This window comes from Equus caballus, chromosome 2 (genome assembly GCF_041296265.1).
Source record: "Equus caballus isolate H_3958 breed thoroughbred chromosome 2, TB-T2T, whole genome shotgun sequence".
Classification (NCBI taxonomy): domain Eukaryota; kingdom Metazoa; phylum Chordata; class Mammalia; order Perissodactyla; family Equidae; genus Equus; species Equus caballus.
In genome coordinates this window covers 105,514,978-105,587,066 of record NC_091685.1, presented here as the reverse complement: position 1 = coordinate 105,587,066, position 72,089 = coordinate 105,514,978, and the positions used below count along the sequence as shown (strand labels likewise).

Sequence of the window (72,089 nt, the reverse complement as noted above, 5' to 3'; positions counted from 1 at the left end):
GTAGAGAAGTGTGCAGCTCCATGAAAAGTGATAACAAAAATAATAGGGCAGTCCTGGTTGGGAGGAAGCATTTTCTTTTTCAGGAATCAATAGGAAAAGAGAGTGATCCTATTTTTCACCGGAGGCAAATCGCCATTACCAAAGAGAAGAGTGCTCATCTCGTAGGGGCAGCAGTGACACATACTTCCATCAGGCACTATTCAAGGTTGGGAGCAATACCCGATACTGGGGAGAGGCTAATTAAATTAAAGCTGTGGGAGAGTGACAAGATGACCGACTGCAATCTGAGTGCTCCAAAGCCTTTCCCTTTCCCTTCCGTTTCAGCCTTGCTCAGTCTCTTCTCTTTAGCATCTCACTCGCATGCTTAATATCTGGTGTGCGATACCTGGTTCCTTTTGGCCTTCTTGTTTAAGCTGCAATGTGAATATTTGGCTTGTTCTATGACTGATGAGCGCAGCAGGAAAGATATGTAATCGCTTTGACTATGCAGCGGTAAATGTATACTCCCTTTGGAAACTCAGCTTGCTTCATTTAGACCCAAACATGCTAGGCAGATGCAGATTATCAATTCACAGCATATGAAACAAGTGAATATCTATCTCTTTTATGTTCTGTTTTTAATGTAATAGCAAACTAACATCTGTTGTTCTGAGCATCACAAATCTGTTCTTTTCAATGTAAAGGTTTGCTGAGCATTGATATTTTACTAAGAATAGGATGCGTGTGGCAATTAGACTACACCACATTTTTTTGTCAATTCCAATGTTCTTTGGAAAGGTCATTGTGTGTGTGACCTACTGAGCTGTATTGCTATGATAGATATAGTTACAAAGTAAAACCATTTAACTGATAATGTTCCGGGGAATAGGTAAAGGAATAGAGATAAGAACAAAGGTGACTGGTTTTTAAGAGATAATCCTGTATTGTCAATAACATCTCATACATGCTTCGAGTCTGGTCTTTACTGAGCACTTTTTTTCCAGATAAGAAATGCTACTCAAAACTCTGAATGAATGGCTGCTGTGGTAATGTTTGTTGTATCTGCGAGTCTTTTCTAGCTATCAAGATAGACCCGTGAATGAAAGTAATAGCATTAGAGTCTTTCTCTGAACCACAGAATCATAAGGTTGCAAGGTTTCTAAGTGCAGTAAAGAAATATTAGAATAGATATAACAGGAGAACTCATGAGTTTAAAAAATTTTCACTTTAACATCACTAGTTTTATTTTTAAGGGGAAGTTAGCTCATTTGTTTAGACAGTGATGTAAATAAGTCTACATAACGTACTCCTGTTAATTTATTTTTCTGATGGAAAATTGTTGGTTGCAGTGCGTGCCTTCATGTTTTGCTGGCATTAACATTGCTGGCTGCAAAAAGGACACAGTGAAGTTTTGTGACTTAGGGACACATAGCATCACATTGAGAAAAGCCAACTCATCATGCATCTTCTGCATCATCCATATGTTATCTTAGAAAAATCAAAATGCTAGAGAAAAACCAAACACATTTGAATACAGAATAAGACAATAATAATAATTCTGTTATTCTTGGTTCCAATATTTCATCTCAACTGACAACTCTCAATTTGAAGTCCATTTAAGACAGAATATAATTTTTAAAGGCACAATAAATGATCTATTTTTCATTTGTAAGAAAAAAAGAACTATTACTCAATGGGAATTTTAAAAAATAGAATCTCTCATTAGTAATAACACCTGAGCTGTGGCTTTGGGCATTATGTCCTGCTGTCAGTCCATTTTCAACCCTACAATTCAATAGCTTTTTTGCTAAAAATTCTCTTCTATCTAACAGCTTGTGTGTAGAGTACAATGTGTGTACATACTCATATACTCAGGAGAATTGTCAATCATGAACTTTATAAAGAATTTGGAGAGTTAACCTAAACAAGAATATGTTGGAATTTTCATTCTTTGATTTAATCAATAAAAATGAAGCACCTATTATGCCACAGTGTAAAATAATAGTAATAAAAAAAGTCAAGAATTTGGCACTGTATTTCTGAGGTTTCCAAAGCTGTCAAGCATTCCTGTTGAGAATGATTGAATCTATCAAGATATAAAAAGCAGCTGGGGACATCTGAAGTGGCGATTTATATTTTGTGCAACCCTAGCCAGAGATGTGAGCAGCAGCATGAAATGGTAAAAAGATGCTTAAATCAAGCCAGGATGCTCAAAAAGCTATCAAAAAGACACCTTTGTACAAAATGGGTATTTTAATACAATTAAAGATACGGCTGTTCGGATGAGATATTGACAATTTCAGTTAATGCTTATTTAAAAAACTAGAAATAACATTCAATATTTAGATTACCTTTATTTACATTAATTTTGAAATATGTAATTAGTGGATATTACATTGATTTATGTTTTAAAGATGACTCAGTGGAAAATAGAAAATGTAGCATTGCATAAATTAATGTTTATTCAATTGACAAGCGCTCGATTTGGGCAGAAGAGCATCTTCATCGGGGGTAAATGACTCTTGGTGGGGAGGGAAGGAGGAAGGAGCAAGGGAATCTTTGATTTTAAAAATATTTTACCTACAGATTATGGTAGAACTTAGTGCCCATTGTGGTAATTCATTTTGAAGAATACATCAAGGTTCTTGGAAGCTATCTCTGTGCATTCTCTTAAAAATACAAAACCAAATTTAGCAAAATGCTGGAAAGAATGCTTTCCATTAGGGTACCCAAACTCTATTTGCTCAGTATTTAAGTGTTTGATGTATGGAGATTCCAAGTTGCTGTCTGGAACTTATATGCTCATGTAACAAGTATTCCTATACTTTGAAATGTTGTGTAGTTCTTTTTTTTTCAATGTGAGCTAAATATTTTGTATAAATAATTATATCAGCTCTAACTCTGCTTTTATAAATGATACACTGAAAAAAATTGCATAAAGACTTTCCCAAAACATTGAATTATTAAGTACCATTAATACCTGATTTGCCAAAATTTCAGCCATGGTGTATTCAATAACAGGGTTTTATACACCTGATTTCAAAGTGGAGTAAATTCTCAATTACCTTGAATGGATCATACTTGAAATTGTTTCTTCCATTACCCAGCTTGTTGGTATTATTATGGAGTAATTGTGTAAAGCTATAATTATTTATGAACTGTGAAGTAGAAGATAAATTGAAATGGCTTTTTAATTTTTCAAGATTTTCTCTTATATTAATTGTTGTCTGTGTTGGAAATCTGCAAGCATGCTGGTCTGTATGTATCATTCTATAGTTCGGAGGTTTTTAACCTGTTCTCCGTCATGACATGGAATGGATCTGACTGATGAATTTGTAAACTGGGGTTGAGGGCAGTTCTCCAGGGCAAAACCTGTAAGATCAGTCCCTTTTTTCTCACTAAAGAAAGCAAATTGAATGCAACCAAGGGAGGGTGCTGTATAAGAATAACCTTGAGCCATGCTAAAACAATGTTTTATAGTAAAGTAAATTATCTCATAAATTTTGACACTTCTAGTATTGTTAAGGACAGATTATTTATGGTATACCATTGCATTATGACACTGGATGAGAAGTTCTGATAAAATTGTCCATGGTTTTTCCTTTGACATTCTTATGTCACTTTTGATTCTTGGCTGCTATGGTTTGGCATGGTATGTAGTCTAATTTAAAATAATAGTCAGACACACATTTGGAATAGCCTGGTCAGCCAGAATATGCTGCTGTCAGAATACTTCAGCAAAAAGATTCCTTTTTATTGTCCGTTAAGGTAACATTTAATTTACTGTGGCTTTTCTTTTCTGAAGGTTGTCCAAGGTTTCTCCAAAAGTGAACATGCATCTATCTCAAAGGTCTATTATTCACAGAAAGAATTTAAATACTAGCAAACTTATAGAGTAACTCCAATTAAGTTGAATAAATACCGAGTTCTTGACCTTGAGGGAGTCACAGTGGATTGGAAGTAAGCATAATATAAGGTGTGACACAACGTGTGTGTTGGAGGAGGTCATCAAGAGGACATGACCGCCAGTTGACCCAAGAGCTGGACCCAGGCAACTGGAGGGTCCCCACCCTCTCTCCTGCCCTTGGAATGTACATTCCACTCACCATTCTCACACTAGGAACTGTTTCAAGGACACAGACTTCAGAGAATAATATGTTGCTGAGACCATCTGGACTGAATACGTGATTGAACCTAGTTAAGGCCACTTGAGATTCTGGTGGGCAGGGCAGAGATTTACTCATCTTGCAGCACCTAAGACAGATGATTTTTTTCTATTGTTTTCTTATTTTCAATTTCATTGGTTTAATCTATAATTTTTATTATCTTTTTTTCTGTTTCCTTCAAGCTTAAATTGCTTTTCTTTCTCTAGTGTCCTATCATGGAAGCTTAGGGTATTAACTTTAAATTGATTTAATTTCTAGTATATGCATCTAATGCTATGATTTTCACTCTAAGCAATGCTTTTGCTGTATCCTACAATTTAAACATTTTTTTTATTGTAGTAAAGCATACATAACATGGAATTTACCATTTTAATTATTGTTAAGTGTATAATTCAGTCTGGGGGTCTAGCAGTTAAGATTTGGCACTCTCACTGCCAAAGTCTGAGTTTGTTTCCTGGTCAGGGAGCCATAGCACCCACTGTCAGTTGTCATACTGTAGTAGCTGTATGACAGCTGTATGTCATACTGTGGTGGCTGTATGTGGTGTGTTGTTCTGATGCTGAAAGCTATGCTACCAGTATTTCAAATACCAGACGGGTCACCCATGGTAGCTAGGTTTCAGCAGAGCTTTCAGACTAAGACAAACTAGGAAGAAGTACCTGGTCACCCACTTCCCAAAAAAATTGGCATGAAAACTCTATGAATGCCAGCAGAGCATTGTCTGAGATCGTCCCCGAAGATGAGGGAATGGCACGAAAAACATGGGCAGGGTTCCGCTCTGATGTGCAAAGGGTTGCTAGGAGTTGGAATTGACTTGATGGCACTAACAGCAAAATATATAGTTCAGTGACATTAGGTACATTCACATTGTTGTGTAATCAACACTACTATCTAACTTCACAGTTTTTCTTCATCTCAAACTGAAACTTTGTGACCATTAAACAGGAACCTCCCTATCTCCTCCTACAGCCCCGGGAAACCACTGTTATATTTTTCGTCCTGGGAATTCAACTATTCTAGGTACCTCATATAAGTGGAATCATACCATGTTAATTCTTTTGTATCTGGCTTATTTTACTTAGCATAGTGTTTTGTTCAAGTTTCATCCATTTTGTAGCATACATCACAATTTCATTCCCTTTTAAGAGTGAATAACATTCCGTTGTATGTTTATACTACATTTTGTTTGTCCATTCATCTGTAATTGGACATTTGGGCTGTTTCCACCTTTTGGCTGTTGAGAATAATGTTGCCATGAACATGGTGTGCAAATATCTGTTTAAGTCCCTGCTTTCAATTTTTTTTGTTATATATCTAGAATTAGAATTGCTGGTATATATGGTAATTTTTTGTTTAATTTTTTACAGAACTGTCACAGTCTTGCTACAGCAGCTATATCATTTTATATTCCCACCAGCAATGCACAAGAGTTCCAGTATCTCCACATCCTCACTGGCAGTTTCCTTGATAACAGCCATCCTAATACATGTGAAGTGGTATCTCATTGTGGTTTTGATTTTCATTTCCCTAATAATTAATGATGCTAAACATCTTTTCATGTGCTAGTGGTCATCTGTATATCTTCTTTGGAAAATATCTATTCAAGTCCTTTTCCTGTGTTGTAATTGGATTGTCTTTTGTTGTTCATGTTGAGTTTTGGGAGTTATTCATAAATTCTGAATACTAATCCATTATCAGATACATGATTTGAAAATATCTTCTCCCATTCTGTGAGCTGTGTTTTTATTTTGTTTATAGAGTATTCTGGTGCACAAAACTTTTTAATTTTGAGGAAATCCAACCCACCTATTTTTTTCTTTTGCTGCCTATGCTTTTGGTGTCATATTCAAAATCAGTGCTAAATCCAATGTCAGGAAGTTTTTTCCTATATTTTCTTTTAAGATTCACTGTTTGCTTTTCCTCATTCTTTTTTATTTTTGCTCCGACTTCGTAATTTCAAATGACCTGTCTTCAGGTTTGCCGATGTTTTTTTCTGCCTGTTTGAGTCTGCTGCTGAATCCCTATAGTGAACTTTTCAATTCAGTTATTGCATTTTTCCATTGACGGATTTCTTTTTGGTTGTTCTTTTAATACTTTGTATCTCGTTGGGGATATTCTCATTTTGTTCATGTATCATTTTCCTGATTTCTTTTAGTTCTTTGTCTATGTTTCTCCTTAGCTATTTGAGTATATTTAAGACATTTGTTTTAAAGTCTTTGTCTAGTAAGTCTGATGTATGTGTTTCTTTAAGGATGATTTCTGGAGGATGACTTTGTTTCCTCGAATAGGCCACATTTCCTTGTATGCTTTATGATATTTTGTTGAAAATTGGGCATTTGAAAAAAATAGCCTCCTCTTCTAGTCTTTGTAAACTGGTGAGGTAGACTTTTACTAATTACCAGGCCCCTGAGCCTTGAGATTAGCCCAGAGTGAAGACTTCAGGTCTTATGAGGTCTTTTCTGGACATATATCTCATCTGGGCCTGTGTGTGCTTTTTTCCTCCCCAACTGCTTTTAAATGCCTTAATCTGTCAAAGAGTCTCACTCCAGCTTCTTTTGGGGCCTTAGATATCCTACTGTACTGCTATGTCCATAATCTCTTACACCAAGCATCTATGGATCTATAGTCCCCCTGCAGTTTTTATGTGCTGGGGTGCCCTTCAATGCCTTCCATGGATTCCAGCCTGAGATCCAATCTATGCTGCCATTTCCTGTCTAAGCACCATGTCAGGTGGACAGAAATCAGACTGTCAGGCAGCCCACAGATAGATTAGAATGCTTTAAATAAATTCTGCTCTGCTCCTTCCATCCTGAGGGAGGGAATGGGAATTGGGCTACTTCCTCCTGACTGTGCCACACCGTGCCAGGGAAGGGGTAGAGAAAGGTCAAGCAAAAATGCCACAAAAGTTCCTATCCTTTTGAATGTGGCTTTTTTAAATTGGGCATTCACATTCTTACTGTGGATCTTTGGTTTCAAGAGCTCCTATAAAGTTATCTTAGTGAGTCAGTAGTTGTTTATTTGATGTTTCAATGGGAAAACAATTACCTGGAGCTTCCTACTCTGCCATCTTGCTGACATCACTCCTGATGAGGGATTTTTGTTTTTGTTTTTGTTTTTTTATTTTTGGCATTTATCTTCTTTGGTGTTCCTTAAGCATTTTGGATTTGTAGTTTGGTGTTTTTCATTAATTTTGGAAACTTTTGGCCATTATTATTTCAAATAAGTATTCTGTTCTCTTCTTCTGTTCTTCCAATTAGATGTATGGTACATCTTTTGAAATGGCCCCACAGTTCTTGGGTGTTCCATTTTGTTTTGTTTCTTTTTTTTATCTTTGCATTTCAGTTTGGGAAGCTTCTGTTGACTTATCTTCAAGTTCACTGATACTTTATTCTCTTGCATCCTTTTTCACAGTTTTTATTTTAACCCATTTGTGCATATAAATTCATCCACGTAAACAAAAGAAATTATCATCTAATTCCAGGAAGAAAAAAACCTATTATGATTATAAGTGGAGTTGATATTGGAAACATCTAGTGAGGTTTTGCTTTATCTCGTTCTCAGGGAAGTTAGTTAAATTCTCCAACTATGATACTGAATTTTTCTATTTTTCTTTAGTTTTGTCAAGTGTTCTTTATATTTTTTAAAGCTCTATTATTAGGTATACTCTCATTTAGAAGTGTTAGATCTTGCTAGTAAATTGAACCTTTGGTCTTTATATAGGTATGTTTTTTACTACAAGTAATGTTTTCTGCCTTAAAGTCTATTTTGTGTTATATACATATAACTATCAGTTTTTTTTGGTTTTTATTTGCCTGGCTGTATTTTTAATCTTTTTATTTTGAGTTTTTCAATATTCATAATTTTTACATCTCTTTATAGTACACAGCATACAGTTGGATTTTTAAAAATCCATTTATCTTCCAACTGAACTAAAGCATTCAGCCTAATCATTTATATAATAATTACTAATATAATTGGATTTATTTTGACCATCTTATTTTGTATTTTTGTCTCAGATTTTTCCATTTTTCCCCTTATTTTTGTCCTATGTTGGATATATTATTTTTATTTTATTTTATTCTTTTTCTGTGCTTGTTTAGAGGTTACTTTAGAAATTTTTACATGCATACCTATCAATATCTGTACCCTCCTCTCAAAAAATATACCACTACATACTTCATAGCCTTATTTTTGAGTGTGTTTTAGTTTGTTCTTATCTTTTTTCTGTCCTGACAAGACATTATTATTATCATGCTATGAAGTCAATATTCTCATCTCATTATTTTTATTTCAAAGATAGAGTTGATAGAGTAATTGGAATATAACTTAAGGCCATTTAATTGAAAATATTTTGATAATTTTTATAGGATTAGTGCAAGAGGTCCAGAATAAGAGTGTTATAAAAAATAAAATATAAGGAATATGAGTTCAGTTTAGAGGGAAAACCATTGACTAGTTAATAAATGGTGCTGATACAAATGACCGTCAGAGAAAAAAGTTAAAGTGGAAATTTCCTGTTCAAACTAGGGATGAAAAAAGAACATCTTAACCAAGACCAAAAGTTCATAAGCTATATGAGAAAGAAAACATATGATGAGTCTGTCAAAGGTATTTGTCACTTATGTTACTGTGCTTTTAATTTCTAGAATTTCCTTTTGATTCTTAGGGTTACCATATCTCTGCTTACATTACCTATCTGTTCTTGCATGTTGTGCACTTTCTCTATTAAATCTATTAGCATATTAAATATAGTTTTTAAAAATTCTCAGTCTGATAATTCCAATATGATGACTGCTCTGTCTCTTCATACTGAATTTCTCTTGCCTTTTTCTGTGACTTGTAATTTTTTGATGACAGCAGGATATAATGTATTGGGTAATAAGTACTGAGGTAAAAAGTCTATAATCTCATGATTTATGTTAATACATCTAGGAGTTGGGCTATGTTTAACATTTATTTTAACTATAGGAACCAGGCTTCAAATTCAAAAACAAATGTCCTTGTTTTTATCCCTACTGTTGGTTATGGTGCTTTCCTATACACTGCTCCTAGAGAGAATCTATGTCTTACAGCTTTTTCAGCTTTAACCTGCTGTTATTTCCCTTCTGACTTACTCTCATCTTCAAACTATGTCCTATCTCTAAACCAGATGAGCTACCAGGTACGGATGAAATATTGGGCTCTTTGCAAAGAAAACTGATGCTAAACCTTCTTCTCCATGAGCAGTGTAATTGACCAGTGAGGAAAGTAATGAAAGGCAGCAGATTCCTTCATGAACTGGATACTGAGATATCTTTGAACTTTGGGCAATGTTTAGAATACATTTGTTTGAAGTCTAGGTGTTTCTCACTCTTTATAATAGATTCCTACATTAAATAGCCCCCAATAATCTTGCCTCTGGGTATTCACGCCTGTACTGGGAGTCTCCAAGACCACTCTCAGCACTCAGGCTTGATGATTTGTTGCAAGGACTCATAGACACTGTTCTCCTTATGATTGCTGTTTACTACTGGGAGAGGATACAGATTAAAATCAGCAAAGGAAAAAAGGTATATGAGGCAAAGTCTGGGAGAAACTATGTGTAAGCTTCTAGGTGTCTTTGCCCAATGGAGTGGCATGGACATGCTTATTTCTCCCAGAGACAGTGTGTGACAACACATAAGTAGTGTTAACAACTAGGGAAGCTCACTTGAGCCTGGGTGTCCAGTGTTTCTGTTGGGGGTTACTCACATAGGCATGCGGTACCTGTGTGACTGATCTCAGCTATTCAAATTCCATCCTTCCAAAGCAAAAACAGGCCTTCTCCATAAATAACATTTGTTAGCATAAACTATATGATCAAACTGGCCCATGGCCTCAGGCATACAAAAACAGTTGTTCACCAATAAAGGCATTATTAGCATAAATTATCTCATCAAAGTGGTACACTGTGATATAAGGCCTCAGGCATACAAAAACACTCATATTAGCCAGAATATTCCAAGGGCTCAGAATTCTTCTCCCAAAGCCTGATCCTAAAAGTAAGTCTTTCTTGAGAATGTGCAGGGTTTATGAAATCCAGGTCTGCTGAGTTAACCCTTTTCCTGCACACCGCCTTTATGTGGTTCCTTCCCATATTGACTCTGTGCTTGGCCATGTGACTTGCTTTGGCCAATGGGATATCAGCAACTAAGACATAAGCAGTGGACTTGATAAGTGCTTGTGCTTGCTTTCTCGGAGTGCTGCTGCCATGTTAAGAAGCCAATAAAGAAATATGGGGAGAAATTTTCAGCAATTCCATCTGAATTATGAGAGATAATGACTTATTTTTGTTTTAAGTCACTAGGTTTTGGAGTAGTTTGTTATATAGCAAAAGTTGACAAGATAACTGATACACAAATTGATTCCAGAAGTTGAACGAATTCCAGAAGGCAGCTGATTGATTGGACTAAGTTTTCTCTATGATGCCCATGAATCTGACCTCTAACTATTCCCAAGCCTTGTGTCACACTTTCATCATTAAAAGTCTCCTCAACCTGCACCAGGACAGTGAGAGAGAGGATATGGCTTCTGTAATAGTGAGAAGTGGCCATTTCCTCCCACTTCTACCTCAAGGGAGATCAGGGAAGAGGGTGTTGGCTACCAAACAGTCAAAAAGAGAAATATGTTTGGTAGAGAAGGTGATGACCACATGGTAGTATCCATTGAGGCAACCATCTCATCCCTTCAAACCTAAAGTCTAATTGAGATAATCCAGGAAACGATAATGGTGTTTCAATCTTGTTCATAAAACAATAGTGTGACACAGCTTGATGACATGATATGTTTCCTTCTTGGACCTGATGGGAACATCAAAGATATGAGTGTGAGAATACAAGGATAAATTTTTACAAAATGTAACCCTTAGGTAATTATAATTCCCAAATCTTTTGTGATTAACATTTGACATATCTCTTACGATTAAATAACATTGTGTCTTTTTTAGGTACAGAAGCTTGTCACACTGGAAATTTTAGAAACTGTTAAAGAAAAGGAAACATTTAAGAGAGGCACTGAGGAGGGTTTGGATTCCTTGGGTGTATATGGCAGGAATGGCTGTGCTGACTTGCCTCACCTCTAGTCATTGCAATATTACATACAGCAGGCTGGCAACGGGAATTTAACTTAATTCCCCATATACATCTTGCATCTAAAAATCTGTAAAAAGAAGAGGGAAAATAAAACATTTTTCTAATTCTTTTTTCCTTCTATTGAGCATTTTCTGGGATATCTAATAAACTGAATCCAGAACTTTCAATTTGTAGAATTCTTCAGTGCCTTTGGAATGAAAAGGAAAGATGAGGCAAAATCTTAGTATAAAGCCAAAACAGGTTTGTACATGAATAATACATAGGAAAAAAACATGGCAAATGAACAAGTCACCATCAGGGGAAATCCATCAAGATGATGTAGGAGATATCATCAGATATGAACTGAATTATATCATCAGGTACTTCAAGGAGGCATATGAATGGGCTAAGGAATCATTACCAAATTCTGAAATACATTTACCTCATAATTTGTGATAGTGAAAAATAATGGACAAAATTTCAACTGGCATATTTTTGTATATCCCTGGTTATAAGACAAAGACTAACACTTTGAGCACAGAACTTCTTATGATTAGAGTGTCAGATTGGTGTAAGGGCATTACCATACGTTCTCACTAATGGGAGTAAGCAAGAGATGCCTTTTGTCAGTGTGCAGAGATTTTATCACTTTAACAGTGTGTTTCACAGTGATTTCTGAAGTCCTTGCTAACTTTCACACTAAAAAGGAAAGGATGGTTTCTGATATGATATGCCTAGAGTTGCTAGCAAATTTGATTGACAAGATTATTTTTGGCTTAATGAATTTAAATTAACTCAAAAGAATTGGCTCCTTCAGATCTTTGATTGTCTGGTCTTGGTGTAAATTATATCCTTTGGATAAGTGATCATTATGTATAGATAGACACACGAGGCAGTACCTTCATATTTCCAAATATATTATACTTAGGTCAGGTGTTTTCATTAATTTTTAAATTTGTTCTAACACAGGATACATTTCTGTAAAATCTCTACCAAATAATAGCTTGCAATATGGTATAAATATAAACAACTTTCTTTGCACATTTTGAACAATTCGTTATAAGCCTGATCTAGTAACAGCAATTATTGTTTAGAGCTATGTTTCCTTGAGAAAGGAAGGAGGGATGGAAGGAAGGATGGAAGAAAGGAAGAAATAAACAGAAACAAAGAGAGAGAGAAGGAAGGAAGGAAAGAAAGAGAAAGAAAGAAAGAAGGAGGTATAGAGGAATGGAGGAATGGAGGGAGGGAGGAAGGAAGGAAAGAAAGAATGTGACTCAAGGTCAAGAAATGTAATGGTCAGTAGAAGAAGACTTAGAGATGGCCCAAACATTAGAATTATCTGACGGGGATATTTAAATTAATTGTGATAAAAACGCTAAAAATGCTAAAGGGAAAAGTGGGACAATTTCATAAAGAGAAACTTTACTAGAGACTTAGTCTAATGGAAATGGAAATTTCTAATAGCCAAATGGAAAGGCTAGAAATAAAAAAAAACAAAACATGATTTTAGAAAGGGAATAATTATTAAATGTGTTTAGGAGCATACTGAACTTAGCAAAGGAAGGATCAGTGAAATAGCAGACAGGCCAATAGAAGGTACACAAACTGAAATATGAAGGAAAAAAAGAAGTAAAAAGAAACAAAATATTCAAGATATATGAGGCAATAAGAAATAGTCCAACATGTGTATTGCTGGACTTTACGGGGAAAAATAAATCTCTTAGGAGAACAATAGAAGCTCAGCAAACCCTGAGCAGAGCAAATAGAAGCAATCATAAGAATACAAAAACACCTAAGCACACATCAAGATGCTCAAAACCATAAATAAGGAAGCAACTTCAAAAGCAGTCAGAGAAAAAAAGACACACTCCACTCATGGAAAGGAAATGATAATAAAGAATGAAGACCAGGTGACAGTGAAACCATACCCTTAGAATACCGAAAGAAAAAGCTGTCAATCTAAATTTTAGATTTGGCAAAAATATTCTTCAAAATGGAGGAAAAATTAAAACATTCTCAAGAGCTGAGAGTGTTCATCAGCTGACTATAAGAAATGCTGTAAAAAGAATTTCTTTAGGCTAAAGAGTAGTGAATGATACAGATGGGATTCTGGGTCTCTAACAAGGAGTGAAGAACATCAGACCAAGAAAATAGCTGGGTAGGTCAACGTAAAAGACATTTTTATTACCTTTGTAAATTGTGTGTGTGTCTCTCTCTCTCACTCCCACTTCCTCTCTCTGTCTCTCCCTCTGTGTGAGTGTACGTGTGTAATTATATTTTTTTAAAAGACTATCAATGACTTAGAGGCTGGCCCTGTGGCTAGGTGGTTAAGTTTGCGTGCTCTGCTTCAGCTCCTTGGGGTTCACTGGTTCAGATCCTGGGCGCAGACCTACACACCACTCATCAAGCCTTGCTGTGGCAGCATTCCACATAGAAGAACTAGAATAACTTGCCATTAGGATATACAACTATGTACTGGGGCTTTGGGGAGACAAAAAAACAAAAGAAGAAGATTGGCAACAGATGTTAGCTGAGGGCCAATCTTCCTCACCCAAAAAAAAGACTATTGACTACTTAAAGCAAAAATAATAATAAGGTAGTGTGAAGTTTACAGCATATTTAGCAGTAAAATACAAGACAAAAGGAACAAAAAGGCTAGGGATGTATAATTAAAATTAGTCCCAACAAACATCCAGCTCACTGATCCGTGTCTGCAGGGGATTAGTTCCAGGACCCCCGCAGATACCAAATCCAGTGGATGCTCAAGTTCCTTAGCTGGCCCTCCTATCTGCGGGTTCTGCATCCACAGAACATAGCACACATTTCGCTTGGTTGAATCTGCGGATGTGAAAGCTGTGGATATGGAGGATCAACGATAAACTGTTTGAAGACTCTTAACCCTGCCTGTGAAACAGTATAATATTATTTCAAAGCTCTCTGTAAATCTTCCACGATGGGGATCAGTGAGCTGGATGTTTGTTGGGAGTGCTCTTCACATCCCCACCCGTCACCCGTGGAAGGAGGGGGCTGAAACAGTACCAGGGAGAGGCAGGAGATCTGTGATGAAGAACCAACAAGAGTCTCCATCTACCTCATGGGTGTTTGGGGCTGGCGTGGTCCTCAGAGTTATTCTGAGTTGGGATGAGGGAGCCCGGCCTTTTCACCCCAGGGATGAGCAATCATTAGATGGTGACTGTCCTTGCAAGGAAACATGAGCTTTGAAGAGGTAGTTTTCTTCAGCTGAAGCAAAAGATAACTGACCCCTGAGAGCCATCTTGCAGCTGCACTTCCAACAGCTGCGGCAAGTCCTTCATTCCTAAGGCGGATCCTATTGGTGCAACATGGCATCCACTGAGGTATGTCAGTGTGTGTTTGCACACACTTGGAGAACTTGGTGGAAGTATATGCACCAGGCTCTTCATATTGTCATTTCAGGAGGTTGGAATTGGGGATACGTGGGTAGAAATATTAATCTTATCTTTATATAGCTTTCCATTATTTAATCTTTTACAAATGTAACTTCTAACAATATTTCTTAAAATTTCTAAAGACTCACAAAATAGTGCTTTAATTTCAGCATTCTTTTGCATTGATGCTGATTATATTTCTTTGAAGACAGTGGTCATCACCATACCAATCAGAATTTAAAGGAAAATAAGAATATTTCTTTAGCAAGTTGATAGAATCTGAAAGATTGTCTTATCTACATTCAGTACATCAGATTTTCTTCTCATTTTTAAAGCTGTGAGTGGGAGAAAATACTATTCTTGCTACCTTCGTTGCCAACCAAGGATAAGTCTCTTTAAGCAGAAAACCAATTAGTAGTTATTCTTATTCTGTGGTTGGATGTAAGAGTGCTTTCATATTGAAAAACAAAAAAAAGGAAAGAAAGCTCAGTGCACTATTAGCCAATAATAGATTCTTTCTTTGGCTCAAGGTAGTTCCTTATCACATTCTCAATCCTTGAGTGAGATGTATACTGTGTGCATTTCACTTCTTTTAAACATCAGTAATTCTGAATTGGAGGATTGTAAAGGTTCATGGAGAATACTAGTCATCGTCCAAGAGGCACAACTGAAACAGATGCCAAGAGAACAGCGTGATTTTCTCTATCAAAGGTATGTTAATATTCTTCTATTTTCTTCAATTTAAAAAGAATTATGATGGGCAAATGTAGAAATTACTTGGTTTTAGGGCCAATAGTTTACTATTTTGAAGGGGAATTTGATAAGAGAATAAGTGTGATGCCTATGAATGAATTTGTGAACAAGAATCATGTACAAATATTTCTCTAACTCAAGAGATTTTTTGTATGTTGATAAGGCAACTTATATTCCTACTGCCTAAGTATTACTAAAGTCCAAGGGTTTCTTAGCCATATATTCTCTTACCTAACAGTGGCAGATGTCCTCATTCAAAGCATATAAATGTAAGCTATTTTTAAAGTCATATATATGCTGCAAAGTAGTTATTCAAAGTGCAACCAATATCACATCAGTAGACTTTGAGATATTTTATTTTAACCTTTAGAAGGTAATGGAACTTCTGTATTTTCTGTGGCAAATTAACACCACCATATACCACCTTGAATGCAATATTGATTATATCACCTTAAAAAATCTTCTGCCTGCGGTTTAAGTTACTGACTTTAGCATCTTACTGGTCTGATAATTGCATTTCAATTCACTTTGGGAAACCATGCCTGGATTAATTGAGTCATTATAGTTAAAGTTGGTAATAAACAATAATAGGAAATATTTGTCTGTTGAAGTGCTGTTATTGCCTTTAACCATTTTGAATTATTAAACCATCCAAATCAATACTGCTCACTTATTTTTAATAATGAGTTCAATGACATGAAAGTAAACAGCTTTAGGAAATGACTTTCTTTTTGAAACCCAGCACATGTTGCTATGTATGTAGAATGCAGAGCGAACTTGCAGCAGCTTTTGGCAGTTTTAAAAGGATTGTTAATTAACTTTTCTACTCAAATTCCTACAAGCTCAACTGTAGTTGATGGGTTATCTTGCTATAGCCAATAAATCCTGAAGTAATTTCATAAACACAGTTATTTAACCTAAATTGGATTCTCCATCAATCGAGACAAATCAATTTTTAAATGCCATATTATTGGGAGTTTTAATAATACTGCTTTTTACTTATATTGGCTTACACTTAAAGAACTTAATATTTATGCATTCTATTATTTCTGCAGAGAAATTACTAAAATAAGAGTATTATTAACAGTAATATGTATAGAATGTACAGTTAAAATATATTTATTTACCAAACTTATATGTAACAAAGATGCGCTGTGGTTTTTGAAGCAAAGGAAAGTGAACTATGCCTCAGGAGCTCCTCGCTGTAGTGTCAATCCTACCACCTATAATTTGCTGGAACGCCAACAAGTCATGTAATTTACTGAGGCTCCAGTTTATGTCTCGGCAAATGGAAATAATAAACTGAATTCTTGTAAAGATAGAGTTAAGGGACCAGTAGTGCCTTATAAAGCATAAAGGATTTTACAAACGCAGAGGATTATTTTTATTGTCTGCTATTTTTCTTTTTCATTAATCCAAATTTGTTAAATCTACATTCTATATTTGTATATAGCTATATTTAATATGACTACAATGGCTCCAAATTTGTTTCCAAGGTTATCATGGATTGTATATAATTTTTTATTAATTTAAGATTCATTATGTCTTGCTTCGGGGTTTCTATATTCATAAATAAGTTGTAGAAAATGATCTCTTAGATAGTAAGGTATGCAAAGGAGCTCCCAGGTTAGATAAAATCTTTTCTTGGTTAAAACTGGAATATTTGATTCTGAAAAAATTTCAGGAGTAACGATTTATTTCTTATTAGTTTAAATAAGATGTAAATAAACCTTTGGTTAAAGGAATATGTGCTTAAAATACATGTTTTAACAGGGTAAAGAAAGTTAAATTCTACTGAGAGCCTAGTTTACTTTTCTCAGGAAAAAAAAGTGGGGATGGGTGAGAGATTGATGTATTTTGTTCCTGGATAGCTATTTATTGTGCTAAGCATGACTAAATAATTAATTCATTCATTTATTAATGGAGCCCTGATTGACTATATGTTGCATGTTCATTACTAGGTGCTGACGCTGCAGGGATACGGAAGAACAGTTCTGCTTTTAGATACTTCCAGTACAGTGGGGGAAGCCAACTTGTGAGAGATGATTACAGCAATGCGTTATGTGCCACAATAGGCACATGTCTAAAATGTTAAAGACAAATCAAGGAAAAGTGCAATTGAGAATGTTGGGAAAACTTCCCAGAGGATAGATATTTGGATCCAGTTTTAATTGGTAGGTTTTACATAAAGCCTTCTATTTTTATCTCTGTTCTCAATTGTTTTTCCATCCAGAAAGATTTCAGTACTATACTTTATTTGTCTAAATCCATATTACTATTTTTAATACTCTGCTTACACTATCTCGTAGAATTTTAAGTGATGGAAATATCCTCTAGTTTCATACTATTGGTTTACAGAGAGCTGCATAGATGCTATAGCCTTAGAGCTATTCCTGAAAGATGGAGGGCCAGAAAAATGGGCATTCTGACTCTAGTCCAGGGTACTACCCCTCCTCACACATCTATTTTCATATTATGTTCTTAATTCCATCCAAATTCAGAAAGCATATGAAAGTCACACATGTACATAATTTGTGTGTTTATTTTATATATATCTGTTACTTGTATCTAGCTTCAAATCAGTTGGTGACCTGATAAAAGGATTTTCAGAGAGAGGGAAGGACAGTGAGGGAGGGGAAGGAAGAGGGAGAAAATACAGGAGAGAGAAAGGGAAGGGAAGGGGAGAGAAACGGAGAAAGAGAAATGTTTACGTTATTCACTATTGGTGGTAACAAAGCAGTTCACTGGATGCAGAATATTGAGAAAAAGAGAAATTCTGTGGTTATATGGGGAAATATAATTTGTGTTATTGGATTTGTAAAGGTTGCTCATGAACAGAATTATTTCAGTCCATCACAGAGTCTCAAAACCTACTCTGAACCAAAATATGATTACATTTCTAAGGTTTTAAAGAGACAGGAATCTATGAAATAGGAAACATTAAACTGATTTATGTGAAATTTTGGTGCTGATGAGAACTTTACCAGTAGTTTAAGATGTACCTAAATTCTTTGTGTCCCAATGCTGGCTTTTTCTCAGAAGTTGTCCACCTTTCTGTCCTAATGACACTTTCACCGATTTTTGAGATCAGTGTAAGAACAAATTCCTTTTATGTCCTGGTTTTTTATTTTACAGAAGTTATACTTGGCCATTTAATAACTCTGCAGTTGAAGGAAAAACATTACCATCTTTTCATTAATTCTATGCATCTTGTAGAGCTCCAATAAGGAGCTCTTGATGCCCAGCTGGGAAATGAGTGGGTAACCCCATTATCAGGCCCCTACTCAAGGTGGGGTACCAGGCTTTGTTTTATTCCTTTTGCTTGCCTTTCAGCAGCTAATATTCTACTTTAAGGTGACAATTTTAGGTCATGAAAGTATCAATATTTATCCATTATGATCCTTTTAATTTGTTTTATTCTCTTGGAGGTAGCACAGTATAATGGGGTCAAGAAATGGACTTGGATTCAAATCCCAGTTTTTTCTCCATATCAAGATTAATTACTTCCAGGTCCTTCTATTGTTAATGTTCCTTTGAAATTATTATTGCTACCTAATCCACGGTCATTGGTGATAATTATTGATTTACCTTTCACTAGGGGTTTTTAGATAGTGTCAGTTTTATTTTGTGCGGTTTATTTCCTACCATTACTAATTACTCCCCATATCAATCTTTCATGTCATTGGTTAAGACTTACTTTTTCTCTATAACATAGTATACCAGGTAATGATTTAGGCAATTTGTTGTTTTGTGTTGGAAACGATAGGCCAATAATATTCATTATGGATTGGTTAAATTGAGTTTTTATTGAGAAAATTGTGAGACATTCGTTTCAGATGTTTTGGATTATTTTATCATCCATGTTGCTAATCCAATTGTCTATGAGACTTTCCTCTCAGATATTTTAGATTGTTCTATCAACCGTGTTGCTAACCAAATTCTTCCATATATTTTCGGTGACTTAGAGAATTAATAGTTAAAATTAATTGAGCATTATTTTCTCCATGTTAGACCTGTGCTGTTTCCCTGCATTATCTCACTTAATTCTCATAACAACCCTGTAACAATTCCCCACTTATTGATAAGAAACTGAGGCAGAATGAAGTTAAACAATCTGCCCACTGTCACAGGCCAATAGGTTGTGGACCTGGAGTTGGAACTGAGGCAGGTGACTCTGGGATTGGTCTCTTCACTCTTCTCTATATTACCACATCAGCAGAGGAAAAGACCGTGTACAAATGGTAGAATCAAAGAGGTATTTTTTTAGTGTGTATATAAAGTAAAATGGTTAAATATTTTGTACTTTGTTTTATACTCTGCTTTTATTCTCTACTTAGAAATCTATCTAAACATTTTTCTGTGGTAGGATAAATCCTCAAACATGATATAATAATGATGTCATAAAATATCATTGTGAAGAAACCATAATTTACTTAACCATTCTTTACTTTTGAATATTTATATTGCTTTCAATTTTCAACATCGTAAAGAGATTAATACTCTGTGTTGATGCATAGATGTCTTAGCTTGGATTGCTATAACAAAATAGTATAAACTGGATGGCTTATAAACAACAGAAGTTTACTCACAGTTCTGAAGTCTGGAAGTCCAAGATCAGGGTGCCAGCATGGTCAAGTTCTGGTGAGAGCCCTCTTCTGGGTTGCAGACTGCCAATTTATCGTACCTTCACAAGGAGAGCAGAAAGGAGAGGCAAGCTCTCTCATGACTCTTATAAGGGCACTAATCTGATTCATGAGAGATCTACCCTCATGATCTCATCTGATCCTAATTACCTCCCAATGGTCCCACCTCCTAATACCATCACATGGGGGGCAGAAGGGTAGGGTTTCAACATATGAATGGGGCTCGCAAACATTCAGTCTATAATAATAAATAATCTTTTCTTTCATATATATTTTTAGAGAGAGAATTTGCGGGCCAAAGAGTTTGAGCATGATCTCTGATAAATCACTTAACACTTCAGTGGAGGAGACATTCTGTGGTGACTCTCTTCCCGCAATAGTCACACCCATGCGTAATCTCGTCCTCAAATACAGGTGAACCTGTGACTTGTTCTAGGCAATAAAATTTGGCAAAGGTGATGGTAATCACTTCCTTGATTAGGTTGCGTTATATGGCAAAGATTTTTTTTTCAGATGTAATTTATGTCCCAAATCCGTTGCTTTTGAGTTAATCTAAAGAAAAATTCTCCTGGATGGGTCTGACTTAATCCACTGAAAGCTCTTAAAAGAGGATCTCAGGCCCTCCCTGTGTTCAGAGGTGTTTTCCTGTTGACTGTCGTTAAGGAAGCCACTCTGAGTTCTACTGCTGCCAGAAAATGACTCTGCCAACAACCTGAACGAGCTTGGAGCAGATTCTTTCCCACTCAAGCCTCCAGGTTAGAGCATAGTCCAGCCAACACCTTGATTGCAACCTTGGAAGACCCTGAGCAGAGGACCCATCTACTCCATGCCTGGATTCCTGCCCCATGGAAGCTGTGAGATAATTGTGTATTATTTTAAGCCATTAAGTTTGCAGAGCCAATGGCGCAAGGCCCAGTCGGAGTCTGAGGGCCTCAGGACTAGAGGATCTGATAGTGTGAGTCCTAGTCTGAGTGTACAAAAAGACCAATGTCCAGCTCAACAGTCAGAAAGAGTGAATTCTTCCTTCCCCCACCTTTTTGTTCTATTCAGGCCCTCAATGGTTTGGATGATGCTCACCCACATTGGGAAGGACGGCCTGCTTTACTCAGTGTACTTATTCAAATGCTAACATCATCCTGAAACACCTTCGAAATAATAAACAAACACCCAGAATAATGTTTAGTGAAATATCTGGGCACTCTGTGTCTTGGTCAAGTTAACACATAATATTAACAATCACAGAACAGACCCAAAAATGGAGCAAGATAGGAGCCCAAGACACAAAACGTTCTGCAGAAGAGGGCAAGAAATCAAAGGGAGGAAAATAAATTTGGTGATGGTGAAGGGATATTTAGTAGGGATTTTTCTTCAAATGAGGTACTTTAGATTCCTCATTGTAAATTCTCACCAATGAAATCTTTAGTTCAATTTACACTGTTCACTCATTGTTTTAGAATAATAGTAGCCCTTGGACTAAGTCTAAGAGGTGTAGAGGTTTTGTTCAAATCTGGCATGGGATTACTCTCAGAGACAACTGATAACTAGATAATATACACTGGAAAATATTAATCATTTTCATAACTCCATGAGGTAGATTCTTGTTCTGGCTTGTTCTATGGGGCTCTTGTCCCTGTGTCTCCCTTCCTGTATGCTTTTGGTTAGAGTTGGCTGAAGGAGGAACTTGGATGAGATTTGGAGGATGGAAGTGCAGGAAGTAGCTATTTCTCACAAATAGTTACTGTGGTCAAATATTGTCAGGTCAGAAACAGAGTGCCCAGTGAGTTCCAGCTTGTTGTTCCTTTTTCCTGCAGCAAGCTTAGCTTCTGGACAGATAGCCCTGATGGCCAAAAGTGTCCTACATCCAGACCAGACACCTGACTATGGACACAAAGAGGCAGTGGCTGCTATATAGAGGCCATGGCTTCTCATAGATCTCTCCAGAAACTCCTTCATTGTCCTGTTCTGGTGGTTGAACAGGCTTGGATGCTTGGATTTTCCAGTAAGCTCAGAGTTCTGCACATTTTCAGTGCTTCAGACTAGTTAATGACTTTCTTTGATCCTCCAACTCCTCCTTCCAGATGTTCATTTACCCAGCCTGCCCTCAAGCCAGCTCCAACATCGTGTAAGGAATTTATTCCATAAGTCTCATAGTAGTGCTGCTTTCTTGACTGTACACTGACTGATAGACACTGTTATGTTATTATTATTTTTTCTACTGAGGCTCAGAGAGGTTGATTGATTTGCCCAAAGTTTTGCAACTTGTAAGTGGCAGAACTGGGATCTAACCTAGGTTGGTTTGACTACAAAGCAGGGATCCTGAATTCAAATGACCTCAGAGGACAGGCAGGTAAGGTAAGAGAATGACGCAAGCTTGGAGTAAAAAATATTTCTCAGAAGAAAACTGGAGTCTTCTAGTACATAACTCTGTAAAGCATGTGCTCAAGTTTCATTGAGAACCAGAGACTTAAATTATCCATCTGAAACTCTTGCTTTCAGTTTAGGTCAGTGCATTCAGCCGTCTCCAATAAAAAACAGGTGAATTTAAGTTACACTTGAATTACTAAAAGACCCCTGGAGACAACTTTTGCACTAAAGGAAACTGCTCAAAAATTAAAGCCACACCTCTCCCTTTTATTGATTGCTCATCCTGGTGTGTGTAGATCTGGACCTGTGTTCGGCTCTAGGTGATTTTTACTATGTAGAATTTCTGGCTTACTGTGGTCTGATTTTCCGATATTTCAGAAGAGACCAACATTTTGAATTTTCAAATAAGATTTCCCAAATTGATTTTTTTGTTGTTAAAATAATAATAATAAAAAAGTCCAGAGATAGGAGAGCATTCCAAGCACTTTAGGTCACTTATGGTAGGGAATGTGCTACACTATCATGGCCTTGTCACTCTTAACACTGGTAAACATTTAGTATATGCTTGTGGCTGAGCATTTTTAAGTCTGGAGAAATATGGTAACGTGTTACATATTAACTAGACTAGAATTATTTTTGGATAAAATGTTCTTGTATACAAAAGCTGAAAGACATAAACTTGCTGAATCATCTTTACTGGGTTTTTCTAGACGTTAATTGGGTAACTTACAGGACAAGGAACGAGGAAATGGAAAAAAAGTTCCCACAGCACGCAATCCATTATCTCTTGTCATTATCATATCTGAATTTATCCTCACTATAAGTCCCAAGTATACATTATTCATGGTTTCATTATGGAATTTTTATTCTTTTTATAATCATATGTTGAAAAAATATAGTAGTTAATCAATTAGTGTCATTCCTACTCAAAGAATCAATACAACATGAAAACCTGTATGATGAAGTTAGCATTTTTTATTCCACTTTCAATAAGATAATTAACACCAGATAGTGATTCCAAAGTTGTAAATATATTTTTAAAAAAATAGCCTTGATAGAGTTATAGACTTGCTTTAGGAATATTTTTTATAAAATGTTTTCTTTAAAAGTGCTAATATGAAAATGACTGAAAGCAGCCAATTGGTGCTTGTTTATCATCAATTTCTCTCTATGCTTAGTTTGCTAAAAGTTAAAAATTCCTCCTCCTCTATATTTTGGGAATGACCAATATGAAGGCTATGTGATAGTCAGCATTGCAGCTGTCTGTATCCCTCAGGAGGTATGTGAGTAGAAAAAATGAATACAGTTGGAAGTGGTTTGTAAATAATTTTCAGAGCAGATAGCATTTTTTTGGTGCATATAATTTCATATCACTTACATCACAAAATTGCAAAATCAAGAAGCAGAACATTTTGTTTGTTTGATTCTGAAGCCAATTTTTAAAATTTAATTTTTGAACATTTTATCATTAAAACTTTACATCCAGACTTAAGCTTTAGCTCTGACATGTAGGGAGCTGGAAAATTGTCACTCCTATCCTTAGAACAACAAAAAGTTGAACAAACTGAAAATCAATGGCTTTTCTTGGACCCACGAGACGACTGAGCTTTCAGGGCAAATCATCACCCCAAAATCTGGAGAGACAGGCAAACACAGAGAGTCCCAGATGAGATCAGCTTACCTGGAGAAGATGTTGGAGCCATAAATTGATAGGAACACTTAAATGACAATTTTGACAAATGGCTAGAGGCTAACTGGAGATTAGCATGACAGTGGGAGACCCCTGTGAGCTATAATTATGAAGAGCCTCCACACTTTTGGAGCTTTACCTCCAGGAACCCCACCACGTTCCCATAGTGATGATCTGAGAAAGATCCCCTCCTGTCTCTGGCAGGGGGGGAAAGAGTAATCCTTGTGATTATGCTCCATAACAAAGAGCCTTCTCCATTATAAAGACTTACTTTCCAGGAAGAAAGACTTTTCCAGAGGCTTGTTGAAGTAAAAACAACCTCCAATCTATAATATTCAACGAAATTTCCCTTCAAAAGTGAGGGAGAAATAAAGACTTTCTCAGACAAACTAAAACTGAGGTAATTTATCACCAGCAGAACTGCCATGCAAGAAATGTTAAAAGAAGTTCTTTAGGCAGAAGGGAATGATATAAATCAGAAACAAGGATCTACATAAAGAAAAGAGAGCACCAGAGAGGAAATAATGTAAAATAACTCACTACTCCAATAGAAGGAAATAAAACTTCTTAGAAAAATGGCTGACACTAAGACTGAGACAGAGAATATTCAAGATAAGCTTGGAACATCTTGCAGTGACAGAACGTAAAGAAGTGCTAAAACACCACCACCACCACACCACAATGATGGGGGTGTGTCAAAGAGACACAGAAACCAACTGAAAGAGCCCTCAATGGCCAAGACTGGAACAATTTGATAAATTAAGTAAAGTAGTACAGGATTATAAACCAAAGTAGAAAATAAATATTCACGAGGCCATAGTTACATAAACAAATAATTGAAAAAGTAAATTAATATAGAATGGACAAATATTCAACGCAAATAATTCCAAATAATTTATGTAGATGCTTCACCCTTAAGTATAACTGGTAGTTTCACTTAAGAATTGCACTTAAACTCCTAGTTTTCAGTACAGATTTAACTTTCCTACTTTCCTCTGCCTGGCATCCTTTGGTTTGGACCCTGTCTAGATCCAGAATATAAATCTCTAGTTTCTTCGGGTGCTGACAGGCAGGGTAGTTGCCTGATACAATAGGCTGGGAATGAGAACTTGGGGGTCTGACTGTTCCTTTTATAGTCATTAAAAAGGAAAAAAGAAAAAAGAAGACTTCCCTGTTTACAGCTCCAACATCAACATTGCCTTGAGCTCAGACAGCCTATTATAATCCTGAGTCTTTCTAGAGTTCTGTGGCGACAAATGGGTTCTCTCATTGGTATTTGCACTGATGTTTGAGTATGATTTTCCTCCTTTCTATTCACACTTCCTTCCACTTCTAGTTCTTATGTATTATGATTCAGGGTTACAGATGTCTCCTCTCTTACCAAATGGTAGAGTTTCTGTTTCTGTGTTTTGTTCTTCTTGTTTTAGAAGTGATTTTTGACAAAAGGATGCAGAAATATCTTTACTTTGTCATCTTGAAACTGGAAGTCCACAGTTGACTTCTGAAGGGTCATTGTTATTTGATGACTAATCTCTTTTGACAGTGCTATAAAAGCAGGCTGACTAGCCTGATAACATTCTACTACAACGTTCATCAATAATGAAAATGGCCTTTCCAGCAAAGACAATCATTTTGTGACATTTTCAAAGCATTTACATATCCTTAAGGAAAATATGAACGATTTTATACCTTTCAAACTCTGCTGTCTAGGGAACACCCCATGTTATTTTTTTATCCCATAGTGTCTATGTGAGAACGTTTCTTCTCTAAAATAAATAGACCTCCATATAAGTTAATGGGAAAATATGGACCTAGATTTAGTCAATAATGTCGAAAGTTCAAAATTAAGTCAACAATTGGTGAAAATTTACTCCAGTGTATATGAGGGAGTGAATCATAGAGACTGCTATCCAAAAGGTACAGAATCCATGTTTTTCTTGTTTAATTTACAAAAAAGCTGAATTAGATAAAAGGCATTCAAATACACCTGAATAAGTATACAATCATCAGCATTACTAAGCTTCCTGCCATGTTACTACATGTAAGTTATAATTTTTATTAAAATAAAGGAGAGGGGACCAGCTGGTGGCATAATGGTTAAGTTTGCACATTCAGCTTCAGTGGCCCTGGGTTTGTTGGTTGGAATCCCTGGCTAGGACACGGCACCACTTATCGAGCCCTGCTGTGGCAGGTGTCCCACATGTAAAGTGGAGGAAGATGGGCACGGATGTTAGCTCAGGGCCAATATTCTTCAAAAATAAATAAGTAAGTAAATAAATAAATAAAGGAGCGAAGCCTTCCTTCTCTCCCTTCTTCCCTTTGTCCTTCCTGCCTATATTCCTTCCTCATGAATTTATTGTCTACTATTGACCTGTACTGTTCTACGTTCTGGGAATTCATCAGTGAGCAAGATAGATACAAACATTTGCCTTCATGGTGCCTGTGTTCAGGTGGGGAGAAGAACTGGTAACTCTCATGCAGTGTTTACTGTGACCCAGGTAATGGTTCATCGTACTTCATGCACATTAACTCACTTGGCCCTCCCAAACCTGGTAGGAACTAGTAATATGTTTTATAGATAAGGAAACCATGGAACAGAGAACTTAAGCAACTTGGCTAAGTTACCCAGCTAGTAACTTGTAGCACTGGGACTTGAACCCAGGCCATCTGGTAGTCAGAGGCACTAACCTTAACTAGTAGACACACTGCTTATCTACGGTGTGGGTGCTGGTCTGATTTATATACCAAAATCAGTACGTTATCAATTGCAGTTATAATTATCTTCAGTCTTCCCTTCCTTATTTCACCAGTAATAAATGAACTCTGCAAAAAAACTAGAAAACACAGAAATGCCATAGGAAAAAGAAAATAATCTTGAATCCTCCCTCATGGAGACAGTCACTTTTAACACATATGTAGCTGTATCTATGTGTATGCATGTGTGTGCATATGTGTGGATGTATGTATGTATTGCTCAATACGTAAGGTTTGTAATCTTCATTTTCACTTACATCACTATTTTAAGCTGGCCATAATCTGTCATATAGATGTATGCCCAGATCTTAACACAAAGGGCGTATTAAATAAAAGTACGGTAAGTTCTTTAGCCAAACCTCTGTTGTTGGCTTCTTTTTTTTCTATCATAAACAAAACTGGAAGGAAAACGTCTGGTTTTCCTTTGTTAGGATAAATACTTAGAATTGTTGCAGAAAGAATAAGTAGATAAGTTTTAAAAATATTTTGATTCATAGTGCCCAATTATCCTCTGGTAAGGTTTTATTTACCAATGAAATACACCTTCTTATATTCTCATAGCCAATTAATCCCAGATATTAATGTTCTTTTTAATCTTTTTCAATCTGAGAGAAAATGTCGTATCTCAGGATAGGAATTATTTTCATTGGATTTTCTTAGTAACCCAATATTTACATTTATTTTGGGTTTTCTCTGGTAGACTTGTCCTTTATTTATTACCCTAATCCAGGTTTATTTTTTTGAGAATTTGTTTATTTTTACTTGCTTTCTATTATTTCTAAACTTACTATGTTTTCTTTTAAAATGGATATATAAAAGTTTGTAAGCAAGATTGTTGTTGTTGTTTAGAATTATAGAAAACTAAAGCTAATTAACTATTACCTTATCACTTCTTTCATCCTAGGTTTTTACGAAGCCTTTATGTGACCAAAATGACAATACATTATCAATGTTAGCCACCTTATTAGACCATTTCCTCATGAAATTTTATTTAACATGCCACTGATTGGCAAATGAGACTTAAAAATACCAGGGCCACTATTTCATAAATGATGCAGTTGCCTTGTGTAAACTTATTCTTCTTATCTAATTGGGGAAACTTTGAAATAATAAAAGCTTTTATTATTAATTAATTAAGATTATTAATGGACATCTGCCAAATATATTCATAAAATGATTACCTTTTTTCTTGCACTCACACTAACCTTAATCACTCATTCCTGGTTTTATCTATTTTCTCAAAATAGGTTCAAAATGCTCCGAATTTCCTTAATGAAAAGTAATAGCTATAAAAAATTTTATTTATTCTAAAATACATTGCTAAATATCCTGTGGATTATTTCAAAGTATGTGGACAGTATGATAGGATATGCATATCATATGATATATATGATAACAATAACAGTAATAAGTAAACTTAAAGTAGGCTCTTTTTGCAAACAAAACAAAAACAAAAAAATTTAATGTTACCTTAACTTTCTAGAAACAGTCCTCTTACCTGGGCAAGGCACCTCAATATGCTGTCTGGCAGGTTTTCATTTTTGTTAAACAAGCCTAAACTCTCTGCCTCTGCCTTAGTATCTGAAAGAGGAAGAGAAGAAAAGTAAAACGAAGCCGTGATCCCACCATTCTCTGAAAGCCTGCACTCCCACCCACTGTCTTTTTCCCCATTAGAACTGCGAAGGCCCTTTAGGAGGCACCATTTGCACTCAAGAGTCCTGCCTTCCCTTTCAGACTCTCAATACCCATTCTCCTTTTGTGTCCATAACTCTAGCTGATGCACAATTTTCAGGATGAATAGTAGCCATCGTAGGGCCGAGTCACCCCCTACCTCTATCCAATATGAAGTGATGCCTGGAGTTATGTCAGCTCCTCAGCCGAAGACCTGGCCTCGCCTGCCCTGTCCTGGCTGCCTTTCCCAGTATCCAAGAAGCTTCCTGCACAGCCTGCATCAAATTCAGGGTAAAGCACTAAGCAAAGCCAATCTTTTCTTAAACAATTGTACATCTTTAACAAACACTTAAGGAACCAAAAATTCCATTCTTATTTTAGACTCTTCTGTCTTGTCCTAAAGTGAGTAAAATTTGTGACTGGGAAGAGAATTAGTAACACCTGGAAAAGATTGCTGATGTCACTTCAAATCACAGAACAACAACAACATCTTTACCTAATTTGGGCTAATCTGCTTCCTTGTAGGCTAATTTGCTTCTTTTTGGTTTGACACAACTCCACAATTCAGCCATAACTTGTCAGCTCAGACTTCCATGTGACTTTCTTTTTAGCAGGTGCATGTAAACTTTCTGGCAATCTGTTGTAAACTAAAAGACTAGTTTATATCCCTGGCCAAATGAAAACTAAGGATTGGAAGAGTTATTTAAAGATAGAGTTTATTTGATTATTGGAGATTATCATTTTTAATACATATAGAAGAATGTTTTAATCTAGTCATCTAGGAACAAAATAATATCATTAATGGGATAGCCAAATATTGCAATGATATTTGTAATATTATCATGGGTTCTCAGTAGAAAAAAAATCCCTGCCCTGTTCCATTCAATTGAACAGCATTATCATGTCTCATAAAGCTGTCAAGTTAATCTGAATCATAGATGTTTGACAGGCAAATAAAGATGAAAATCATTGTTCCAAAAATTGGGGATTATAGATCTCCTACAGAAATATAAATGTTCAATTTAATAGTGATAATCCTTCAATTTAGATGAGCAGCATTATCTGCCTTGATAATATTTTTTTTAATATCAAGGGCAGGATTTTATCTTCCACATCAAAAATAGTTTGAAAAATTATTACTTGGGGACCCTATGCACACTGTAAAAGTAAAAGCAATGATCTAGCAGAGTTTTTCTTAGAGATATGAAAGTGGAATTAGAAACTTTGCATTTATAGGTTAAAAATAATCTCTTGAAGCTTATTTTCAATCAAATTTTGTAACAAATTCAAACCACTTTGTCTCCTAAGGGAATTCATCACTATGGTTATTTCTCCACTAAACCTGTTCTTTTAAATCTCTAAGAAATGGAAGAGCAATTTATTACCTTAAGAATGTTTACTGAAAGTTTTTCAGGAAACCTTGACCTTTAACTGCAGCTTTCATATGCAGGCCTTGTGACTATTTCATTTTGTAACACAAGAAAAAATGTAAAGAAAAGTAATGAACAAGTGCAATCAAGTATGCTACAACATTATTTTAATCAGATTTTCTAATAGCTTTCAATTTTATATTTTGATGATAAAATTCAATTATTTTGTAAAAAATGTAATATGAAGGATCCAAATGGGTTCTTGTTTCAGTGAGGATTGGAAATTGCTGAGCATATTTTTCTTTTTTTTTTTAAAGAAAATGTTAATTTTTATTTATTCAGCTAAGGCTAGAACTCCAAAAGAGGGAAACAAGGAGGGAAAGAAAGATGGAAAGCAAGAAGGAGGGAGAGAGGGACAGAGGGAGGGGCGGAGGAAGGAAAGAAGATCTTCATTTCACGTATTTAGCCAACTTTTATTGCAGGATCCTATGTGCCACATTTTGCGCTTGAAATCATTCCTCTTGGATGAGGTCATGTAGCCAATAATAAGCATGGCAAGATCCAAAGCCCATTGTCTTTACATTACTAGCTGCCTAACTGGTAGCGTTAAAATTTGTATAGAAATCATATGTCAACAACACGGAATGGTAAGCAAGAGCTGTAGAAACACTGGGGTCACAAAGACAAATTGACTGTACTCATCCAACAGTGTCAGAGGAAATAGGCAAGATTATACACTTAATCTACATTTCTTTTTTTTAGAGATGAGTAAATGTTCATTTACAGAACAGTCATCGCATAGTCAAAAAACAACGTTTGTAGTTGCCTTTAGCAATAACTGCAAGTAGTCATTATTATATTTAATGAAAGGGATTAATGTTCTTTAATTAAAAAGGTATCATGTTAATACTCCCATTGAGTTAGTTTAAGGGAATGAATCAAGTACGTGATCTCTGAAATTGACAAATGCCAAATCTTTGAAGGCACAATTTAAATAATCAATGAGGCAACTTTTAAAAATTTAATTTTATTGTGGTAAGAATACTCAACAAGAATTTTGCCCTCTTAACACATTTTTAGGTATATAATACAGTATTGCTAACTATAGGCACAATGTTGTACAGCAGATTTTTGGAACTTATTTTCATCTTGTGTAATCGAGACTTTCTTTCCATTGATTAGCAACTCCAAATTTTCCACAGCCCGAGGTATCTACCATTCTACTTTCTGATTCTATGAGTTTGACTATTTTAGATAACTCACATAAGTGGATTCATGCAGTATTTGTCCTTCTGTGACTGGCTTATTTCACTTAACATAATGTCTTCAAGGTTCATCCATGTTGTTGCATGTTTCAGAATTCCTTATTTTTCAGAGATGGGTAACATTACATTGTGTGTATATAACACATTTTGTTTATCCATTCATCTGTGGATGGACATTTATGTGGTTTCCGTATCTTGGCTATTGTGAATAATGCTGTGATGAACACAGAAGTGCAGATATCCCTTTAAAATTCTGATTTCAATTATTTTGGATATATACCACAAAGGGGGATTACAGCATCATGTAGTAGTCCTATTTTTAATTTTTGAGGAAGCTCCATACTCCTTAACATAGTGACTGCACCCCTTTTACTTTTCCCAGCAACAGTGTGACAAGGGTTCTGATTTTTCTACATCTTCACCAACACTTGTCGTCTTTTGGATTTTTTGATAGTAATCATCCTAACACCTGTGTAGCGATATCTCATTGTGGTTTTGATATGCATTTTCCTGACAATTAGTGACATTGTGTATGTTTTCATATAGCTGTTGGCCATTTGTATGTCTCCATTGAAGAAATGTCATTCAAGTCTTTAGATCTTTTTAAAATCAGGTTAGAGGTCTTAAATTTAAGTATTAAATCTGTTTTGAGTTGAATTTTGTGTATGGTGTAAGACAAGGGTCTAATTTCCTTCCTTTGCATGTAAATATCCAATTTTCTCAACACCATTTTTTGAAGAGACTATCCTTTCTCCTTTGTGCATTCTTGTCACCCTTGTCAAAGATCAGTTGACCATACATGAATGGGTTTATTTCTGAGCTCTATATTCTGTTGCATTGGTCTCTTTGTCTGTTTTTATGACAGTATCATACTATTTTGATTACTTAGCTTTGTAAAATATTTTGAAATCAGGAAGTGTGAGACCTTCAGCTTTTTCCTTCTTTCTCAAGATTGTTTTGGCTATTTGCGGTCTTATGCGGTTCTATATAAATTTTATTGTTGTTTTTCCTATTTCTGTAAAAAATGCCAATGGAATTTTGATAGGAATGGCATTGAATCTATAGATTCCTTTGGGTAGTATGGACATTTTAACAATATTAAGTCTTCCAATCCATGAACATGGAATATTTTTCCATTTCTTTGTGTCTTCTTTAATTTCCTTCATCAATATTTTGTAGTTCTCAGTGTGCTATTCTTCTACCTCCTTAGTTAAGTTTATTCCTAAGTATTCTTTTTGGTGATATTTTAAATAGGATTGTTGCTGGGAGCCGTGGCTGCATCATTTGATCGGCTGTTTGACAGGGTCCAGCCAATTAACGCTGAGGGGTGCAGGGTCGCCCCTTAGTGAAGAATAACCGGCCGGCCCCTCACATAGTTCTGAAACCTGTGCTGCTTCTAATTGCCCTTCATTCCTTTTCCTTTCTTAACCTCCAGTTTTCACTCCTTTGGGTGGCTGCTTGGGAGGCACTACCTCCTGGGAAAATTAGATATCGTAAGAGAATGTGACCACCTGCAGGTAACTTTCAAGATATTTTTCAGTTAATTATTGGAGGAGCACACAGTCCTATTTGAGACAATCAGAAAGGAATCCTGCCCAGATAAGATGTCGAATTAGGTTTATGGCCTCCATCTGGTTCATGTTTCCTTCTCCCTCCAGTTCTTTGTCTAAATATACATATGCATCGTCCTTCTAAGTTTGCTGGTTAATTGGATGATCAAGAAGTATCTATATATTATTCTTGACCTTCTGCTTTCTGTTAAAATGTTATAGAGGTTTTCTCCTAAAAGCAATAAATAATAAATAATTGGTGAGTAGAAGGGCCGAGGGGTGCAAGAATGCCCCTCAGTGAAGGATGGCCGGCCGACACCCCTGATATTTTCTGAATTATATGCATGCTTTCTATCAAGGTTATGTGTATACTTATCTCTCTTTTTTATTCTTGAAGATATATAGTTTAGCTTAGCTTTTCAGCCCTTTACTTTACTAACAAAGTGATACTTTCTCCGGCAGTGTACTTAAGGGACTGTTAGCTCTACAATCTAAAAGACAAAGGAATGCTTCCACCCCCTAAAGGGCGCGAAAAAGTAAAGATGTTTAACTGCCCGCTGAGAATGCAGATAGCCTGGGGATAAGACACCCTGGAGTCGCCTTTTGTTCCCATTAACCATCTACACTAATGACGTAAATGATTGAGGGAGGCAGGGATGGCTCCACCAGGATGTAACCAGACAGACTGCTGCCCTGTCCGGAGGCCTGGACCTTCTCTCTTTGATTTAACTTTACCATGAATTACAACAGATGCCTAGGTACCTATCTCCTTTAGCTTAGAGACAACAAACACTAGTTAATTGCGGAGAAGACGATCATTAACCTTATGCTCTATAGAATGGAATGCTAATAAATATTCTTGTGCTCGTTTTTTACTTCCTTATCTCTCTGAGAATATTTGTAAAACTATTTCTGTACTAATCCTGAAAAATATATAAACGACGCTTGTGCACAGTAAAGTCGGACTTGCTAACACCAACCCAAGTCTCACGTCCCCTTTATTTTCCCCCTCCCTCATCGCGCCGACGCCGTCCATCCCTCAGGAACCTGGACTCCGCCGGGGCAGGACCCCGGCAGATTGTCTTCATAATTTCCTTTTGATTAGTTTGTTGTTAGTGTAGAGAAACACTGATTTTTGTATCCTGCAACTTTACTTAATTAGTTTATTAGATCTGGTCTTTTTTTTTTGGTGAAGTCTTTAGAATTTTCTCTATATAAGATCGTGTTATTTGCAAACAGGGACAATTTTGCTTCTTCTTTTCCAATTTGGAGCCTTTTATTTCTTTTTCTTGCCTTATTACTCTTACTAGGACTTCCAGTACTATATTGAAGAGAAATGATGAGAATGAGAATGCTTGCCTTGTTGCTGATCTTAGAAGAGAAACTTTCAGATTGACACTGTTGTTGAGTGTGATATCAGCTGTGGGCTTTCCATATATGGCCTTCATTATGCTGAGATAATTTCCTTGTACTCCTAGTTTGTTGAGAGTTTTTATGATGAAAGGGTGTTAAATTCTGCCAAATGCTTTTTCTGTATCTAATCGAGATGATAATATGATATTTATCCTTCATTCTGTTAATGTGGGGTATCACATTAATTGTTTTTCATGTGTTAAAATATCCTTGCATCCTAAGGATAAATTTCTCCTGGTCATAGTGCGTGATCCTTTTAATATGTTGCTGAATTCAGGTTGCTAATATTTTATTGAGGATTTCGCATCTGTATCTATCAGGGATATTGACTTGTAGTTTTCTTTTTTGTGGTGTTTTGGCTTTGGTATCAGGATAAGGCTGTCCTCATAAAATAAATTTGGATGTGTTCCCTCCTCCTCAAATTTTTGGAAAAATTTGAGAAGGAGTAGCATTAATTCTTCCTTGAATGTTTGGTAGAATTCACTGGTGAAGCCATCAAGTCCTGGACTTTTTCTGGACCTCTTTGGGATGTATTTGTTTGCTAATTCCATCTCTTTATTAATTATGGGTCTGTTCAGTCTTTCTATTTGTTCATAATTCATAATTTTGGTATATTTTATGTTTCTAGGGATTTATCCATTTCTTCTAGGTTATCCAATTTGTTGGTGAGTAATTGTTCATAGTAGTCTCTTAGGGTCCTGTTTATTCCTGTGGCATCAATTGTCGTGTCTCCACTTTCATTTCTGATTCTATTTTTTGAGTCTTTTCTCTCATTCAGTTGGTTTAGCTAAAGAGTTGTCAATTTGTTAGTCTTTTCAAAAAACGAACTCTTAGTTTTCTTGATTTGTTTTCTACTGATTTTCTCCTCTATTTTATTTATTTCTGGCCAAGCATCTTTTTTTTCAACATTTCATACAATTTTTTTTATGCCAAACTCAGTTAAAGAATGAATTCTACTGTTTCAAGAGGCGTTGTTTTAATTATTATTTTTATAATTTGTAAGTATAAATTTCAGTGGTAATTAATTGTTTGTAATCTCAATTCAGCTCAGGATAAAATATTTATTTTGTAGAAATACATAAATTTTAGAGGGTTGAATGATAAAAGATTGACTCACTAAAGAAATGCAGAACAGAAGGATAGAGGATCTTTGAATTTTAGTTCCTTATTCCTATATTTTAATTGTAAAAGATATACTAAAACTGCAATAACATATTTCCATATTGCATATCTTTTAGATAGTATAAAAAGATCACAAACATAATTTTAAAAACTATTCCTTAAAATAATATATGACTTTTATGCCTATATCCTTTTATGGTTTGAAGACTGCTCTTTAGGATGTTGTCTCATCTGAATCACACAACAATGTTTGATGGAACAAGCAGGTATCATTATATCTATTTTTAAGAATATAAATCTGACTCAGAGAGTTACAATAATATATTTATTTGCAATGTCTCACAGCTAGTAATTGATGGATCCACAGCTTGAAACACATTTCTCAACTCTTACATAAAGATCTTTTTTAAATGTTTCCACTGACACCTTACTGTACTTATTTCAAGAGCACTAATAAACCTGATTATGTAAAGATAACATTTACAATGCCATAGCTTTTTATATGTAGGAAGCTATCTTAAGAAATTCAATTCAACACTTTTTATAGGTTGCCTGCTATGTGCCTGGCATTTTGCTGTTCCTGGATAAACACATGTAGATGAAACATCAGCCCTTATCTCAAGAAGCACACAGTAGTAGAGACAGGTAAATGCGTGATGTAATATGATGTAGAGAGAGAGCTGGTAATTAAGGAATATTCAAGAAACTCAGAAGAGGGAGAAGAGTTCAACTTCTCTTGGGTTGAGCTAGCTTCATGGAGGATGTAATGTCTGAACTGGAATTTGAAGGATCTCATTTCCCATTATGCATAACATGAAAACAGCAAGTTGCCCAGCTTGCTGAAATGAAAACCAAGTGAAATTAAGCTAGCAAAAACTTTTTTCCATGGTTTCCACTCCAACCAGCTCCTTCTTTAATGTTCACTATTTTGGTTGATAATAAAACTGGCCACCCACTATCTAAAATAGAAGCCAGCCCTACCGGTTCGTCTCTTTGGCACATTCTTACATCAGTACACCCTCCTCTTTCCTGTGGCTGTATCATCTCTCAGCCAAACCATCACAAAGATCTGTTAGCTAATCTCCTATGTACTTTCACTAGAATAATCTTTCTAAAATGCAAATCTGGTCCTTCACATTGTGGCTAGAAACCTGTAGATAGATTTCCAGGACTTCCCGGAGAAGTGCCAAGTTGGTCTTTATAATAAATCAATAAATTTTTCTTACCGTTTAGATTTAGAAAAGTGCTTAGTTATTTAGAAGCGGGAGCTGAGGTGCAGATTTAGGAAAGTACATCAGAATTAAGTTACTAGAGAGAGGATCTTGTCAGACTTGTTCATCTTCCATCTCTACCACCTAGCACAGTGCAAAGCACCTGATATTAATTATTAAATATGTTAATCTACTTATACAAATATTATAATTTATATACTTATAAATAATATATAATAATTAAAACTCCTATTTGTAGAGTGCAAGTCATCATGCTAGTTGGTTTACATTAGCATTTTCATTATCTTTAAATATTTACATTATCTTTAATCCATATGTTTGTATTATTCTTATTCTCTAGAATGTTGCCAGAGGATATTATGGCCTTTATTTTATGAGTGCCATAACGGAGACTTAGAGAGGTTACAAAACTTGCCCAATGTGATGTGATTGATAAGTGGCAGAACTGAGATTCAAAACCAGATGTTCTTGGCTCTAAAATCTGTACTGTTTCCTTTATAACAATCTGCCTCCTTTTTCCATCTCTTGGAGGTCCCATCTAAATATCCTTATTCATTAAGGTAACAAAAGATCTTATTTATAAAATTTATCACCCTTATGTCAGAGGAAGCCTCCTGTGTACATATTACCCAGCCCTCCCCTACTTCTCACCCTAAATATATTGGGGCTATTTTAAATGACTGAAAACGCTTTCAAAGGCTTTAGAAGGATGCAGTGGATTTAGAGACAATTGCTTTGCCTGTGCATCACTATTGTATCTCCATGAATTTTCTAACTGAAATAACTACACAAGCTCTGACAAAATTTGTCCCCTCAAAGAATTGACTGTTTTCACAGTAATTGTATTTTTTATAATGTTTTAACAGATTCGGAATTTATCTCCATTGGGCTTGATGAATCAGCCCTACTAGCTTATGGCTTCACATTGGCACACATCAGAAAAGGTACCTATGCTTGTGATGAATCCTCCCAGGATTAGATCAAATTTTAACAACATTATATAAATAAAAGTGAAAAGGCTAATAATTCCTCCAAGGATCAGTTAGCATGGGAACTGGCTACTCATCACAAACAACAGAGGATTCAGATTTTAGTAATTGTTGCTTTGTTATTATTGCTGTCTTATATTGTTTATTGTTTTGTCTTTTATTTTTACTTTTCATTGTATTACTTTTGGGTTTTTACCTTTCAAAAACTGTCTTTTGAATTCTGGCATGTAAGAAGTTTAGAAATCACCACTCCGTCTGAAAAAATAAAGAGCAGAAAAAACTGAAAAGTCAACAACTTTTCTTAAAGAAAGCTCTTTAAAACTTCTTCCTGTCTTCTTAAAGAGAAGTGAGGTCATGGGGCAAACTGCTGCCCTCCAAATTAAAGAGACAGACAGGCAAATATAGAGAATCACAACTTATTTGAGTAGAAACCCATGAGCAGAAACTCAGTGGGAACCAGAGCAGGGTCAGGAAAACCTGAGTTATAATTCACAAAGTACAGGAGGCTCATTGTGGAAAACTCAGTGTTAAAAACTCTAAGGGGACCTAGTCAGATAGAAGCCCCCATATTTTTGTGAGTTTTACCTTCACAAGGTCAGCCTGATTCTCATGGTAAATATCAGAGAAAAGTCCCCTCCTGATTTGAAATACACCAGAGCATTCTGTTCTTCTTAATAAGGTCTCCCTTCAGGAGAAACTATTTACCAGAGCCTAACCTACTGGGTTTTAGCAGAGCCTGACTGACCTGGAGGAAGAGAAATACTCAACTCCAGCTCACTCTAGCCATCCTGTACCACCTAAGAGGGTGGAACAAAACTGAGAAGTTTTTGTGAAGTTCAAGATCTAGAGGCATAAGCTCACTAAAAGACTAAGACTTAATCATAGGACTATAGAATGCTGCCCCTACCCATACATCTTAATATCACATTACTAAAACACTATTTACAGCAGTTCCTTTTACCCAGTGCATCCTGTATGGCTATCAAGAAAAACTGCAAGGCATACTAAAAGGAATAAAGCACAGGTTGAAGAGACTCAGATATTATAGTGATGTAGAAATTATCAGATAGGGAATTTAAAACATCTACAATTAATATGCTAAGGGTTCTAATGGATAAAGTAGAAAACATGCAAGAACAGATGGGTACTGTAAGGAGAGGGATGGAAATCCTAAGAGTGAGTCAAAAAGAAATGCTAGAGATTAAAAAGTTGTAATAGAAGGGCCAGCCTGGTGGTGTAGTGGTTAAGTGTGCACTCTCTTCTTCGCCAGCCTGGGGTTCACTGGTTCGGATCCCAGGTGTGGACCTATACACTGCTCATCAAGTCATGCTGTGGAGGCATCTCACATACAAAATAGAGGAAGTGTAGCACAGATCTTGGCTTAGGGCCACTCTTCCTCAAGCAAAAAGAGGAAGATTGGCAACAGGTGTTAGCTCAGGGCCAATCTTCTTTACCAAAAAAATAAATAAAATTTAAATAAATAAATAAATATTTTTAAAAAATTGTAATAGAAATGAACAATGCTTCTGATAGGCTTATTAATAGCCTGAAAATGGCTAAGGAAAGAATCTCTGGGCCTGAGGATAGCTCAATAAAAACCTCCAAAACTGAAAAGTGAAGAGAAGAAAGACTGAAAAAAACCCAACACAGCAAAATATCCAAGAACTATGGGACAACTACAAAGGTATAACATATGCATAATGAGAATACCAGAAGCAGAAGAAAGAAAAGAACAGAAGAAATATTTGAAATAATAATGACCGAGAATTTCCCCCAAGTTAATATCAAACACCAAGCCACCAATCCAAGAAGCTCAGAGAACACCAAGCCAGATAAAGGCCAAAATACACTATACCTAGATGTATATATTCAAATTACAGAAAATCAAAGGTAAAGAAAAAATCCTGAAATAAGCCAGAGGAAAAAGCCACCTTACCTATAGAAGAGCAAAGATAAGAATTACATCTGACTTCTCCTTAGAAACCATGCAAGCAAGAAGAGAGTGGCGTGCAATATTTAGAGTTGAGAGGAAAACCAACTACCAATATATCCTTCAGATATATTGAAATTATCCTTCAGAGTGGGGGCGAAATAAAGATTTTATCAGGCAAACAAAAATTGAAGGAATTTGTTGCCAGTAGACATGCCTTGCAAAAATGTTAAAAGAAGTTCTTGGGGCTGGTCCAGTGGCACAGCGGTTAAGTTCACACATTCTTTGGTTGCCTGGGGTTCGCTGATTTGGATCCTGGGTGCAGACCCACGCACCACTTGTCAAGCCATGCTGTGGCTGACGTCCCACATATAAACTAGAGGAAGATGGGCATGGATGTTAGCTCAGGGCTAGTCTCCCTCAAAAAAAAAAAAGAAGAAAAAAATTGTTAAAATAAGTTCTTTAAAGAAAAGGAAAATGATATAGTTCAGCAACTCAGATCTACATAAAAGAAAAGAAGAGCATTGAAAAAGGAATGTGAAGGGAAAATAAAAAGTTTTATTTTTTCTTACTTTTAATCTAACAGAAAATAGTTTTTTCAAAATAAGATTGCCAACAAAGTATTCAATTACATATGCTTATACATATATATGTGCTTATGCATGTTAATGTATAAATGAAATGAATAACAGCAATGATACAAGGGAAGAGAAGGAGGAATTAGGATTAACTTGTTATTCTAAGATACTCGTATTACATGTAAAGCTATATAGTGTTATTTGAAAGTGGACTTGGAGTAGCAGTAAATGTATATTGTAAACTTTAGGGAGAACACTAAAAAAGTAAAAAAATAAGAATTATAACTGATATGCTAAAAAAGGAGAGAAAATGGAAACAAAAAATGAACAGTTACTTGTTCTGCCACAAAAGGCAGAAAAAGATTGGAAGACAGAAATAATAACAAAGAAAATGGGTAAATAGATATTTTCTGTTTGTTAGAGAAAATGCTAACAAATATGATAGATAATAATCCCACCATATCAATAATTTCCTTTAATGTCCATGGTCAAAATACACCAAATAAAAGACAAAGATTGTCGGAGTGGATCACAAAACAAGACTCAAATATATGTTTTCTACAAGAAACCCACTTTAAATATAAACATACATATAGATTGAAAGTAAACGGATGGAGAAAAATATCCCATGCTAACAATAATCAAATGAGAACAAGAGTAGTTATATTAATTTCAAACAGAACACATATCGGACCAAGGAAAGTTATCAGAGATAAAGAAGGGCAATACATAATGTAAAGTGGTCACTTCTCCAAGAAGACATTACAATACTTAATGTGTATGCACCTAACAACAGAGCTTCAAAATGTGTGAGACAAAAACTGATAGAATTGCAAGGAAAAAAGATGAATCCATTCTTAAAGTTGGAGGCTTCAATACCCTTCTATCAGAAATGGACAGATCTAGAAGGCAGAAAATCAGTAAGGACATAGCTGAAATCAATAACAGCATCGATGAACTGGATGTAATTGACATCTATTACCTAGTTATCTAACAAAGCAGAATATACGTTATTCTCAAGCTCACATGGAATGTTCACCAAGGTAGACCACATTCTGGGCCATAGCACATACATCAGTGAATTTAAGAGTAGAAACTATACAATATCTGCTCTCAGACCATATGGAATCAAACTAGCAATCAATAACAGAATCATGACTGAAAAATTCCAATATACGTGGAGATTAAACAACACACTTCTAAATAACACATGGGTCAAAGAAGAAATCTCAAGAGAAATTAAAATATATTTTGAACTAAAAGTGAAAACATAAGTTCAAAATTTGGAGGATTGCTAATAAGTAATTATGTCTAGCAGTGAAAGCAGAGCTTAGAGGGAATTTTATAGCATAGAATGGATATATGAAAAAAGAAGAAAGATCTAAAATCAATAATCTAAGCTTCTACCTTGGAATACTAGAAAAAGAAGAGCAAATTAAATCCAAAGTAAGCATAAGAAAAGAAATAATAAGAATTTAGAGCAGAAATCAATAAAATTGAAAACAGGAAATCAATAGAGAAAATAAAAGAAATAAAAGACTTGTTCTTTGGAAACGTCAGTAAAATTGATAAGCCAGGCTAACTAAGAAAAAAACAGACATGATACAAAATACTAATATCAGAAGTGAAAGAAGGAACATCATTACAGATGCAATGGAAATTCAAAGGATAATAACGGAGTACTGTGAAAAACTTTCTACCCACAGATTTGATAACCTAGATAAAACAGACCAATTTCTTGAAAGGCACAATCTGCCAAAACTCACACAAGAAATAGACAATCTGAATAGGCCTCTATCTATTAAAGAAATTGAATCAATAATTAGTAACCTTCAATAACAGAAAACACCAGGCCCAGATAAGTTCACTGATGAATGCTATCATACATTAAAGGAAGAAATTTTACCAATTCTCTACAATTTCTTTTAGAAGATAGAAGCAGAGGAAATAATTGCTATCTCAGTCTATGGGACCAGCGTTGCCTTAATACCAAAACCAGACAAAGACATTACAATACAAGAAAATTGTAGACCGATATCTCTCATGAATATCCCTGCAAAAATCATCAACAAAATATTGGCAAATCAAATCCAACAACATATAAAAATAATTTTATGGAAACGATCAACAAAATGAAAAGGCAACCTATGGAATGAGAGAAAACATTTGCAATTCTCTATATCTCGTACGAGGTTAACATCTGAAATATATAAGGAACTCATGCACTTTAATAGCAAAAACTAAATAAATAACCCAATTAACAGCTGGGCAAAGGACCTGAACAGAAATTTTTCCAAAGAAGATATACAAATGGCCAAGAGATATATGAAAAGTTACTCAACATCACTCATTATGAAGGAAAGCGAATCAAAACCACGATGAAATATCACCTCATAGCTGTTAGAATGGCTGTCCTCAAAATGACAAGAGATAACAAGTGCTGGCAAAGATGTGAAGAAAAGGGAACCTTTGCATACTGTTAGTGGGAATGTAAATTGGGAAAGCCACTATGGAAAACAGTATAAAGTTCCTCAAAAAATTAAAAAGAGAACTCCCTTATGATCCAGCAATGCCATTTCTGAGTATTTATCCAAAGGAAACAAAACCACTGTCTCAAAGAGATGTCTGCACTCCCATGTTAATTGCAGTATTATTTACAATAGCCAAACATGGAAACAACCTGAGAGTGTGTTAATAGATGAACAGATAAAGAAAATGTGATATATATATCACAATGGAATGGAATATTGTTCGCCACAAAAAAAGAAGGAAATTCTGCTATTTGCAACAACATGGATGACTTTGAGGGCATTATCTTAAGTGAAATAAATCAGACAGAGAAAGACAAATACAGTATAATCTCACTTTTATGTGGAATCTTAAACAAAAATGTTGGACTTATAGAAACAAAGAGTAGCTTGATGGTTGCCAAAGGCAGGATGTGGGAGAAATGGGTGAAGGTGTTCAAAAGGTACACACTTCCAGTTGTAAGATGAATAAGATCTGGATGTATATTCTACAGCATCATGACTACAGCTAACAATATTGTATTGTGTACTTGAATGTTGTAAGAGTAGATCTTAAGCGGTCTCACACACACAGACAAAAGGCAACTATATGAGGTGTTGGGTGGGTTAACTCAGCTTGTCATGGTAACCATTTCACAACATCAAATCCATCAAATCAGCACATTGTACTCTTTAAACTCATGAAATGTTATGTCAATTACATCTCAATAAAGCTGGAAACAAATTTTAAAAATTGATTTACCTGTTTGTTTATTTAGGTCTGCTTGGAATACTGTTTCCTTAACTCTTTGATTGCACATGTGCATAGCATTTCTCCTACCTCTTCATCCACTCTTGTCCAGCCATCTTGAAGGGTTCTTTTTCCTTTACTTAGCTCTTAAATTTTGGAGCTCCTTAGCATTTTGTCCCATGTCCATATCTCTTCTTATTCTGTAGTCTGACCTTAGACACTTTCGTCCAGTGCTCTATTTCAAGATTTATCTATATTCTGGCATTGAACTCTGGGACCATATATTCAAGTTCTTTTGAAATATTATCACCTAGATGCCCCACACACACCTAAAATTTAATATTTCAAAAGATGGACTTCTCGTATTTGCTGGTTTCAACTCCAAATTTTTTCTGCCTCGTTCCTCATCTTAGAGAATGATCCCACTCAGTTGCCCAAATGAGAAACTTAGATGTTGTCCTTAATTCTTCATCTTCGTTTATCTTGATTGTGTCTCTTACATTTGTCTTGAATTCATCTAATTCTCTACACTCTTACTTCCCGTGTTCTGGTTCAGACAAACTGAAACTCAAGCCTCAATTAGTACCAATGATTCTAACTCATCTCTTCCCTGTTCGTTCATCCTCTGTATTATAGCTGTAATTATCTTCCTAAAATATAAATAAGGTCATGTCACTCCTCATCTTAAAATCATTGGCTCATCCCCCATTACCAACAAGATCATATCCAAGCTCTTTTAACACAGCTGAAATATCTCTTCCTCCTTGAGACCATGCCTACTCCTTTAGCTTCATCCTCTACCACTTCCCTTCCCAACTGTATGCTCCAGCAATATTATTTTACTTTCATTAAAAGGTCACCTCGTTTATGATTTCACTGTCTCCTCTAAGTCTTGCCTGACCATCCAAGTGTAGGCTAGGTGTTTGATCTCTCTATAGAACACTGCATTTCCTTCTTTGTGGCATTTATCACATTCAATTTTAATTCGCTATTCACTTTTATGCATCCCCACTTGGCTATGCGGTTTCTCTGAAGGAGTGCGTGTTGTCTGCCATGCACTCCCTTGTATTCCTAGCACTTTGTATTGAGAGGGCGCAACACACACCATGGTGAATGAGTGAATGAACTTGTTGTGGAGAGTTTGCATAAAGATGCAAGGGGTGGGGAGAACTCAGCAGAGAAAAAAAGAGTATTTATTTAACACACATCATTAGGCTAACTGTTTTAAAATGCATTACTATTTTTAAATTCTTAAAAATTGAAAACAGATATGATCAAACTAATGTTCAGAAAGGTTAACTAACTTGCTCAAGCACAATTGCTACATAGGTAGCAATTGACAGAACTAGGATTCGAACTCTGAAAGTTATAGTGTTTTCTAGTCTACATAATTTTTTCATTCATGCCAGAAGCTTAGGAAATAATCCAGAAGTGGGAGACATCATGAACTTTTTTGGCAGGAATCTATTTAAGACTCTTGAGACATCTTGGTGAGTCTATGATGAGTTGTTTGTATCTTGGTGCTTCCAAAAACTCACTTATTTCTATTATTCCAGATCCCATGTCAGTGACATGAGATTTGTTTTATTATTCCATCAGTTATGGTTTTATGGTTAAGTATGCTGAACTCAATTCAGTGATATTGATGAATTTATCATTGAAAACTATCTATCCGGGGCTGGCGCGGTGAACTAGTGGTTAAGTGTGCACGTTCTGCTTCGGTGGCCCGGGGTCCACCAGTTTGGATCCGGGTGCAGACATGGCACCGCTCATCAAGCCGTTCTGTGGTAGGCGTCCCACATATAAAGCAGAGGAAGATGGGCATGGATGTTAGCTCAGGGCCAGTCTTCCTCAGCAAAAAGAGGAGGATTGGCAGCAGATGTTAGCTCAGGGCTGATTGTCCTCAAAACAAACAAACAAACAAAACTATCCTATGACATATGAATAAATACAATGACACTCAGTGAGAGTCAGAGAAAAGGATTGAAGATACTGATCATTATCCTGTAAAAACTGATTCAGAATCCTATGGTGCCAAAGAAGATAAGGGTCCTACTACACAACACTAGTTGCAAAGCTTCTTTAACTAAAACAGCGAAAGATCATTTTCATAACACACTTATTATATATAAGGCACGGTTCTGTGTGCTTTCCATGTATTAACTCAACCCTACAAACTATCCAGTGATTAGTCATTATTCTTTAGTTTTATTTAGGAATTTGAGGCACAGAAATTGCCCAAGATCACATAAACCATAAGTAGAGTTGAGGTTTGAACCCGGGCAGTCTAGTTCTGAAGACTGTCATTATAACCATGGTGCTGGGCTGTAGAATGGTGTTTCTAAGTATCTTTTCCTATGATACTTTGAATGTAAATTTTATTTTTAGAAACTGTTGCTGTTTGCAGTTAAACTCCTTGTTCCCACCCTTGCTGAGGATCATCACTAGGAAGGACGGGTTGTAAACAGTGCTTCCATTCTCTTGGATGACAGCAAGATAAATTTTGTTTCTAAGTAAAGAAGGTTAAATTTCTAAGCCATTTGGCTTCATTTTGTGCTCTATAAATCTTTATGAATATACCTCCGTAATTGTTAATTGATGATCCCTCAGCCTGACTTAACTTTTAGATCGGCTTCTTTCTGACTCCAGCTCTCTCTACTCCCTTTTCTTAGAGCATTCACTTTAGAAACCTAATGGTAAATGTTTTCTCTGCCTCTTTGAGATATAAATCTTTTTGAAAAGCCTCTTGCCAGTTTTATACCCCATGAGTATCTTCCTCAAGGATCTGGGAAACATCTTTTTGAAGCGTCATCAAAGGAGATAGCACCCACATCTCCCAGTCTCTGTTGGAAGGTGGAAGCCTGCCTTTGGTGGGTGTCTGGCTCCAAGTTGGTAACGTTATCTCCTCTCAAAAAAGTAAGAGAAGTCTCCTTTTCTTTGGGTAAAGCCAATTAGCAAACACAGATGGCCTATGATCTCCCTCTCACTCCAGCCTTTAAAAATCCTACTGCCCTTTGTTTCAGTTGGATTCAGTTTGGACTTAATTCTGGCCTCTCTCATCAAGTACAATAGCCTTGTATGAAGTCTTCTTTGCCTGTTTAAGTTTTTTTCTGTTGCAGTTTTTGTTTTGATAGCAGATCTGTAGAAAACACATGACAAAATCAAGGTTTATGTGTTGACCTTAGAGATCAGTCTTTCCTAGGTCTTAATTCTTTACAAACGTTCAAAATTGAAAGGCTTTGGTGAAGATCAGGTTTATTGTTTTTATCTATTTTGAAGCAAGAAACTGAGCCTGAAAACACTCTTTGGTGAGCATCCTTTTAACATCAAATGAAAAAAACTATTCTGGAGAAGAACGTAAATTTCCCCCACATTTTGTTGTGGGATCAAGGTATTACATCTCTTGATTAGGGGTTGAGAAGGTAAAGATCAGAAAACATGTATGAGTGTAACCATAGTATTGGGGGGGAGAATTTTAACCATAAGGATAATATAAACAATATTACTATTGTTGATAACCACCTATGGTCATTTAAATATTTTTAATGTAACCCAAAGAGAGAGGTGTTAGCTATTCTGATTGCTACTTTTGTTTTATTGGGACATTCTTCTGTGATTTCCATTGAAGATTGACTGGAAATAACTTTTTCCTTTGGAAGTTTTCAATTATATTGTTATTTATCTGGCTTCTTCACAGGGATCTGAGATTTTTTTCCTCAAAAATAAAAAGGGCAGCATGCTCAAGTAGGACACATTTTATTTTTTCCTCCAATGTTAAAAAATCCAATGCAATATTTGCATATTTTTCAAATTGCTTTGTGTGTTTTCTGAAGCAGTGCTAAGCAAATCAGCACATTTATCTGGGGAGGAAATGATATCCTAAAATACGTTGAGAAAGCTAACTTGTTATATAGCTTCTTAGTGTTCTTGTGCCTCTCTATGAAAAAAAAAAAGAAACAAAAACTGCAAAATACAGAAAGACCATGAATCAATTAATCAAGTTAATGGCTTCCTTTAGGACACTAGAGCAAATTTTAAAAGTACATTTAAGTATAAAAATTAAAAATTGAATACTCTGGGAAGAAAACATATATCATTTGAGCAGAATAGTTAACTGATTTGGGGGGAAAAAAATAACAGAGGGAAATCGAACCCACCATATTTGATAAAATATTTTTCATGTATCTGCTCTCGGAGGATAAATATTAAATGAAACTTTGTTTTGCCATAGTTCCCATCAACTCCAAAAATAGGCACTATTTGGCTTAAATTTGCAACCCAGGAATAATCCTTTTCAAAGTTATATTTGTCAAAGCTGAATGAAATCTAGTTTCAAATGCAGTATATAAACACCACGATGTGGCTGCTTTTGGTAGGTCATTTTGGTTCCTGTTTCTGGAATTGCTAGGTCTGAATAGCGAACATAATCAGGACGTGTTAACTCTCCCATTACTTTTAGTACCATAGGGATTTTAATCGTTAATTCAAAGTAGGCATTTCAGATGAAAAAATAATCTTCTTTTGGAGAAAAATCCTTTCAATCCTCCAAGCGTTTTGGATGTGGGTACTTACTAGAGCTTCTCCCTGAAAGTGGTACTCGGGAGGGGTTCTCCGCCAGAGCCACCCGGGGTGAGATCAAAACTGTCAGCATCCACAGATTTCTCTTCATGCTCACTCCCTCTGACAGTTTAGACCAGCTGTTCTATTTCCTACCTTTCTTGGTTTTGGTAAGGTGATAAATATAACAGATTTATCAACATTTTTTTTTCTACAGCTAAAATGTCAGTCAGCTTTCCAATTACAAAACAACAAAAATAAAACCCTAGCTTTTAAAAATGTAAGGACTTCAGGCACACTGCACTTGATTTTTTAATAATGAGATCACCCGCAAAATTAAACAGAAATAGAAGCTACTTTTCCTTTTGGACAAGTACAAGAGGAGCCAAAAACTACAGTGCTTCTAATTAAAATTGCAGAACTTATAAGTATAGTCGGAAAAAGAAGGAAGAAACAAAAAGAAAAATGCAGCTCATGGCTACTTTGCAGATGGAATATAACTTGACAGAACGGGCTGAGGGGAAATGGGAAACGGCATTTATTGACTGCTTGAAAATTTACTTTCTGTATGACCTTAGCCATTTCCCATAACCTTACTAGTTTTTCATTTCCTATTTTTAAAATAAAAATAATACTTGCCCTTCCTATCAGAAAGAATTCAAAGGAGGAATGAAAAAAGTTTTGCATGTTGTAAAACATTGTGCAAATGTAAAAGATTACTACTTTTTGAACTCATTGAATCTGTAATTTATAAAATAACCATTAAGAGTTTTGAAATATTCCTCACTCTTTCACATGTTTAACACAGATTGTGGAGCTTAGTTGAGTCCAGTAGAATATTGATTTGGAGCTCTTGGGAGGGTCCAGGTGGTTTTTACTCATTATAATAGGTCTGTGGTTTCACTGCCTGACTCAGGGCTCTTCCCTCATCTTTCTCTTCCTAGCTAAGTTCATTGCAAGCAGTGACAAAGTGCCAGACAATGAGGGACCTTCTGTCTTTCTAGCCAAGAATGCAGTGGAGACATCTGAATTAGGGTCTGGTTGGGCATCTTTCCCAAGTGATGAAGAATGGGGAGAAGAGAGGAAGACACTGAAATCTTTAGTCTGTCCGTACATTGGGTCTTGCCTTTCCCTGACAGTGGAAAACTAACCTCTGCAAGGACTCTAGCATAGAGGCTGCTGTTGAGAACAACTGTTTCTCTGGATAGCTGCATATCCTTAAAGCCACTATTTATTTTTAGAATGTGCCTGAATGAGATCTGGAATGCTGTGGACAAGTTTTCAATCAGAAGTCATGCCCAGGGTGAATCCCCCATTCCTCTAAATTCTTAGTTGGAAGCCCTCCTTGTGGGGAAGGTGTTTGGGTTGTGGGTGTGAGTAGTAGCTTGTAGTTTCTCTGGCATGTTGACAATACCGCTCTAGAAAATGCAAGGGAGTCTGGACACTGTTGGAGATGTAGTCAAGACTAACATGCCAGACAAGTTGCTGTTTTTTGATACTAGTCACCATGACTGCCCGGATGATTCTGCCCCTTTACCTCTGCCCTAATCCACACCCCACAGAGCCTAGTTTAAAACAGAGATGACACAGTCAACATGTGCTTGGAAGAGGGCGGTGAGGCAAGAGGCAGTCCTAGGAGAGGAGTGGTTGGATGATTCAGCTGACCAGTGTGCCATTGTCGCCCACTCTGCATTATTCCTAGTCCCAGTTGTGTTGATACGGCATGTTATGGCGACCATGGCCATTCCCTCTAGGAGACTTGATAATCTGCCTTCCAGAAGCACAGCAGCAATTCTTTTCTCACTAAGGGAAGCCATTAAAATTCTGGAATACAATCCCTCCCTTCCTCTTCAGGAAACCTCTATAGAAGTCCCCTACATTCAGATGATGTTCTAAAGGCCTTCAGGAAGACAAGTTCAATCATCTCATTGTCTCTGAATTATTTCGATTATCTAACCAAACCCTCAAATAAGACAGTGCTTCAAGGAGCTACAGACACATTAATCAGACATCCCAGAATGACAGCATTAGAAGAGACTGCCGGAGTCCAGCTCCAGCCGGTAGGGTTCCTGAGGGATGAATGGCTTCGGTGAAAAAAGAAGTTACAGTGAGACTGGAAGTGAGGTTTCCAAGTCTGATTTATTCGAAGCATTCAAGCATTTATATAGGGTCCAGGTCATGCGTTTATGATTTCATGGAGTTATCTCAGTACATATTTTGGCAAACAAAATGGGTACATAAGCATATCTTGTTACAATATTAGCACAGTATGTCTGTGAGAAGTAAGCAACCTTTATTAAGTATAGATATTGACCTTTTTCATATGTCTACTAGGCGTCTAGATGTTTAAGAATGATTGCAAAACGGGGTGTAACGTCTAGATTTAGTTCCTCATGGGTCGAATGGCCCTAAGCCTCTATCTTTATTCCTGTAATAACGAAAGCAGAAATATTGCAAAGCATAAGGGTATCGAAAGCCACACAGGCCCCCAGCTCCGTCTGATCGCAAGTCATATAGGCACAGTGTTTGGGGTTTTTCTTTTACCATTAACTGTTTTACAGGGTTCCCAATCCTCATCATAATCTCAGTTCCCCTGTGTCAATATATTATGATATTTTTCTGTAACTTTATCAGGATCATGAGTTGTCTTAGGAAGGGGTTGTTTTTGCATGTCTCTGTTCCTGGGTGGGTGCCACCATTTACCTCCTGTCCTAACAGGCCTAGGATAATATCTACCTCCTAGAAGGACCTGAGGAGGGAATATTCTCTTTTGAGGCTGATTATTAGAAGGCTTCCTCCTTGAGGGCTGTCCAAATTCCCTTACCGCCTTTCCAGGAGGGGGTCAGAACGTTTTTTCCCTTCAGGCTGTTGTTCCCTGAACATTCCCTAGAAGGCCAGGTTACATCAGCTTCTTTCCCCTGCTTGGAGAGATTTTCCCCAAGATATCCCCATGCACAGAAAAAGAACAGCAAGAGCAATATTGCTAAGATTAGTAGCATGAGTAGGATCAGGAGCGGCCGACCGCCATCTTCTGAGTGTCCGCCCTGCGTTCCCTCATCTCTCTCCCAGACCGTTGCCCTTGGGTAGAGGCTTAGCTGACTGGTGGGCGGCTCCCGGCAAGAGACCTTAGTCAAAAGTCTTCTAAAACAAGTAGTTAATCCCTTAAAACAGCACTGTTGGCAAAACAAATCCAGACTTGAACATCCACAATCGCAGGGAGTGAACATGTGTTCACAGGCTTTTTGGTGTGGAATAACACATCCAGGTTTGGGGGTAAAAAATGACTGGTTCCCAGCTCTGCCCTTTACTAACCGTGTGAACCTAGGCTAAGTAGTTTACCTTTGGCTTCCTAATATATTTATAATGGAAGAGAAAATGATCTCTTTTCATTGCACTAATCTAACCATGAGGTGAGACAATGGGAATAAACCTCAAAGAACATGCTTAATAATTGATAGTTTTCTTCCCACTCTTCTCATGGTTGAAATTTGCCTTCTGCCTTAAGTATTGTCACAAACTATGTGGCCTCAAGAAAAGTACTTCACCTCTCTGGGCCTCAACTTCTTTGGATGTAAAATGAGAATCTTGGACTGATTGATTCTAAGGTCCCTCCGAGAATGTTTTTCACAAAAATAGGAAACATCATGGTAGATTTCTGAAAACATTACCTTCATTTTTGTTCCCTTATAGCCATCTGTTATCACAGACTTGGCTGGGCTAGACATAATTACTTTTTCCCAATGGAGTCAAGAAACAAACTAAATGGCAGTGTCCTTGAATAATTTATTTGACTCCTAGAATTAGTACATTATCATAGTTGCTATGGAAGAGGTAATTTACATTTTGAAAGGGTATTTTACTTCTTTTATCTCTGAATGTATTTTAATCCTTTTACTAGTTAGAAAACGTGACTCCATTATTTTATGTCAATACTTCCCATATCCGGTGATTGGGGTGGGGTCAGTTATTATCTGCAGTGTCTGATGAGGTTAATGCACTGGGACTCTCAGTGCCTACATTTAGTTAATGAATTTGAAGCAGTCTCCGGAGTGTGCATAGCTACCAGTACCTTATCATTCTCGAAGCTTTTGTTTGCTTTCTGTTGAGTGATTTGCAGAATAATAGTTTATATATACATAGAGTTTAATAACATAGTAAAGTAAGTGTCAGATCTGAGAACATGTGCTTTGGAAAGAATAGATATTCTGTGATCAGACATAGATTTAAATCTGGACTTTACCACTTAATTAGCACTTGATCCTGGCTTGTCACTATTCTTATCTGAATTTTAGTTTCTTTCCCTATAAAATGAGGACACTATTGACCTCCAAGTTGGGTTATAATATTAAGTGAGAAATTATTTGTCAATGTCAATGTACTTTTTAAATATTTTCCTATGACAATGTAATGCATTATTTTTTATATTATTTTATTCCTTTATTGATTTATTTTGAGGAAGATTAGCCCTGAGCTAACACCTACCGCCAATCCTCCTCTTTTTGCTGAGGAAGACTGGCCCTGAGCTAACATTCATGCCCATCTTCCTCTACACGGCTTGTCAAGCGGTGCCATGTCCGCATCTGGAATCCGAATTGGCGAACCCCAGGCCACCGAAGCAGAATGTGCGAACTTAATTGCCACGCCCACGGGCCTGCCCTTGTAAAGCATTATTTTGCTTAGTAGGATTATTTCATTGCTATAGATTAACTCCAGGGAACATTAGCTTGGGGAGAGTTATAAGGCAAGAGAAAGTGAGTAAGATTTGTATGTTGTAGGAGAACCATTGGTAATGAACATCAGTAGCTGGAAGTTGTTAGAATAAATGCCTGGAATTAGTAAAGAAATGATAAAGAAAGCCAACACAGGATAAGAGGAAACCCTGAAAGTGGATGTGGGAAACTCATTTTTAGTCCTTTGAATCCCTAATAATAGTAAATATGTATAGTCAATGTGGTTATTTACCAATATTTTGGTTCTCCTCATTCCAGAAACATTGTAGAGTTGCACTTCTCTGCTGCTTTGAAATCAGATACGGCCGCGTGATTTGCTTTAGCCAAGGATGTGTGTATGGTTGTGACATGCATTTACGTACCAGGTGTTGGTCACTCCCTCAGCCTACCCCCCAATGAGGATCATGTGGAGCAGAGTCCCCAGCTAACATGTAAGTCATGAAAAATGGACAAGGAATAAATGTATGTTTTCTTAAAATATTTTATGGGTTTTCGTTACTTCAACATGACCTAGATTCTCCTGACATGTAGAATAAGTTAAGATAACTAACTCATCCAGAGGTTTAAGAGAATCTCTGCCCTTTCCTTCAAAAGTGAAGCCAAAAGCAAGGGTTGAGGTGGATCTTAATCTGGGAAAGGATCAGAGGAGTGTGAACTAGAGAGACAACTGCCTTCTTCAGAGAAAGGGCCAGTCCAGGGGCCTGTGCTGTGTGTCACTAGCAGTTAAAGGTTAGTGACTCAGGTCCTGCCCACTGCCCAGGGAGCACCCTTGTTTTTATTGTCCCATTTCTATCCTGTTAGAGGTTGTATAAGGGTGGTCATTGTACGTGTTCAAAAGATCAAGAGAAACCTCACGATCCTTTGAAGACGGTACTTATTGCATAGCTAGGGATATATTAGGAACACAGAGAAGTTATGCTTAGGTGTTTTCACCTTGGTTAGACAGACAAGATCATACAGCAATACATACATACAAGGGGGAAAGTGGTAGCTTTCCTTCAGTATCTCCTTATGCATAGCCTTGAAGACCTTTCTGTTATCCTACATTATCTTAGCCTATCTCTCCAGTCTCATCTCATGCTATGCTTATCTTCGTTCTCTGTTTTTACTTTTCTTCACCCAGTGAACTTCAGTGCATTCTTCTAGTAGCAGCTCAGTTGTCATTTTTCAGATGCCTTCCGTGACCTTTCTGAATACATCAAATAGTCATATTATCTACTCTCATCATTGTATGCATCTTTTCTTTGCAGCACTTACCATGATTGTTATTTTCACATTTAGTTTTGTAATTGCTGGATTAGTGATTGTCTCTCTCATAAATCGATAAACCACATGGGTGAGAGGCTTTAATCTGTGTTCAATCCCCTTTGTGTAATCTGACACTAGCACAACGCTTTGCACATGCTAGCACTCAACAGATACTGTTAAATGAATAATGAATGCTAGTCACCGTGGTGGTTATGTAACATAGTCATTTATTTTCAACCGTTCAGAATGCTGTGAGATAGTTAGCTATGTCTTCATTTTCAAAAGGAGGATCCGTTAAAAGATTTGCTCCAAATCACATACTTGTAGATGGTGGAGCCAGATTTTAAATCCATGTTTATCTGACTTCAAAGCCTGTGGTCTTTTCATTACATGCCTCTGCCTCACCAGAGACTAAAAGAAATACTTTAATTTTGAGGGAGTTAATAATGCATGGGAACTGAATTGAAAATAATTTTATGCTGTTCTGCTCCAGAAGAATTTTTTATTATCCAGCTGTAGCTTTGTGCCTTCATCTCTTATCAAGAAGAGGTAATTATCTTCATTAGTAGGCAACCCCTTTACTCCCATATAACTTTGATGCAGTTGGTAAAACTCTATTTTCTTTACTCCGTGCTCCCTGTGAACTAGTATCTTCAAAGCTGTCAAAGTTTGCAACCAGATGGCCAACTATTCTTCGCTTTTTAAGTTCCTCTACAGCAAGGCGTCACCAGGTCCATCAGCAAATAGTAACATATGAAAACATATTGTCTCATCTTTAGTATCTCCAAATGTCACTTTCACATTTGTTATTCCACTCTTGTTCCTAATTAAAGAAAGCTCAGTTCCACTTCTCCTGACTGATATCTACCATTTCAATAATGTCCTTTATGTTTGTCCTAGAATATTCATCATTGCCTTGTTAATGCAGTTGTTTTCAAATAAAATGTTAACTAACAACGTCCGTTCTTGAATTTCTATAGTATGTGATTATTTCTATTTGGCCTCCTCTTCTATCTTATGCTATGATTCCACCCTGGATTCATATATGGAGACATCTGCCATCTGAAACTTGATGGGCATTTTTTTTACCTTTTTAAGCTCTTTATCACTCTTTATCCCTCTACTTTTGCTGCCAGTGTGAGTGGTATCTTTCCTGCAGCTCCCTGTCACTGTCCCTTTTCCATCTTACTTCTCTCAACTGTTTATCTCACGCACTCAGCCTGCCCCACTCTTTGCTCAGGTTCGCTGAGGTCTAATACCTCTCATGTCATTCATTTTGCTCTCATATTCATTGAGCTTCTTAAGAAGATCAGCTCGTCTCTGTGGTTTAATATCTAGTTCTTAATTTCATACCTAAAAGAGAATACTCAAAGAAAATCATTCTTACCTTCTTTGCTCTATGTTTGAAAGGTATTTGATCCTATCATAGTGACATTGATTTGCATTTTGAATTTGTTGCCATTTAAAATAAATTAAAATTTTGTCTTAGCTTATAATCAGATTATAGTAGCAGCACGAATCCACCTGACTTTAAAAAATCTGGAGACAGCCATTTGCTTGGATAATAGGTCAACTCAAATAATATCACTTTGAATGTATATTGTAGTGCTGGTACTGGTATTTCTGTGATAATGACATTGCTTCTAAAAATTAAAGGATTTGACCATGAATAAAATTCCTTTAATAGGAACATTAAATTCTAAGGAGAGTGTGGCTTTTTTTAAAAGAGTGGATGGCAAGAAGTAGGATGTATTACTTTTAGTGTTCAAAAAATGGGATGGGAGATGAAAGACTGAGCACCAGTGTCCCTATTATTTCTCCCACAGGCTTGGGTTGTGTCCTCTTAAAGTCACAGAAATTAGCTTGATTTAAATGCCACATGGAAGTTAAGTTTCTTTACAGGTATGAAATCAGATCAAAGTTAGATTCAAGTTAGGGCTACTGAGAATTAGGAGATGGACCTAAATATATTTTACCTATTATTAATACGCAAACATTTTAGGGGAAAGCTTATTCCTAGGGAAAATAAGCATATTTGCTAAGGATATTTGTGAACTAGAAATGTAAAGTACTAATGAAATCAAACAGAGATGAGATAATCTTGTTAAATATGACTTTGGTCAATACAGATTTAGAAGAAGAATATTTTTGGACTCTTTTAAGTGGAAAATAGTAACATCTCAAATTATCCCAATGGACTATATTAATGTAAGAACGCTGTCTCACTGTTTTCTGGATTGATCAGCACAAGGTGAAATTCAGTCACAGACACAAATCAAATGTGTTTCATGTTTCAAAATTAAACAATGATAAAATAGAGCATACAGAGAAAGATGGCCAACATGGTAAAGAATTTGGAAAGCACGTAATGATTGTTTATTCATCCATGTGATAAATTCACCCAATTCCCTGCCAGATAGTGGAGATACAATGACAAATACAACAAACATGGCCCCTACCTTATAGAAGAAGTGAGAAGACAAACAGCTGAGAATCACTAATGAAATAAATAACGATACTGTAGACAAAGGAAAGAAAATGAGGAGAACGTACAGAAAGGAGCTTAGTCAAGTTTAGGATCAGATGAGATGGTGTGTGGAAGAACCAGGGAGTAAAAGAAAAGGCATAAATTATTCTCTGCAGAAGGCTTAGCACATCAGAGAGAACAGTGCTAGGAGGAACTGAAGTAAGTCAGGAAGTTTGGTGAGTAATTTCAAGGGAGAAGAGGAGGAAAAATAAAGCAAAAAGAGTAGTAGGGCCAGTAGTAGGGCTTCATCTAATCCTAGGAACAATGGGACAGGCCTTGGCACTATATAGCTCCAGTGAGCGTTCACCTTGTACTCTAACTAAACAACAAACTACAGAGTGGTGAGTGTATAATCTGTGCAACTATCTCCATTGGCCCTTTCATGGGAGGTCCTTTCATAGCTGCAAGTAGAAGAGTGACGTAATTGGCTTTGAGTTTATAATTATATAAAAAACTCTGGATTTTATATGGAATATAGATTCACTGAATCACTTATAAATAAATCTTTATAATATAGGTATTATGTACCTGGAACTGTATTATAGGATTCAGTAGGAAGTAAGATAGTCTGGATCCCATAATTGTGGAGCTTCCATTATAGTATGGCAGAGATAAAAACAAATAATAATTTATCACTAAGTAAGCAAAATAGTTTTAAATGCTGGTAAGCGTTATGAACAAAAGGATATACCAGCTGAACTTAGGTTTGAAAGATCCAAAGGAGTTTGCCATGTAAATATTTGGAGACACAGGACATTGGAAACAACAAGCAAAAAGACCTAGGCAGGATGAGTGTTCTGGGTTCAAGGGACAAAAAGAAGATGAGTGTTGGGGCTGGCCCCGTGGCCGAGTGGTTAAGCTCGCGCGCTCCGCTGCAGGCGGCCCAGTGTTTCGTTGGTTCGGATCCTGGGTGCGGACATGGCACTGCTCATCAGACCACGCTGAGGCAGCGTCCCACATGCCACAACTAGAAGAACCCACAACGAAGAATACACAACTATGTACCGGGGGGGCTTTGGGGAGAAAAAGGAAAAAATAAAAAATCTTTAAAAAAAAAAAAAAAAAAAGAAGATGAGTGTGACTAGAACATGGTGTGTGAAAGAGAAAGTGGATCAAGATGAATTTAAAGAGGTAGGGAGGGATCCAACCACACAGGGGCTTGTTGGGATGGTTGAAAGCACTGAGTGTGTGGACATGTACAAGAGAAAATAAATTGAAAATAGAACAAATATGTTCAAATACGTAGTGGTAATTCACTTTAAAAGGGAGTTAAAACTACTTCTATGTTGCTACACTCAACCAAATTAAGTGTAATGGGGGGTTGTTAAAAGAGGGAATATTTTGGTTCCACAAACTGTCCAAGCGAGAACGAAGCTGCCTGTCACTTGAGATATTTATGCAGAGTCAATAGAAGGAACTTCTGCTCTGTGTGAAAGGCAAGGCTAGTTTGCCTCTAAGGTCTTTTTCCACTACAAATGCTTTTAGTTAATATGGGGAAAATAAGGTGCACAAAAGTTTCCTGAGTTCAATATCAAGAGCTTTTGTCAACTATTGTTATTGACATACGCAGTTACAGTGTACAGAGCAGACGACAATGAAGAGGGCCACTGTTTTTGTCTTTCTGAATCCCTATCTTTTGAAACATATGGGCTGTAGGCTTTGTTTTATGATTGCTTCCAGGTAACATAATTCTATCTTGTTTTCATAGAGAGATGAAAATGTAGCATTTTCCTACAAAAATACTATTTTAAATGGGATAATCACATTTTAGAACAGAAAAAAACCAACAAATGTCCCACATTCCCAAATAAAACACTGAGCAATTTTTTTCTTTTCTTTTGTATTTTGAAGCTTATAGATTTTTTGATCTGCTTTTCCAGATTATACACATACTCTTCACACCTGTCAATATGTTCAAGAGGGGGCATCATAATCTTTCTAAGATTAAATTTGTTATACAGCTAGTAATACATCGTTTAGTTAGAGTGACGTAGAAGTTATGTATGGAGTCATTACATTAGATGATTGTTTCAAGCAATGGGCTCAAAAGGAGAAGGATTAGCTGACATGTACTAAGTATCTCCTTATGGTCATCCTTCAATACCTCTGCACTGATCTTAGGATAAACACAATAGTTTTCATCTTGGCTTGAACAGAATTATGTGCATTTGACCCCGTGGTCTCTCTAGCATCTTTTCCCACGAAGTAAAGAAAACATCAATTCTAGATTAGTTGAATTACTTGTTTTCTTCACATGTATACATTAATATATTTACTTTAAATTTTTGGCAAGAGTTTTCTAAAATATAAAGATCCAAACATTTAGATATCTTAATCTATGTTTCTATCTCAGTACAGCAGGTATTGGAGGTGGACTTATCTTGATCTCCATTTATTACAGAACCTTCAGGATCCTGAAGAGTGGGGACCTGGGGGGTATTCATAGGTAGGTTCCCTTTGCCTGAGGATTTTAAAAGGGACACGTGTCAATGCATTAACGTGATGCTCTGAAAAGTTATGCTTTTCCCACTTAAAATATAGTCTTGTATAAGATGGCGTTTATATAGAAAACACTGCATTTTGATGTAATGCAAAAATACTTCTTTAGAAGGAATAGATTCCCTAAGAATTCTGCGAAGAGCGTAATTTCTTTAGGACTGATATATTGCTTTTAATCACTTTCGTTTTCTGCTTTTGTGACTCCTGCTGCTCCATTTTTCAGAATTCATTTAGTTTTACATTAGCTTGTGTCCATTTGGTACAAGATGAGGATAACATTCTTTTGCCAGATCATCAACTTTTAAAGGATTCCTTTTCATTAATAAAACAAAGTTGAGGATTATGTCAATTAACCAAATAGTTGGAGCAAAGACTAAACTTTTCTCTATGCTATCTTAAAAGATGTTTTGAGCTGGATGCAATATTGCATTAAAACTGTAAAGAGTGAGCTCACAGCTTTGGTAGAGCACATTTTGCATTTCCTTTCACAGGCTGACAGTAGTCAGGAGAACCTCTTCATCCCTAAGTGAAATACTGTCGTAAAGTTTACAAAGTTAATCTTGCACATTGAACTGTTTTAAAGGAGTTCCCTGGTTTAAAAATCAACAAAACAAAAACAAACATACAAAACCTGAAACACAAAAGTAAAGCAAAACACTTGAACCCAATCTTTTTATAGGCATAAACAATGGCTAATTTATAAGATTTAAATATTTATCTTGACGTTGAAACTTTAGTTTCTTGTCCTTAATTAAAATAGTACTGCTTGCATTGATGTTTTAGCTCCCTGTGCTATCTTCTATAGATTTTGTTTCATTTTTTGTTGCTTGAATTTTTTAGATTGTAGGATAAAAGAGGGCAGGGGTAATACCTTTTGTATAATGTGAAGATTGTGATGTGAATTGATTGTGGATAACAGCTATAAATGTTTTTTCATTTCTTTGAATAGTTGGGGCTTGAAAATAATCTTCACTGCCCTTGAGAAATTTTTCAAAAGGATTTTCATCTCTGTAAAGTGAATGAGTCTATATTTGCCCATAAAACTCTTCTCTTTGTGAAAAATTTCAGCTTTTAAAAATTAAATCATGGAAGAAGTTTGCATAGATTCATGCTTCCTGTGCTAAAATTATGTTAGAAATGAAAAGTGCCTGAAAACAGAGATAATACAATGCAAATTGATCTTTGCATGTCATTAACCTGACATCTATGATGTGCCTTGCTCACTTTCAATATTTAGTAAGTGTCCAATTTCTTAGGTATGAATAAAAATTAGAAACAATAACAAGTAAGCTACTTTTCAATAAATAGACATGTCCTCACTGACTTTTCAATAAATAGACATGTCCTCACTGATTTAAGAATACCAACTTTTCAATAAATAGACATGTCCTCACTGATTTAAGAATAGCAATTGGGTGTAGCACATTAACTGAGTGGCCTAGAGCAATTTTATAATAATCTTCTAAGAGCTTAGGAAAAAAAAATCAACACTTTATTACCTTTAACACACTGTGGTTACTGCTTCTCTTAATTCATTTTAGTGAGCTGTCAATAAATTTCTCTCCATTAGATACTGAATTTAATTAGCTCCAGGGTCACGATTTATGTGATTTCTAAGTTGTGCACTATTTACAATGTCTAGTAAATGTTACCTATGGCAACATAAATATATTGAATCTATAGCCAGTAGGAGACAATTATTTTTCATTCCTTGGATATTAAGCATTCAATAGCACTGTTTCTGATTATTTTCCTGACTCCTCTGCTATGTTATGTGGGAACAGGCCTGGCTACACAATTTGTGATTCCTCATGCAAAATGAAAACATGGGGCCCCAGAAATTTAAGACAGTAACAATAGAGCCTGAGGCCAGGGCCTTTTTGAGCTTGGTATCTGTGGGACTGCATAGGTTATACAACCAGGAAGCAGACCTCTGTGTGAGCGTAAAAATTTTAAACTTAATCTCTAACACGTAAGAATTATACTCTTTGTAAATATATAGCTGAATAAATAAGGGTAACCAGAGATTGGCCTACTATTAATAAAGGCAAACATTTTTCATTCTCTTTGACTTTCAGCAAAGTTTATGGGTTTAAGATGTAACCAGAACAGTCTAAAGGAAAAGATAAAGTATCCTTTCATCAAGTGTTTGATCTGGAGAGCTAAATCCCTAACTAGTGGATTCCAAAACCAAGCATGATTGTTTTAATTTCCGCATTCTATTCTGAATCAAGAGCCTGGTCAAGATAGTTACGGTTTTCTTTGAAATTGCAGGGTGGTGAAAAATTCTGGTGGCTCACCTGCTCTCTGTTCTTCGTCCGTTTTTGGCGTCTGAATACTAGCAAGATACTATGATGACAAGCTACATTTACATCCTCCTTGAAGACGTGTGTGACTGATACATTTTAAGTAAAATCCCTTTGCTATTCCCTTTCTCCCCGCCTGTAACAACCGTGAAGGCTGAAGTCTCAGCAGTTGTCTTTGAGCCACACGGCAACCTTGAGGATGACGACACAATTTATGGTGGAACAGAAAAACAAAATAATCCTGCTTTCTTGATGACTTTAAAAAGACTCTCCGCCAGCCCAGGATTGCCTGCATGAATGAATAACACCCTCATTTATTGAAATCTCTGCAACCCAGTTTGTTAGTCGCAGCACAGTTTTGATTTGATAGAAATTTGATACAGGAGACAACTTTCTCTTCTTTTTTTTTTTTAAATTTGTGTTCTACTATATCCCACTTCTGCTGTGGCAATAACAGATTAATTCAAAGCATTTGTATAATAGCATGAAGCAGAGAAAAATTATTAAAGACAGAACAAACAAAACTCCACTTCATTTTGCTGGAGTGGCTTTTAAAATCGGATCCGTTGCTTCGTTTCTTTGTTCTATACACTTGATGGGGGTTTTTATTTTGTTTTTGTTTTTGTTTTATTTTTGTGCTTGGCTGTTTGTTTTCTTGGTTTCTTGCAGCCTGTTACAAATTACTGCAGTATTTATTCATTCATCGAAGCAGTGTGCCCTGCTAATGACACAACAACAATATGACATCTTCCCTTAAATAACTCGGCTTAAAGAGAGATCAAATAGATAAAAATATAATTTCAATTAGAACCTGGTAAGAGATCAAATAGAAAGGGAAAAATAATATGGGTCTCCAACTCCACTAAGTCAAATGCCTGCCTATCTTCCTAGGAAATTTAGGAGGGCTAGCAAATATGCACTCTGAGAGAAACACCTTGCAGTCTTCTAGAATTTGATGTCCCTTAGCCCCACTGCTAAGCAGATGAAACTTTGTTCTGTGACGTTTTCCACCTTTAGGAATAATAATATTAGATTGAATTCATACGTATTTTTCCCCTACATAAAAGTGTAAGGATAAGATTTAGATTTTAAAAATTAAGATCTCTATTTTTTTTTAAAAAAAGGTAGAATTGCTTTATTTCAAGAAATGGAGAAAGCCCCATGCGTATTAGTAACGTGCATTTTCTTGAGCAAAATCTAGATATTCCACCTGCCAGAAGGTGACATTACCTTTTAAGTCACTGTCGCCCAGAGAGTGTTTGGTTACACTCTAAATTTCATGGTTAGTGTTTCTGCCATGCATTCATTTTCAGTATTTTAGTGGAGTTGTCCAGCTGAGATAATACATTCGTTTCTCAACAGGATTCTGTAGTGGATGGCTGAAAAGTGTAATTTCACATACGTAAGATTAAAAAAAAAAAGAAAAGAAAAGCTGCATTTGGTTAGACTAGTGCAAGCTTCAAAATAGGTAACGTAGCTTTTATCAGTAAATAAAACTTCAATAACTACCACCCTTTTAATTTAGAAAAGCAAGAGATTCACAATTTCAAAACACTTCTAGATGCATGAAATATCTAAAAACAAGTCAAATACTGCAAACTACTCAGAGCTTCAAACTAAAAAATACAGTAGGCAAACTAAAATAATAAATAAATCTCAACCTGTGCTTGGAATACCTAAAGTGTTATAAAAACACTTTTTTCTGATTATATCTCTATACGCTAGAAACCTTGGAAAACACAACAAAACACTAAAAAGAAAATTTAAAACAAATGGTCACTTACCTTTCTATGATCTAGAAATAAAATTCTGTAAATGACCTGCCGTTTGTAATTGATCAATATTAAACAAATCCTCATAAATATATATATTTACAACATTATGATCCAATTATGTATAGCTTAACACTAACAAAGGTTGTATAATTCAGTTTTTTCTTTTTTAACACTTTGACACAGTTCTGGGAACAAATAGGGCACACACAATCTGAACATAGACTCTTTTGAGCTATGTGAGCTTCCAGGCAAATAGCAAAAATAACTTAGACCAGCGTTGGACTTCTCATTTGCAACCTGGAAGGTGGACTACTAAGAAGAGCATCTATAAGCTGCTGAGTGAAAAGGTCTGCAATCCAAGAATCCTTATGTGCTGACTTGCCAGGGGAAAAAAAGTTAAAGATATGTAGTAGCTCAGAAAATACATTCATAGAACGCCTCTGAATAGAATATTTAAAGAAGAGGCTTAGAACTAACTAAAAACAATGTAAACTAGAACAAAGGCTTCAGGATGGAAGAAGAGAGAAAACAGTGACAACTAATCTTTCTCTCTCACCCTCTTTTAATAATTAAGCCTAGGTAAGTAGGATACATTAAGAATATGTAGTATCTGCCTTAAATAATGACTCATAACAGAAGGGTTATACAATAAGAGACCTTCCAACATTGGTATATGCCTAGAAGTACTAAACAAACTGGCCAGACCTTGGGAATGCCTTGGGAATGGCTTGCAGGTTGTAGAAGGGAGCGGCAAGAACATCCTCCCCCAGTTTTAGAGATGAGACTGGGAAAAAGGGAAGAAGAGAGAAGAGGCAAAAATAGTCTCAGGGTTTTCTCACAATGTAGTGAGTAGGGAAAGAAAGGCCTGGTGTGCAAAGCAATCTATCTTGATGAGCGAAGTGGTGAGTATTTTGTATTTAATGAACGATTGTAAAATACGTGTTTTATTATTAGGTCAGGGAGAAATAATCTTAAAAAGCAGGGTGAGATTAATACTTAGGGAAAAATAGGATTAATAGCAGTGAATTAAAAAAAAAGAAAAGGAAACAGCAATGTAAACTAAATAAGAAACATAAAGTGAAGACATAAGGATTAAATTCAAGTGCATATAAATATACCTCAGCGTATGAAATAATTTTACCACACTTCAGATATTTCACATTCCTGAAATATGTTCATCAGGTTTTCCTATGATATGAAAGCTAATAAAATAGTTTTGGAATTATTATACAATCAGAGAGTAATGCACCTTAATGGTTATTATAGAAAATTAATATTCTAATGGTTTGTCATTAGTATGTTTATGTGTACATATATATCAATGATTCTATTCTAGAATCTAGGCTTTTGGACTGCAATTATCCACAATGCTTGGTTCCTTATTAACATTGTAAAGATATAAATGACTTGAACCTGGACTGCTGAGAAACTTCTCTATTAACAGTATCGCATTATTTAAAAAGTCATCAGTGGTCCATTTTTCCTAAGTCGTATGATAAAAGCAAAATAAATCTCTATTAAAGTGACAATACCTATTGGCTTGGCCAAGAAAAAATACAATTGAAAGTTTTTCTTCATAATAAAAGGGAATAAATTTTACTTTTTAGACAAAATTTTTTCAAAAAGTTCAGTAACATTATATGTCCTAAAATGCACCTATTCATAACTTCAAAGTAGATTTCTATAAATGTATAAATACTCAAATGTAAAAACAGGGCAGAGTAAGACTCCTTTTTGCACTGTTGAGATCAAGTTGTAAAACTGAAAATCGGTTGGAAAATAGTTCCTTTGATATTAATGTTAGCCTGCATTCTGGAGGTATTTAATGGGGCAATAAAAACAAGCAAACATAACAAAACGTGTAATGAAAGGAGTATAAACTGCAAAGACAAAATTCTTAATTCAGCCACAGTATTTTAATTCCTAAAATTTCACTCTGACCTGGTGCTGTAGACTCCAGAAGACTCTGGAGGAACCCAGAGGAGCATATTCTTAGGAATTTGTTTCCTTCCCAGTTGACAACAAAACACGATTCAAAAGTCTGGGAATTCCAGCAATGCCACCTTATATTTGTTTACACCTTCGCTATTTTCAGAGTGTTTTTACATATTTCATTTTCATAATAATCTTAATTAACATTAAAAATTAGTAGCCTTATTTTACAAGGAAAGAAACTGAGAAGTCGAGACTTCATCATTTGTCACCATTACACACCCAGTGACAAAAATCAGGACCTACAACCTGGTGTTCCAAAGTCTTATAGTGCATGTTCCCCACATTAATTTAATTTTATCTTGAATATGAGAGAGAAGATCAATTATTTTTCTATCTGCTCCTGTTAACTTACTTTTTATTCAGATCATATGCAAACACATTTTTAAATACTCATCTCTCATTTTTTAAAAAAACTGTATTTGTTTATTTAATCAAACCTTTTCAACATATTATTTTAACACAGTTTTTATAGAGTTCAAGACTAATAATCAGTATGGTAAAGACATTTTGTTGGCTAACTGAATGGTTTTGTTGTTTGCTTTGTAAGTGAAGGAATAGGTTACATATCACAAGTTTATTAGAAGGCAAAAGAGACATAAGTTGTAAATATAAACAGTTAAACATGAGATGCAAACAGAAGGAAAGTGACAACATGTAGAAGGCGCACACAACAACTTAATATCTTCCTTGAAGTATTTATATTATTTTCCTGTATCAATTCCTGAAATAGAATTACTCAAATAGCAATATTTTATCAACAATAACTATGTCCTCAAATTACTGACATATCAAGTATTTTGTCCAAATTCTGTGCACAAAAGTACTGGTCCCTCTTCAGCGGGTTTCCCCATAGAGAAATTATCTTTACAGAGGCAGTGTCTATAGGCAAAGTAGGTTTGTCCAAACACTACGATTCAACATCTTTGAAAGGAATTTTTTAAAAACTATTTATAATTTTAGGTCTTAGATTTGCATTTCACCACCCAAATTTCACTTGTGGAAATGCAAGTGGAGTCATACTATTTAACTAACATAAAATGCTTATTAAAAGAAATGGAATATAAGTTTTCTTTCTGAAAACTAACACTTCTCTATCTGCAACAAACAGGACACACTTTCTAAAGATACATCCTCTCTGAACAACATAAATTGGACTAGACAAAAATATCCTCTCTATTTATAATCTGATCTGAGTAGCAAAAAGATTTTATAGATTGTTTACTGCTAATCTCCAAAGAAGATAGGAAAATGTAAGATGATAATGTGGTTGCAAAGTCTACTCCACTGAGAACATATAAATATCTCAGGAATTAAAAGAAAAAACAATCCACTTTTACCCTCAATAGCATAGCATAGCATATTTATAGTCAATCCTTGCCCAATATTAAATTAAAAACTGAAATCCAGAGTGCACTGCAGACACAAAAGACATTTAATACATACAGCTTCTATGAAACAGACAAGCACAGTGGCATTTTAAAGTCAAGCTTTACGTATGTGGGTTAGAAATGAAGAAATGTAAATATTCCGTGTTCTAATTTGCATCCACTTGAAAATCAGAAATGGAACCTCATAAATTTCATATTAAATAATATAAAAATATTATGGGTTAGAGGACATGCTCTCAAAGCAGTGTTATGCTCCAAAAGTGAAATTCACTGAAGCTAACAAAATGAATAGAGTTAATGCTTCAGATATTAAACTGGAAATACAATCTGTAGATATTTAAAGTAAACTCTAAATAGCCCGTGATATTTTCTGCAGAATATGTAAGGAAATTTCTAAATTTGGCAGGAGTATTGCGTTTACTTAATTTTCTTCTGAGTTTCAAACAGACCTCCAGAGTTGAGGGGGCTATGCATTTTCCTAGAAATTCAAAATGTCAATCATACAAGAGTCGCTGCTTCTTGGAGAACGTCAGCCATATTACCACTTCTTCACACGCCAGTGTCTTTTTTTTTCCCTCCACCTCGGCCACTGGTGTTATGTCAAAGAAGCTTTGGTTAATAACCAGATGTGTTGCCACTGGGTGCTACTGGTACAGCAGGGAAGAGAGTTGCCTTTATCTCTAACACTACTCGTCTAATATCTCCCCATCCATGACTCCTGATGAAACAACTTCACAGTTATACACTGACCTCATGGGACACAAAACAAAGGCCATCTGAAACAGGGCCTGAATGGAGTGGACCACTTCTGCTCTGCTCCTGGAGAGCTCTCATTTCCAAAATCCATTTCACCTCACAATATTGCACACTCTGGATTTATTAAACAGTAAGTATTAGACCAAGTTAGAGATTGCAAATTGATCTGTTCTGTGTATTTCACTTGTATTATCACTTCCACGTGATCTTAATTTTCTTCTCTTGCTCCCTCCTTTATTTTGTCTCTGCCATTCTCCTCACACTCTTCATTGTCTGTTGTCTCTCCTCATAAAGCTTTTCTTTCAACACAGATCAGAGAGGAAGGCCACTGCTATGTTGGGGGACAAGTGGTGCCTAGTTTGTCCTGTGACAATGCCCTTTCAAATGCTTCATCATACCCTGCTTCTTGGCTGTATTAGCATTATTTAGCAGAGTACCTTTGAGATTCACTAAAATGCTATCCTCAGGGCCCTTATCCTCTGTCTTAAGGTGAAGCTATTTCATAAAGAAATCTTTTCAATTCTTCAGTTACAAAATCGTCTTTTAAATGGGGTTCAGACCTTTTTTGATTTGAATTCAATTCTATTATAAAGAAAGTTACTTTCATTTTTAAAAACTGTGGAGAGTAAGTCCCAATGGAAAAAAAATCCTCTCATTTGGTTTAAGACAGATGAATAATAAAGAGAGAAAAAGATAACCGGATTGTTAAAATTTGACTGCAAGGAGAAGATAATTTCAAGTCGAGAGCTGTCAGCACAGAGCAGAGAAAGGATGATAAAATAGGGATCAGAGATACTCCAGGCAAGTGAGAGTTTTGAATGAACATCGAATAATACTGAACAACCTGTGGACATTTTGAGAACATTAAGAAGGTGGTATCTGAAAGCATCTTTCTTCATACTTTGTATTCTATGGAATTTGAATATATTACTAAATCACAGTCATTTATGTGGATGTTCAAATATTCCTCATTTATCACTAAAACAATACGAAAAATTGAAATAGACCAACTGACAGGACAGAGACTCACATATGTAAAGAATTGTTTTTATGCTGTATTAAAATTTATTTCTATATAAACAAATAATTTTACATATAAATGCTATCACGTCATACACACTTTTTAGATAAATCTTTGTTTTTATTTTCCTTTTTCCATCATCTACCCTCTCTGTTTCCTTCTCAGCCAAATCTTCTCTCCCCACAACTGTGTCAACAACCTATTGTGCATTTGTAGTATATGATATACCTGTAATCTCCTAGTTTTTCCTGTGAGATTTTCATTGTTTGCCTTTTATATTAAAGCTAAAACCCATTAGGAATTTTTCTTTATTCATGATCTAAGATAAGAACCAAGGTTTATTTTCCTCCAGATAGATAGAACTTATTTAAATTTAATTATATAACCTGTTCACCATTTCCTTTTTCACAATGAAAAGAATAGCCACCTTAGACAAATACTCAATTCTTATATAAACTGGGATCTGTTTCCCACATTATCTTGTGTTCCAGTGACCTGCTTGCTGTTGCTCCTCCAACATCACATTGAACTGGCTATAATGGTGCATTAGTTTTCTATTGCTTCTGTATCAAATCACCACAAACTTTGTGAATTAAACAATATAAAGATATTATCTTATAGTTCTGTAGGGCAAAAGCCTGACATGGATCTCACTGGGGTAAAATCAAAGTGTTGGCAGAACTGTGTTTCTTTCTGGAGGTTCTGGGGTGAAATCCATTTCCTTGTCTTTTCTGGTTCTAGAAGTGCCCTGCCCTCTTTGGCTCATGGAAATCCTTCCTCTATCTTCCAAACCAACAACAGTGGGTCAAGCCATTTTCATTTTGCCATCTCTCTGGCTCTCTGCAACCTGGAAGGTTCTCCACTTGGTTCTCTACCTCATTTGAAAGATGGTTTTAAGGGCTTTGTAATTAGATTGAGTCCACCTGGGTAGTCCAAGATAATCTCTCCATCTCAAGGTTCTTAACTTTAATCACATCAACCAAGTCCCTTTTGCCATGTAGTGTAATATATTCACTGATTCTGTAGATTAGAGTGTGGACATTTTTGGGGGCTATTATTCTGCCTATGCAAATGACTTTGGGTTAAGTCGTGATATTTGGTAAGGGTAGTCTCTGACCTGCCATATTTACTCTTTAACGGGTGCTTTAAGAATGTTTAACAAATCTAGAATAAAACAGTTACAGTTTTAGAATTGCATCAACTATTAGAAACCTATATGCAAATGTCCCAAATTTTGTCTACAACGTAAAATACCATGCTGTTGCATTTGGGGACTTAGTAATGATAGGCAGAGGAAAATCTTTGTGTTTTATTAGGATTCCAAATCAATTGGGAAATAATAAAGAAAAACAGGAAAAAACATGTGTAACTGTAATCTTAAATTTTAATTAAAATATGGAGTAATTTTTTTATTGTAAATTCTCAGCATCTTTACTCTACCCTTTCTGGGGTGAAAGAGGAGAATGGCACTTTGCACACAAAATATTCTACAGCCATATATATTCTTTTCTGAATGAAGTGAGCTATGCTTGATTTCAGCTGACAGCTATCTTTGTGTGTGTGTGTGTGTGAAGAATTAGATGATATTTTTCTGTCACTGAAAATTCTGTCCAACTATGAGAAGTACATTTATTGATTGATTGAAAGAATTTAACTATGGTAATATTCTTGCCAATATTAGAACAGGGAAAATTCTAGTCTTCTTAATAAGGTAATATTATTTGTACACACACACACACACACACACACACCCATATATGCATATTGAAGTGAGATCTTTTTTAATCCAAGTGGAGAAGAATCCAGAGCTTGCTTAGGAAGTGCGTTGGGTACCTTGTTTGTACTGCTGCAGACCACTGGCCTCACCTATCTCTTATGTCAGGTACCATTGCAGTGACTAGTTCCATGTGGGCTCTGACAGCCTGTTGCAGGTTCAACTAGTTTCAGGCTTGCACCTCTCAGCAGCATTTGTGTAACCTCAAAATTCAGGGAGATTGCTACTTTGTGGGGTGAATCATTGACCAATGGGGAAAGGGAGCTGATGGATGAATGTTTCCCCCTTCTCCCCTCAAATGAGTGACACACTCACCTGAGGGGAGGAGTCCTCCATGATGATAGTCCTCCAGGCCACTTCATGACTGTCCTTGATGCTCTTACCTGCCTTTACACATGACAAATCTCTCTGGATAGAATTGTGTGATTTTACCAGGGCATTGTTGCCTAAATACGGTTTGGTATGCATTCCCTGGCTTGCTTTAATCAAAATCACTTTGAGCCACGTCTTGTCTTCAGGCATTCTGATACCCCAACTCTTAACATTTTTCCAGAACTCACCATCTAAGGGAAGAGTCTCCTGAAGGTCTTCACACTTCCTGCGAGTTCACCAAAATGTCCATAAGACAGAAAATGTACAGAAAGCTAACTTAAATGTTTAATGGGAATGTTTTCAGAAGCTCATTGGAAAGAGGTTTTACATTTCTGAACCTTTCCTAATCAAAATCCAGAGAGTTTATTGATTCTAAACTAAACTTCCAAGATATTTACTCGAAAACCAATGCATAAACTGTTGTCCAGTGCCTGGTCTTCTTATGTGTTATTTTCTCCCATTTAAAGCTTCTGATGTCAAATAAAGACTCCCAGAGTCTCTCATTATTTGCCTCCTTGTAGACTTGATTTCCTCAGGTTTCTGAATCATTTCTAACCGCTAAGTGAAGTCTTTAGGTGGGCCTACCCTTAGGACACAATCAGGCCATTGAATACATCACATATTACAGTTTTAAAGAGGCTCCTCTTAGACAAGAGCATGGCTGTGCCTCGCAGAGCACTACTTGAGAGTGTCTCAGTGCTCATTATTCCCTAAACATTGAGTAAATGTGTATTGAATTCCAGTTTTTGAATCTGAAAAATATTGAGTATCCCCCATCATTTTGTTTATTTGAGCATTTGTAAATAGTTTAGACTCCAAAGTGAATGTGTATAATGATTTGTCATCACCATCTGCAAAGTATTGCTGTGTATTCACAAGGAGACATTTTATAGGCACTAACAGGGTTTCAGAGATTGGGTTAGACATGCCCTCAAGGAGCTCATGGTCTCACAAAGGAGTTTACCGTCTATGAAATTGCCTTTTTCAATTGGCTGGAAACACCAGGTACTTTGATTTCTAATCCCTCCATTTAATTTAGGCTTAAAAGACATCAAAAAGAAAAAAATAAGTAAGATATTTTAGAATATTTGGAAATTTAGAAATTGTAGCTTGTAAAAAGTAAGTTACTTAAAATTTTTGGTTGGATAAAATGTCTACTACTTCTAAATAGATTTTAGAGAAGTCTCATTCCTTCAAGAGTTCTACATTACTTATTTTTGGCAAGCAGGGCCTAACATACACCATCTTGCAGATGTAAATTAATTCTTTGCATTAACATGATTCCTACACATGCATCTCTTTGTTCATTTATTTAGCAAAGATTTAATGAGTTTCTGCTATGGACCAGATATTGTCCAAAATGCCAAGGATACAAGAGCAAACAAGGCAGAGATGGCCCCTTGGAGCTTACATTCTATTGGTGGGAAATTAAAATAAAAAAGTAAAATATGTAGTAAAAGTAAAAAAATAAAATATGAAAAGTAATTATACATTGTAAGAGCAAATACAAAGGTTATGTGCTACGAAATACACATGGCTATATTTTAGATAAGATTGTTGGAAAAGTTCTCCAGGGAGGTGAAATTTAAGCTGAAAAAGATAGATAAATCAGAAAGAGATGGACAAACTTCTGAGGAAACATTCCAGGAGAGGCAGAGAAACACAAAGTGACTTGTAGGACCTCTCCAGGTTGCAGTGCCGGAGGTGGGATCAGTGTTAAGAAATTACGTTGGAGAATGAGGCAGAGACCAATGAATGCCACGATGAGGCATTTCCACTTTATTTTAAATGCAGTGGGAATCCAGTGAAGAATTCTGAGCAGAATTTACATTAATAGTTATAATATGACCAGTGACATCATTTTCTAAACAGGCACTAAAATATACAGAGCCTCAGCTCAGTGTAGATGCCCCTTTTGA

The 72,089-nt window shown here is 36.0% G+C and overlaps 1 long non-coding RNA gene across 1 annotated transcript; it reads left to right on the top strand.

Moving 5' to 3' along the window:
• The first annotated feature begins 15,095 nt into the window (after positions 1 to 15,095).
• LOC138922535 (uncharacterized) lies at positions 15,096 to 61,651 on the top strand. Its single transcript, XR_011435655.1, has 4 exons — positions 15,096 to 15,351; positions 17,355 to 17,567; positions 52,768 to 52,940; positions 61,058 to 61,651. It is a non-coding gene; the product is annotated as an uncharacterized lncRNA (long non-coding RNA).
• Positions 61,652 to 72,089: the final 10,438 nt, after the last annotated feature.